Source organism: Raphanus sativus, chromosome 9, assembly GCF_000801105.2.
Source record: "Raphanus sativus cultivar WK10039 chromosome 9, ASM80110v3, whole genome shotgun sequence".
NCBI classification, from domain to species: Eukaryota; Viridiplantae; Streptophyta; class Magnoliopsida; order Brassicales; family Brassicaceae; genus Raphanus; species Raphanus sativus.
In genome coordinates, this window is record NC_079519.1 from 13,289,153 (window position 1) to 13,360,924 (window position 71,772).

At 38.2% G+C, this 71,772-nt stretch overlaps 7 protein-coding genes and 1 long non-coding RNA gene across 8 annotated transcripts; 4 read left to right on the forward strand and 4 right to left on the reverse strand.

Annotated features, from left to right (window-relative positions):
* The first annotated feature begins 5,433 nt into the window (after positions 1–5,433).
* Positions 5,434–9,090, forward strand: LOC108831095 (uncharacterized). The gene is made up of 4 exons (XM_018604663.2): positions 5,434–5,879; positions 5,966–6,492; positions 6,827–8,945; positions 9,036–9,090. The coding sequence occupies exons 1-4, from the start codon at positions 5,434–5,436 to the stop codon at positions 9,088–9,090; spliced, it is 3,147 nt and encodes a 1,048-aa protein (XP_018460165.2).
* A 490-nt stretch (positions 9,091–9,580) lies between these two features.
* Positions 9,581–10,555, reverse strand: LOC108831098 (uncharacterized protein At2g29880). Its single transcript, XM_018604665.1, has 2 exons — positions 10,211–10,555; positions 9,581–10,129 (listed from the first exon to the last, which is right to left on the reverse strand). The coding sequence occupies exons 1-2, from the start codon at positions 10,553–10,555 to the stop codon at positions 9,581–9,583; spliced, it is 894 nt and encodes a 297-aa protein (XP_018460167.1).
* Positions 10,556–11,438: 883 nt separating this feature from the next.
* On the reverse strand, positions 11,439–12,226 carry LOC130500068 (uncharacterized). The gene is made up of 2 exons (XM_056994768.1): positions 12,006–12,226; positions 11,439–11,887 (listed from the first exon to the last, which is right to left on the reverse strand). Exons 1-2 carry the CDS (start codon positions 12,193–12,195, stop codon positions 11,439–11,441), a joined length of 639 nt encoding a protein of 212 aa, XP_056850748.1. The 5' UTR covers positions 12,196–12,226.
* A 13,849-nt stretch (positions 12,227–26,075) lies between these two features.
* LOC130500070 (uncharacterized) lies at positions 26,076–27,026 on the forward strand. Its single transcript, XM_056994769.1, has one exon. It carries the CDS (start codon positions 26,076–26,078, stop codon positions 27,024–27,026), a length of 951 nt encoding a protein of 316 aa, XP_056850749.1.
* A 10,853-nt stretch (positions 27,027–37,879) lies between these two features.
* LOC130499523 (uncharacterized) lies at positions 37,880–39,987 on the forward strand (the record flags this gene model as incomplete). Its single annotated transcript, XM_056993664.1, has 2 exons — positions 37,880–38,581; positions 39,026–39,987. Coding segments are annotated over 2 exons (1,590 nt in total), but the record flags the coding sequence as incomplete, so codon positions are not given.
* Positions 39,988–42,064: 2,077 nt separating this feature from the next.
* LOC130499522 (uncharacterized) lies at positions 42,065–46,283 on the reverse strand. Its single transcript, XM_056993663.1, has 2 exons — positions 45,807–46,283; positions 42,065–44,862 (listed from the first exon to the last, which is right to left on the reverse strand). Exon 2 carries the CDS (start codon positions 44,860–44,862, stop codon positions 42,439–42,441), a length of 2,424 nt encoding a protein of 807 aa, XP_056849643.1. The 5' UTR covers positions 45,807–46,283; the 3' UTR covers positions 42,065–42,438.
* Positions 46,284–46,621: 338 nt separating this feature from the next.
* On the forward strand, positions 46,622–51,205 carry LOC108828602 (C2 and GRAM domain-containing protein At5g50170). Its single transcript, XM_018602344.2, has 9 exons — positions 46,622–47,341; positions 47,570–48,811; positions 48,908–49,090; positions 49,224–49,507; positions 49,621–49,737; positions 49,840–50,102; positions 50,214–50,388; positions 50,498–50,770; positions 50,860–51,205. The coding sequence occupies exons 1-9, from the start codon at positions 46,987–46,989 to the stop codon at positions 51,067–51,069; spliced, it is 3,102 nt and encodes a 1,033-aa protein (XP_018457846.2). The 5' UTR covers positions 46,622–46,986; the 3' UTR covers positions 51,070–51,205.
* An 8,170-nt stretch (positions 51,206–59,375) lies between these two features.
* On the reverse strand, positions 59,376–60,542 carry LOC130499456 (uncharacterized). Its single transcript, XR_008938324.1, has 2 exons — positions 60,144–60,542; positions 59,376–59,949 (listed from the first exon to the last, which is right to left on the reverse strand). It is a non-coding gene; the product is annotated as an uncharacterized LOC130499456 (long non-coding RNA).
* Between the last annotated feature and the right edge of the window lie 11,230 nt (positions 60,543–71,772).

Sequence of the window (71,772 nt, forward strand, 5' to 3'; positions counted from 1 at the left end):
GTGAACCCAAGTGTTGTCCTATTATTATTTCCCATAATCAAGAAAAAATATACAACAACTAAGGAATGTCTTATAATTGATTGATAGCAAAAGGCATCTCGAGTATATCCTTTGGACAGGAGACATAAGAAGAAAACCAAAGAAAACATCCATTACACTCGCATAAGCTTTGTTTGCTCTCATTACATCGGAAAAACGCCAGCCATCCTTCGTGTGTGGCCAGGATGGAAACCACCTCTCCGGATAAACGCTCTGAGAACGCAGGTCCGTCCGTGTGATACTTCTTCTCTTAATGGATTATGTATGAGACGTATGTAGCATGATTTGTTTTGAATTCGATTGATGCATCTGTTCACTTTGTTATATACCAATTATATACCGATTCCTTGGGATGGAAGACAATTATAAATATGCTTTGTCTCCATAGAAACACCTTCTGTATTGACGAGTACATATATGATAAAAGGTAAATTGGGACTTCCTTGGAAGAGTTTTACGCCCTTCCCCTCCCCCCCCCCAACTTGTGCCCTGAACTGAGCAAGATAACTACCATTGAGTGGAAATTATTCCATGATCTTAGCATACTTCACAAAAACTAATATTACATTTTTAATATCCGACGAAATTTATTCTAAAAAAATATATTTAAAAATATTTCCAAATCTCAAATTTAATTAATATATATTATTACATAAAATAAACTTGAAAGCATTTACATATACAAAACTATATACAGTGATTTAAATTTATTTTAGTAATATTTAGATGTAAAATATGTTTGGATAACAAAATATTAATAGTACAAATCAAATATAATATAAACACATATGTACTAATTTAATTTTACTAAAGGGAATGTAACTATGTGTTTTCCTGCACCATATGCAGTAAAAAATTTTAAAATATTTTTTAACAGATAAATATAAATTATATTAAATTTTTATTAATATTATAAATTTATTTTTCTTATCAATATTTTAATATAAATTTGATTTAACTGAACATTAAAATTAAGATAAAAATAATTTTGTTTATTTTGAATTATATTTAAGAATGTGCATGTATATATTTAAAATTATAATCTTAGGTAGATTTTTCTATCTATTTATTTTAATTAAATATATTAAATAAATATGTAAAATTGCATAATTGTCAAAAATTAAAATTAAACAATATTTATAAAATATGTAGATATATATAAGAAACTAATGATTTTATGATTTAATTTGATTTTATGATTTAATTTTTATAACTTTCTAAAAATATGTATATAATCTTAGGTAGATTTTTCTATCTATTTATTTTAATTAAATATATTAAATAAATATGTAAAATTTCATAATTGTCAAAAATTAAAATTAAACAATATTTATAAAACCTGTAGATATATATAAGAAACTAATAATTTTACGATTTAATTTGATTATATGATTTAATTTTTATAATTTTCTAATAATATGTATATATTTTGAAATATTTTTATTTAAATGATATTTTGAAATTTGAAATGCCATAATTGAATATATTTATTTTAATGATGATTTATGAGTTATTACCATATTTTAAAAAAGTCCAAAAATATAAATCGACAATAAATGTAATATATGAGTAATTACCGTATTTTAAAAAGTTTACTAAAAATATAAATTAACATTAAATATAATTGTCCATGTCATATTAATCTATAAGACATGTCATCAATTTTAGTATCCATGTCATCTTATTTTTGTGAAAATGATTGTAGAGAAGACATGTGGCAAAATTACTTCTCAAATATAGTCTAGGAGATGTAAAATTTCATAATTGTCAAAAATTAAAATTAAAAAATATTTATAAAATTTGTAGATATATATATAAGAAATTAATGATTTTACAATTTAATTTGATTTTATGATTTAATTTTTATAATTTTTCTAAAAAAAATGTATATATTTTTGAAATATTTTTAATTTAAATGATATTTCAAAATTTGAAATGCCATAATTGAATATATTTATTTTAATGATGATTTATGAGTTATTATCATATTTTGAAAAAGTCCAAAATATAAATTGAAACTAAATGTAATATATGAGTTATTACCATATTTTAAAAAGTTTACCAAAAATATAAATTAACATTAAATATAAATGTCCATGTCATATTAATTTATAAGACATGCCATCAATTTTAGTAGTCATGTCATATTATTTTTGTGAGAATGATTGTAAAGAAGACATGGGGCAAAATCACTTCTCAAATATAGTATAGGGGATACTATCATTACAATTTTATTGTTCTCATGCTAATATAAATTATTATCTAAATCACTAAAATAATTTATTAATATTATTAATTGGTATAACGTATGACTACCCCTATAATTATCAAAAAACTTACAAATCAGCAAATTAACTTGATCAATAATACTCTCTCCGTTTCATATTGTAAGTAGTTTAATAAAAAGTTTTCTTTCAAAATATAGGTAGTTTTAACATTGTCCAATGCAGCTTTTACATTTTTGTATATTGTGTAACCTATTAAAATGTATTAGCTGCCTAATAATTGGTTTAAATCATATGTTAAATGCTACTTTTTAAAAAAGAATGAATTTTTAATATTAGTGTTTAATCTGGAATTACTTACAAATTGGAATATAGAGAATATCATAGAATTGCAAGGCCAAAGCTGGATGCCCTTCTGACATCTACCCAAATTAAACCACGAATTAAAATTCCAGGCCATGATTACTGATTGACGTACATTTTAACACTGGAACCTAAAATCTATCATCATTCTTTTCTTCATCAAATAACATATTTTAAAAATTAAAGTATATATCATATTTTTCATCATCATTCTTTTCCTTTCTTAAAACTAAACTACTTAACAGAGACTATTTAGTTATGTAGAGAATTGTGATGAAAACGAAATAACTAAACAGATCCCAAAAAAATCACATTTTCTATGGTTCTACTTCTGCAAGAAAATATATACTCATTATAATTCAGAACACGTAGGATTGCTCAGTTCCATAAACAAAACTCTCCAATAAACTCTATTTCTCTTTCGCAAACAAACGCCCTAATTTACAATATATCATAATCGCATTTTATCGATTATTTTCCACTTGAATAAGAATAGAAGCACTTTCAAAGTTCAACACATTATTATTACGTCCAAGTGATCCCCATGATCATTGGACCATTTTCTGCGTTTATTATAAAGTACGATATTTAATCTTTATTGACGTAAGGTTTTAATAGATATAACATTTTATTAGATTACACGTAATTTAGAATGTATAGCGCTTCTTACATATAGTCACAATAAATTCTAAATGTCTGGGTCTTATATATGTTGTCGGATGAAATTATTACCTAGCTAAGTTTTCATATACAGAATCATCGTCAGGTGTGACATCTAAAAGAAAACGAGGTCGTCCGATCGGTTCACGTAATAAATCTAAAGGTGTGACTCTATTTCTAATATATGACTTATTTACATATTACAAGTCTTATTAGACACTACTCTAATTATGTCTATTCATCAGTTCGCCAGATAATCAACCCACCAGCATTCAAACCATCATTTTATGACTGTAAGTTACTATTATTTCGGATAGCCTATATCTACCCATATCTATTATCGAAACTAAATGAGTTTCAAATGTAAACATGCAGATGGCTGCGAGAAGTGTGACTCCTATAGTACGGAATCTAATAAAGTGTATATATATATTCATCCAATCTATCCTTTCATACTTATTATTTTTACATTTATTAGTCAGACAGAAAAATGCCCGAAACATGAGGAGGGCCGTGTTGCTATCAAAACGAATATCAGCACATTCACAAGGTAAGCATCATAGATACCCTAATCTATTAAGGATGAATACATTATAATTGTGATTCAAATGCTTTGCCCATAAATTCAGGTACTCCATCCCGACCACATGGCTTCAGACGCACTGGGAAAGCGAAAAAAGGTACGCACTATCTAAATTCATCCGCTATACGAAAAAAGTAGCCTATAGAATTACTTTAACATCTGTAGTATCTAATAATGTTGAGCCTACAAATTTTAGTGATTTATAATATTTTAATATAACAACCGTTTACTGTCTATATTTTGTTATGCAAATATATATGATTGAACGAACGACACAATTTTTGGAATTTTAGTGTACATAAATAAACTGTTATTAATTTAATAGATATTAAATAGTCCACTTATTATAATATCTTACGACAAAATTATAGTTCATAGAAATCCACCATGTAAGAAACTCTATAATCTTATTACAAAATATAGAAAAATTTCAGAGGGACACTGCTTTCCTTTAAAAATATTTTTTATTCAAAATTGGTATTCTACCGAATAGTTACAAACTTTTATCCAACTATATTTGAGCACTCAGAATTTTTTTTTTAAAACTAAATATATAATTTAACGAGTGTCAATAGATACAGGTTCCGCTGTATTTTTTAATATAGATTAGTCTCCATTAAACACTATATTACATACACACTATTCAATAACATTATAAAACACAATGTGATTCAGATAAAAGATCAACATCTAAAGCCGAAGAAAACCCAATGCTACCATGCACGAAATGTGGAGCGCTAATGTGGCTCTCAGAGAGCACTGGTACGGACTCCAGAACTGGCGAACCAACATTCACGATTTGCAGTAACCATGGCCAAATAAGGCTTCCCCCGATCAAACAACCTCCTGCCCTGTTAGAAGAACTTCTTTAGTCTAAGCCGTTTCGGGATAGTATCCGAGTCTATTATTGGCTTTCACATCAATTGGTATGAAAATGGATTATAGTGTCGTGCATACGCCTGGTCCATACACTATACGGATCCAGGGTCAAACCCACCATAGAATCGGCTCGCTAATACCACACAGAGGCCGTCTCCCGGAATTTTTCCAGCTTTACATATTTGATACGAACAACGAAGTCAGAAACCGGCTGAATGCGATGGGTCAACCCTCTGGTGAAGGAACTCTTGATCAGACAACCTTACAGCTCCTCATCGAGATGGTTGACGAGCACAACTGTTTGGCTAAAATATTCCGCTGGGCGCGTGACCGCTATGAAAGGGGAGAAGAGTTCACAGTCAGGTTGGTAGAAGATAAAGGGAAAGGTAAAGAGATGATCTTCCAGGCACCAGCGAGGTTGCAGGCCTTATTGTTGGGGATATGTCATCGACAATCGGATTACGAGATATAGTGGTCCAGTTCCAATCCGACACTTTACAGCAGCTACGTGATGATCACCCCCTATATATGAGTCTACAATACCCTATACTATTTCCATATGGTGAGTATGGCTTTCACCCTGAGATACCATTAAATCTTGAGACGGGCACCTCGAGAACAAGACAGTTCCTCACAATACGCCAATACTATTCCTCACTGATCCAGACACGTCTAGACCAAGGGATGACGTTGATTAAAGGAGGACGTCTTTTCCATCAATTGATTGTGGACGTTTATACAGCCATAGAGGAAGATCGTCTAAGGTGGGCAAGGAATAATCAGGATGTCTTGAGGGCCGAGCTATACAGTAATGTTTTAGATGCTGTGAGCAGAGGTGACACTGATGCTAAGGTAGTTGGACAGAGGTTTATACTGCCTCCGAGTTTCACTGGTGGGCCCCGGTACTTAATTGAGAAATACTATGACGCAATGGCTATTTTCAGAGACTTCGGTAATCCAGATCTGTTCATCACGATGACAGCGAATCCAAATTGGCCCGAGATTAAAGATCATCTTGCGAGGTACGGTGGAGACTCTCCCAATGATAGACCGGACATTGAATGTCGAGTCTTCAAAATGAAACTAGATCAGCTACTAAAAGACTTCAAGAAAGGGACTTTCTTCAAACCGTACACATCAGCACTCCACAGAATAGAGTTCCAGAAGAGGGGTCTTCCTCATGCGCATATCCTACTGTGGTTTGGAACTGTTCCAGGACACCAAGTTCGGAAGAAATTGATGACATTATCTCGGCCGAGCTCCCCGACAAAGATGAAGATCCTGAGGGTTATAATCTGGTTACGAAACACATGATCCATGAGCCGTGTGGTAAACTTAATCCGAGATCTCCGTGTATGGAAAAAAATGAATGCACAAAAAAGTTTCCTCGGCCGTATCACAACACCACTTCGATTGACAAGTCGGGATATGTGCTATACCGCCGGCGGAGGAATGAAAAGGCAAGTGTCGTAAAGAATGGATCGATCCTAGACAACACCTTCGTTGTGCCCCATAACATCAAACTTCTGAAGAAGTGCAACGCTCATATAAATGTCGAGTGGTGTAACCGAACAAGTGCGGTGATGTATTTATTCAAGTACATAACCAAGGGTGTTGACAGAGCAACCGTTGTTATTGAGAAAGGCGTAACGGCAGATTCTTCAGAAAAACACTGCCCTCGGAGGGAACAAGTCAGAGGGTCATCAAGGCCCGCAATGAAATCCAAGACTACATCGATGCTCGGTATTTGTCGGCGTGTGAGTCTATGTGGCGGACGTACTCATTTTACATACACAAAAGAAAACCATCGGTTGAGAAGCTTATCATTCACCTAGAAGGCGAACATAACATCTCAGACAAAGAGACTGATAACCTTGGATGTGTGATCCGTAAGCCGGGTATTGAGAAAACGATGTTCACTGAGTGGATGGTTCTATGCCAGAGGTCAGCGTTTGCAAGGACATTAACGTACGTCCAGATCCCAGAATATTTTGTGTGGAATAATAGTAACAAAGTCTGGACTGAACGTAAAAAGGCAAAACTATCGGCATAATTGTAAATGTTCATCCTTCATCAGATGATCGGTACTTTTTGAGGATCCTCATAAATAAGATCAAGGGGCCCCGCAGCTATGACGAACTCAAAACGTACAACAATGTCAAATATCCTGATTTCAAATCAGCATGCCACGCACGCGGCTATTTGGACAACGATGTTGAATGGCATGAGACCATGACAGAAGGCGTTAGATGGGCTACCCCAAATCAGCTCCACGAAATGTTTGTCACGTTTTTGACCAACTGCTTTGTTACAAGTCCTAAACATTTATGGGAGCACTCTTGGAAATCAATGAGCGAGGATATACTACACAAAAGGCAGAGAATTATGGGCCATCCGAATCTCGAGCTAGATGATGACACTCTTGAGCAGTACACGTTAATCGAAGTTGAAAAATTAATGCGTATGCATGATCGATCCTTAGGCGACATCACAGATATGCCTAAGATCAAACCTGTTCTGCTCAAGGAACTTGGCAACAGTATGTGGAGCCAAGAACTGGATTATGACATCGCCGAGGAAACGTTAAGACATGAGAAGCAGTTTACCCAGCTAAATGCTGATCAACGGGCGATTTACGATTCAGTCTTAGAATCTGTTGACAAGAAGGAAGGCAAGCTATTCTTTGTTTATGGTGCAGGAGGCACAGGGAAAACATTCCTTTACCAAACCATAATATCACGACTTTGCTCTAGAAAACAAATTGTTCTACCGGTAGCCTCTTCTGGAATAGCTGCATTGCTCCTCCCAAATGGTAGAACTGCCCATTCTCGCTTCAATATCCCTCTTAAGCTCTCAGAAGATAAGCTGTGCAACATCAAACCCGGAACAATGCTGGCTGAACTAATCCTGAAAACGGATCTTATAATTTGGGATAAAGCGACACATAAGCATGCGTTCGAGGCACTCGACAAATCGTTGAGGGACATAGTGTCTAGAAAGGATGCAACCGCGAAAGAGTTGACCTTCGGCGGCAAGACTGTACTATTAGGCGGTGATTTCCGACAGATACTTCCGGTAATCCCATGCGGCAATAGAGCTGATACGGTCTTAGCTTCAATAAGTCACTCATATATCTGGCATAGTTGTCACAAGTTCTCTTTGAAAACAAATATGAGACTAAATCAAGAAGAGAAGGAATTCTCGGATTGGCTTTTGCAAGTCGGTGAAGGACGTGTAGAATCAGAGTCGGGTGATCAGTCTGAGATTCATCATGAACAAATGATAGCTTTCGATGGCTCACTTATTCGACAAAGCGGGGTAGATTCATTGAAAGAGGTTGTCGATGCAGCATACAAAGGAGTTAACACGATAAATTCCTCCCAGAGCTACTACACTGATAGAGCAATCCTCACACCACGAAATGAGACTGTTGATGAGATCAATGCTTACAGAATCTCTCATACAGATGGGGAATCAAGAGACTACTACAGTTTTGATAGCTTTGAGATATCGGAAACGAGATCAGATCAAAATGAGACACTATACCCAGTTGAGTATCTCAATTCATTGGAGTTTTCGGGACTGCCTTCACATAAACTCACCCTAAAAGTCGGCGCCCCGGTTATGCTATTACGGAACATAAACCAAAGAAAAGGATTTTGCAACGGTACCCGCATGATCTTAACCCACATAGGCAAGCGTTTGCTGAAGGCAGAAATTGTCACCGGATCTCATATTGGAAAAGAGATCTTGATTCCAAGGATTGTTCTTCTGCATGAGGAAACAAATCTACCGTTCACCTTACGGCGACGACAGTTCCCTATCAGGTTGTGCTACGCAATGACAATCTACAAAAGCCAAGGTCAGAGCTTGAAAGAAGTCGTTTTATATCTCCCCAAACCCGTGTTCTCTCATGGTCAACTTTATGTGGCCTTATCACGCGTCACAAGCAAAGCGGGATTAACGATCATAAAAGGCGAAGATTCCCACCAGCTAAGGGTGAAGAACGTAGTTTACAAAGATATCTTCAAAGGTCTTCTTCCCCACAAAGATACGTCCAATTTACTGAAAACTCTCCCACCACCACCTTTGTTAAAAAATAACCTTAAAACAAAACCTCTTAACAGATTTAGGAAGCTCGACAACGCGATTGTGAGAAGTGCATTCTCATGGGAAAAAGGGTCTTACAAACCTATGTACAATTAAAAGGTAACTTCTTATATATGACATCTTTGTATTCTAAGCAAATTTATTCATGTTTCTAACTTACTTTTTATCTATTGCAGGCTATTTCTTACATGTGATTTAACTGCAGCAACTCTTCGTTACCCTCTTTCTTAAAAATAAAACATTATCCAACTTTGGTTTACCATATTTGTGATATGTCAACTTCGTCATGCTTGGATTTTTTTTTAAATTTTTTTGATACATTCACACCAAACAATTACTATAAAAACGACACTTAAACACACACTTATCCGCGCGTAGCGCGGAGATTGGTTCTAGTATTTTGAGTGATTCATTAATGATTTGTAATTTTTTTTTATAATCAATACCAATGGATTTTAAAACAAATAAGATTTTTAAAAAGTTGTTTTTGATTTATCAATTTAAATATATCAGATTTTAGAAAGATTCACTATTGATTTTAGGATGATTTACCATTAAAATTATTGACTCTAGTCTCGTGGAAAAACACTATTATTATAACAATGGAAACAAAAGTCCAAATGTATCAAAAAAAAAACAAAAAAAAACCCAAAACAACGTAAGAAAAAACATAAAAGTTTAATAAAAACACTTCCTTATTCCATAATACTTTGAATCCACCCTAACCTTTCTTCCACTGACATTTTAACAAAAACTCTTGAATTCCGAGATGATGAATCTGTGTAAGTGCTTTGAAACGAATGCGGTCCTCCAAATCTGAAATTTCCTTTAAAGCATCCCATACATTAACCTTTCTTTCTGATGCTTCTTTCTGTTGTCTTTCTTCTCTCTGTTGTATTATATTCAAGATCTGAGTACTAACAGTCATTATTGGATTTTCATCCTTCTGTGGAACACTTCTTTCAGATCTTGCTTTTTTCTTTGGTTGAAACTTCTCCGTACGAGACTCTGGAACTGTCTGAGAATCAAATGTTGTATACTGTTCTGAGAGCTCATGATCACGAGTTGATGCATCAAACTCATATATGTTGGCTACATCATTCCAATTTTCTTCATTTGAATTCTCTCCAGCTTTGTATGTACATGCATCAGTACCATCACCTAGCCCAACTGCGTTTTTACCAGTAGCAACACCTTGTCCGAATATGATTTGCAAGTCCTCAAAAAATTCAAACGTATCACTACGTAAATTTTTATGTTTTGGATGTGTCTATGAAGAAAAAATAAATCAATAACACATAATTATGCTGCATTATTACTCTATCCAAATTTTCAAAAATGAAATACTTACTTTTAAATAATCATTCCAGACTTCATTTGAAGCTGTAATTTTTTTGGTTAAAGGATCCCAACCGAAACCAGAAGAATAACGTAGAAGGTCAGCACAATTTTGATGTTGTAGTTTTAAATACTTGTGCCTGCTTTGATAGTTCTTGAAATCTTTTGCACGGAAGACATCTTTATTGAGTTCTGGCAAAATCTTTGATTCAACGGTGAGTTTACTAAAAGAGGCAGAAGAGTCACGCCAATTATTGTTAACTGCTTCCACAAGAAGTTGCACTAATATCCTAGTCTCGTCATGATTCCATGAATTATAGTCACCTTTTTCTTTTTCTTTTCTGTGTGAATCTTCCATCTAATAAAATATTATAAAATTCAGAATATCTTATCAATGAGTAAGGACAAATAAGATACATAAACACCAAAAATCAATAATACATGTATTGTAAATGTCTTCGAAAGTTATAATTCTATATTTTATTAAAAGTCAACTAGATCCATTTTCTAAAATCAATAGGTTTTAAGGTAGTGACATTCAATGCTTATAGTAAAAGAACGTTGCACAAACATAAAAAAAGAACATGTTTAAGGATCATCCATCTACTTCAAATATATACAGTATAAGACAAAACTATTAAAAACAAAGAACGTAAGAAAGAATAATAAGAAGTTTCTAACCTTTTTATCTTGAGTTTAATGATGTTTATGCTTCCAAGAGAGATGTCCATGATCTGGTATATATATGCAGTTAGTGGGTACGTTTTTTTAAGAGATAAACATGAAACTAATAAGATAATCATCAGCGAGTTATTCTTGCTTGTGATAATAGTGTAGTGTATATCCTAATAATTGATACAACGTCTTCTCAAAATGCTATAACAAACTATAAAATCTGAGATCCTAACCATGAAAAATATACTTAAGTCCATGTTGGGAAAATGAGTTTTTTTTTATAAAAATGATAAGCTTTAAATGTTAATGGACCAACTTAGGATATTGTTAAATGCTTAGTTTTGATTGTACGTAACTTTTTTATGTTATAATGTAAATTGGAGTTTCTTTACTGTTTTAAAAAAAATTATAGAAACTTACGTGTCCATAAATGGTTCCAAAGCAGGAAAAACAATTCCATCAAAAATAAATAAACACAAATAAAACCATTAACATTACGTAAAAGAATGTGAGAATTAACTATCTTTGGCTACCAGTGTTAATGGCATCTCTCCACATATTAGCAGCTATGGTTGCTCTCCATTTCCTTGCATCTTCTCTTTCTTGTTCTTGAGTCTGAAAATTTTCTTCAATACCATTTTTTCCAAAGTTTGATTCTCATTTTCTTCCAAAGTTGGATTCTCAATTTCTTCATCTTCATCACTACAAAATTCATCTGAACGACACTTTTTGCGAAGAAAATTGTGTAAGGCAGTGCATGCAAAAACTATCTCTGCTTGAGTCTTGAAAGAAAATGGTGGTGCAGATTTAAAAATCGAAAAACGAGATTTAAATATACCAAATATTCTTTCAACGACGTTTCTCAAAGACGCATGGCGAAGATTAAATAGTTCATTTTGATTTTCTGGATCACGACCTTTCCCACGAAAGTCTTGTAGATGATACCGAGTACTTCGTAGTGGAGCCAAGAAGTTACGTCGATTTGCAAACCCACAATCAACTAAATAATATTTTCCTGCAACACCAAAAGACATGATTTATCACACTTAACTTATAAAACATTGGATCAATTATTATCACATAATACATACATATATATATATACATATATATATATAATTTATTATAATCACCTTCTGGTACTTGGAGTCTGTTAGTTCTTCTTGTTAATGCATCTTGCAAAACTTTTGAGTCATGAGCTGAACCTTCCCATCCACTTAAGACATATATGAACTCAAGATCAAAGTTACAAGCGGCTAGTATATTTTGTGAAATGACTCCCTTTCGATTACGATAACTTGCCTTTTCAGGACCTCGTACCATTGCATTAATGTGCGTACCATCAAGAGCTCCAATACAATCCTAAATAAAATGAAAAAAAACATTTTAATCTTATACATTTAGAAGAAAAAATATGAAAAAAATTACGTACCTTGAAATAAGGATAAAAGCGAGTGCTTGTACTTATTTTCTGGTGCACTGTATTTGTAGGCTTGGCCATCAGACTAGGTGCAAGCGTGTTTAAAGCTCTGAGAATCTTGTGAAAGTTTGTACTTGCTGTGAATTTTGACCTCTTAAAAGTATCTATGGTATGACAGTATTTAGAACTTTGCCCAACTGTCATCAAAAAAGTAGCAAGCATCTCTTCGACACACAGTGTTTCTTAAATCAGTTTTCATTCTGATAAGATAACACAAATCCGAAAATACATCTGGATACATACGGTATAATTGCCGAAAATGATGAGGATTTTCTTTCAAAGCTTTTTGAATATAAGCGTGTCCTTCTCTAGTGATTTGTCTCCGAATCGGACGTTCAATTTGATTCTCATATGCAGTGACGAGTGTTAATCAAAGAACATCTATATCGGAATCGTCTTCCTCATAAAGACTTTGTTCCATTGTTTCCAAACCTACCACATATATGATAGTAAAACAGATCATAACAGTTATAAATAATAAGAACGTATAAACGTCAAGCAATCAAATAGCATCACAGATCCGTAACGTTTGTGAAATTATAGGGTAACATTTATTATTGCCAGTCAGTCAAAAGAGCATTGAAGATTATTTATTGGAGTCAAATACATTTTGAAATTGAGATACATACCTTCGTGAAGCAAGAAATCTGTATAGGAATCTTGGGATGAAAATACAAGCGAGGCAAGTATCTATGCATTTCGAATCAGATTGCCTTCAATTGCTTAAGCTGATCGAAGAAGAAGAGATTTGGCCATCACTGGCTTTGGAATGGGAAGAATTTATTCAACTCGGTTCTTTGTTTAACTTTACTTTGGTTTTTATTTCTCGTACTTTGAATGAACGAGCTGATTTCCTTGCGAAACAAGTTCGAACAAAAGCTCTTGTGTTTTCCCATGTAAACTCTTTGGTTCCATCTGGATTAGCTTTTCAGCCTAATCTTCCTGAACCCGTTTAATAAAATATGGGGTTAGATGTCAAAAAAAAAAATATTGCAGAATGAGTCAATAATAAAATTGGAAAATTTGATACACCATCTCGTTTGTTTTTTGAAGAACAAGAAATGCGAAAGATAGGAAGAAGAAAATAATGACAAGACACGTGAGAAAATGGGTTGATAACTCTGAATTTCCAACTGAAAATCTTTGGGTAGAGCTTGGATTTTGATTGCTAAAATTTACTCATAAAAGTAATACTAAAATCATTCAACTTTTTTATAACTCTTTTTACTGTGAAAATCAATCCATACATTGGAAAGTAAGAAATTTAAAAGGTGGTTAGATTTAGAACAAAGATTTTTGGTTTTTTTTCCAGATTATTAGGAAACATATAAATCGACATCTTTATTTAATTGGTGTTTTATTTTTGATCAATTAAAACATGATTATGCAGTTAACAGGTTGGTGGGGCCCGATTGATAGACAATATATATAAGTGGTGGTTACAGAAATATTGGAGCAGATATTAGTAGTAGAGGTTTTCCGGCGCTGTATGCTTTTAAGTTGTTTTACTTTATTTTTTATTTCATGTGGATTTTGATTGACTTTTGTATTTAGTTAGTAGAATTCTTATTTTACATAGTTTTAATCTGATATTTTCATATTTTTGTATGTTGTTGTTTTGTTGAAAAAATTATATTTTTTTTCCTTTTTAGTTTAGTATTGGGATTTTGTTATTTTCAAATAGGGTTATATTTTATGAAACAAAATGGATAATAAGACTAAGACAATATAGATTATCAAGGTTGGTATTTCTTTTGTCATATTTGTCATTGAATTCTACTAATTAATGGTGGCATCACACCTTTTTATATTGATTTTTCTTTTAGTATCTCTTTATAGATTCTTAAAATATCTATAAATTTAGTTGAAATAGTTATATGAGATAATAATTTTTTACTTTTTTTTATAGATTCAGAAATAAACTCATTCTTTTTATTTAAAAATGGACTATTAAAAACTACAAATTATTCATGTACAATTTCTAGTACGTAATTTATCATAAATTTATTTACAATATTTAAAAAATTCAAATTTATATTCGACAGGTATATATATAAAATATTAGTTTTAATTTTTGAATGTTGACTATTTAATTGTTGTTTAGTTTGTTGGATTTTGTATTCTACATTGATATTCATATATTTTAATAATACATTGTTGCGGAAATTATAAGTTTTCTGTGCACTTATCTAATTATAACATTTGGTAATGAAAATTCCACAAAGACAATTCAAATTGAATCGTCAAACTTGAAAAGACACAAACACATATACAGTATTTCTATTTTCTTAACTCCTTTGTCTTAGTGCAGATTAAATATGAAGCTCGGGATTACCCTTTGGCTATTTTAAAGAATCGTGCTCTTGGAGAACGACACTCCATGTGATAAATCAGCTTTAATTCAGAAACCATAATTTGTTATCTATACTATTAAAATAGAAGTAGTTTTGAAAAGTCGACTTATAAAAATTGATTTGGACTCTTTTATTAACTAATAATGTTTTGATCTTATCTTAAATTTCTACTAACAATATATTACCTTATATTTCTCTAACAATGATTTTGTCAATACTTAACAAATTAATTAGTATAACTATATTTGTTCCGTCTAATCAAATATAATTAAAGATCCTTTTAGATTTTCCCTTATTATACTTTGGAATATCATTTTTTGTCATTACGATTTGTCTAACAATAAAAAATTCATTAACGATAAAATGGATAATGCAGATTAGACCACCTACACTTATCTATATATATATTTGATCGTCATTTGTTGATTTATTCTTAAATATATGCATCATTATATATTTTTTGGATACTGAACAAATAACAACAATTACAACTGGTACTGAAATTTTAAATTTGAAAAGTTTATGGAATTTTAGATATTTGATTGGCGGAGATTTAGTTGGATTTTTACATCAAATTTATTTTTAATGTATAAAGAAGAATTTGTTAGTCAACAAAGATCTCAGATAATATTTTTGGCAGAAAATATACTTAAGGCAAATTTTTCTATTATATACTAGGTTACAATGAATCATTTGATGTCCTATATTAAATGAAATATATCTTTAGAAATTCGAAAGCCTTTAAGTATTTTAACTCATATTAAATGAAATAGTTATATACTAATATATTTAATTTGGATGATATATCTTTAAATCATTTTCTGACAAATATTCATTAATATGAAAAACAATAAATGGGTTTGGTTCGAGATTTTTTGGGCCCCTATTCATAATTTTTGTATTTATAAAATTTGATTAGGATTTTCGGAGTATTGCGGGTTTGTTCAGGTTTAAGTATCTGTATAATTATATAAAGTTTTCAAAAATCCAAAAATATATTTTAAAATACTTAAGATCCAAAAGAAAAAATAATATGCAACATCTATATTCTATTAAAATAGAAACATGACCTACTGATATAAGTGTAGTCAAACAATTTTAATATAATAGATTAAAAACTCTTATTAATCACTTAAGAAAAGCATTATATAAATAAAAATACAAATATAATTAAAATCACAATATAAATTATTTTTTTTAACAAAATACAAAACAAAAAATATACCCGCCCTTTTAAGTGCGGATTAGAATCTAGTTAGTATCTTGTAATATAAGTGAATAAAATTTCAATGTTCTTGTAAACAAAATGTTCAAGGGAACTGACAAAACTCATTCCTGTAGATGCTGAGAGAAGTTCGGTGGAATCTGCAATTGGCAAAAGCACTAATGTCTATAATCCATTACATCTACGTCTGTATTAAGCGGTTGAGGCTGACATGGAGCTGAGGGCCACTTTCAAAAATTTGTATTTTGAAAACATTTGAACGTCGTGTAAACTTATAATTAAAAGAGAGAGAGCCAATGTACTTTTAAGCGACTAAAATTGACAGCAAGACAAAGCCCCTTACTATGTTACGTAGAAGTTAATAAAGTGATCAAAAGTTTGATTAAAGCAACGATAGTAAGGTAACCTCCAATTCTTCTGGGATTCGCTAAAATGCTTGACAGATTTTTATACCTCAAGAAATCATGAGTGTCCTCGTTATTAGATACATAGTTGTCCCACATCGGTAGTTGGAAGGGATTCTTAGTAATGTATAAAGTGGATGGGCCACTCCTCTTATCACCAATTGGTTTTAAGTGTGAAGTCCATCTACCTTAACATAGTATCAGAGCCCGATCCAAATAATCCAACCCGATCCACATCGATCTGGCCCAAAGTTGGCCCATCGATCCTTACCCGAGCATTCCGAGATTGATGCTCAAAGAGCGATCATCTCGAGAGAACGTATTAGACACATAGTTGTCTCACATCGGTAGTTGGAAGAGATTCTTAGTAATATATAAGGTGGATGGGCCACTCCTCTTATCACCAATTAGTTTCAAGTGTGAAGTCCATCTAACTTAACACTCGTGACGCCCCACCTTAAAATGCTTGACAGATTTTGGAGGCAGCTTCAAATCTGGTTTGGCGCATTGGTTCCTTCGTCTATACAAAGAGATTTTCCTCCCACATCCACATATAAGTCTCCAGCATAAACCAAAAGCTATGTCAGAGATGCAGAGCAACAAATGAACAAAATGGCAAATCAAAAAGCTTGTAAGCAGTAGAACTATGCGAAACTTAAGAGAAACTTATGGGAATCTTCATTGGTGGCAGATATCTGATGTACCTATTACGGGAAACCAAAGCCAGAACACGAAGAGCGAGACCTCAGAGGATAGACTAAAATGCGAGATAGAGTAGACATCCAAACTTTTAAATCTCTACACACTTACTTGAGAGCCAGCTATCTGTGCTGACACCTATAAATGAAGAATGTTCACATGAACTTTCTGATAAGCTTTGATCTTAAGGACTCTCACTTCTTTCAAGGCTTTTATTTGCTTCTGTCAAGACTAGGGATGTTTAAACGGGCCACATGTCCGCGGGCCTAACGGATAAAGTTTAAACGGGCGTAGCCTGTACCCGTTTATTTATATGTAAAATCGTAACGGGTTCATATAGGGTCGGCCCGTAAAACCCGTCAACTAAACGGGCGTACCCATGAAACAAAAGGGTGCCCGTTTGATTTTTCTTTCCTTCAAAATATACAGAAACTACGTCGTTTTATTATATTCTTTGGTTTTTTTTTTAATTTCAAACTGTCGTCGTTTCTTCTCCTCTAAGCTCTGTTTTCCATGAAACTAAGAAACATGATATGAATCGAACTTGGAGACAATATTGTGGGTGTTTATTCTTTTTCTTCATTTAGAGAAAGTAAGTATATGATTTTGACATTATTTTGTCTTTTCAGCTTATTGAACAACAATTTCAAAACAGATCTTCTTTTCTGATTTTTTCTGATTTTGATTCTGGGTTGCAGCTGCTAATAATTCAAGTGAGCTTCTCTGTTTTGTGTGATCGATTTTGATTTCTATATGAGATAGTGTTCTTTTTTATTCATAAGATTTCTTCAGATTTAGAAAAAAAAAATCTTCAGATTAAAGATGGTAGATGAGGAAGACAGACTTCACCTTTATATTCTACTATATATTTTATATTTATTAGAGCAAGAATTAATAAATTTGTATTTTAAAATAATTAAAGAGAAATCTATTCAGAAAAGAAAAACTAAACGGGTCTAACGGATATTTTGGAATTAAACGGGTCTGAAGCTAAACGGGCTTGAAAAGAGATGTGTATAAACAGGTTTGAGTTTACAGGGTCTAAACGGCAAGGCTTTAAACGGGCAGTGCCTAAACGGGTCAGGGCAGCCCGTATTAACATCCCTAGTCAAGACCAGACCACAGTCACATCATTTACATAAAGTGATTATTATATAATTATTCAATATGATATTTACTCATACAACTGCACCTGGATATCAGCGATAGCATAATTAGCATGAAGCTGGAAGAAAGAATTGCTGAGAAGATTCTTAGTATCACCATCTTCACCCTGCAACTGATTTAGAAGCATGTTATAGCTCAAATGGAATGCCCTTAAGAAAAGATGAAACAAAACAGTCAAAAAATTTGATAGAATAAACAAAACATGTTTGGGAAAGTAAGCGAAAACCTGTGGCTTTAGAGCCTTGTCTTAATCCTCTTCCACTTTTGAAGCACTCCGCAAGCACACTTTTAATTTGAACTGAGAATAAGCTATTGAGCCAACCAATCCAATAAAAATCAGACATAAAGAGTTACACTAAGAGGAAAAAGTGTTTGTAAATGTAACTGATTACATTTTCTTCGATGCTGACACTTTTTAAAATTCTTTCTCGAGAAGGGGACAGCTCCATGCTTCTTTAGCACAAAGCTCCTTGAAAGTGTTTCATGATCGTATGGTTAGATATGACGCTAAGCCAAGGGAACATAGCAGCGCAAGCGGGAACACATCAAGTACAATACGTTTTAAGTGTTACGCAAAACATGTTCTAAAAGCCATTCACAGCCGTTTCAGCTGAGGAACCACGTACGCGTGAGAATGGAGCAGCAAATGCATAATAATAAAAGCCAGGTTTAATCTTTAGTTCTTTACTGAGAGAATGTTAGAAGAGGTAATTAAGCGTGAGTAGTGAAGCATTTTTTTTACTAATAAGAGTAACGGAAAGGGATAAAATCTCGCACAACATCATGAGGGACAAAAAAAAACATACGCCACAGATTGAGACTGGATGCCACTTGCCATGTCTTTTGGTTTGCTTTTGATATTGCAAGCGAACCTGTTAGTTTTAAAAACCTTAACAGAAACAACTTTTGTCTGTATTCTGTTAATTAATGATCCAAACTACACAACGATCACATAAGTTTTATAAGGAGAGAGAGAGATTTACCATAATAATTGCATGATCATAGACGATCCTCTGGTGGCTGTCAAAACACCGCAGCTATTCTCAAATCCTGGAGCTACATCGTTGCCGTATCTTTTCTTGTGCCCATCAGATGTTGATGGAAGAAGAAACTGCAGCTTGGTTATTGTTGAAGATTGACACAGCTTGTCATCATTTCTTTCTTTGTTGGGCTATTTTGTCATCCTCATCTTTCCCTACCTGAAGAAAATCAATGAAATTTTGGTTTTTTTTTCTTACCATCAATTTTTGAAGACGAAGAGAGCAACATGAAATTGAAGAAGTATTTAAGGATTTACGAAATGGAATAGGGGATGAAGAAAGTGGGTTTAGCTGAGATTAAGATAGGAGTAAAGAAAGTATTGAATGTTTGAGAGTGAATCATTTTATAACTCCAAATGGAGATTTGCAGAAATCAATCGGTATAGATGGAGAAGTGGAAGAGGCTGGCGAAAGAGAGTTGGGCTGATGGGCTGCCCGAAAATATTAACATGTTACATTCATAGGCCCGTGTAAATTTGTGTTGACTAAAGGAGCGTACAACAACGTGGCAGAAATACAATTTTTGATTGGCCTGAATTTTCAATCTGACGTGGACAGGCTGAGAGGGCTTCCTCAGTCCCTTTTAGTATAGTAAGATTAGTATATTTTGAAGAAGTTATTAATATAAAAGGTATGTAATGTTGTATACGTGGGAGGAAATGGAAAATAATAAATGGACATAATTAATATCAATTGATTATGCTGCAGAATTAATAGAATAGATGTAGATAATTCATTATAGCTGTTGCGTTAGTAAAATCTTTTACTATCACAGATTGTTGTATCGGTTACATAAAATATATGTAATCACTCATTTGCCGTGAAATAATAAGTCATACATAAAGGATATAAAGGATGTCTGGCGACTATATATAACTAAAACATCACGGATGTAGATAATAATAACATACATGAAGTGTCGATTACTTGAGTTTTTGCTGAACTAATCTCTGAAAACGCTCTCTGACGCTCTTATCGAGTTTGGTCTTTATCCTCTAGCCACTCAGCACATGGTTTTACCAATACTGCTTGTTTATTTCCTCATCTGGTAAAAACCACCTGTTCTTTCCCTCCTCTTTTCAAATCCTTTACCCCTTTCGGAAGTAACTGCTGGGCAAAAGAACTCAGGTTGCTCGTAAACCTTTGCGCTCCCTTTGGGATCGACGGTGAGTCGACGGTACTCCTCACAGTCGGTTCCCCTCTAAGATACCGTTCTGGATCACTGTTAAAGGGTTGCCTCTCCATTTCTGGCATGAGAAGATGGCCTACAGAATTGGTGATGCTCTGGGTTTGCTGGAAGACTATGAGATTACCAAGACATCTGCTAGGATCAGAATACTCCTTGAGGCCCTAGAGCCCCTTACTATGGAGTCATTTGTTGATTTCTCATCCGGAGAAGAAGTCTCAATCACCTTGAAGTACGAGAGAATTGCTAATTACTGCTCCGTATGTAATATGCTCACTCACACCTCTCGTCATTGCAGTAGGAAAACACATTCTACTTCACTGGGAAGAAACTATCATGTGGGTCGACGTTACTCCTCACAGGAAGGCCTTCCCCCCGCGACATGATGCAGGACATCGACTCACTGCAGCTCCTCCCCCGCTAGCATCAAACAACAGAAGGAGTGAATCTTTCCAACAACGTGTAGATAGGCATGGGAGACCCTTTGGAGAGAGAATCACATCTGAAGTGTCAACGGTTATGCCTCTTAAAAACAAAATCTCCCCTGGGGTTACTCCTATGAGTCGCGATAAACAACCTATACAAAGCACTGCCTATGCGTCGCCTACCAGCAAGAGGAGATCCTCTCATCAGCCCCAACTTCAATGGAGGGCTCGCGATCACTCTCCTTCTCTCCCTGCTTTACCTCCACCACCACCACGAGGCTCTCCTGCTACGCCAGTACCCCCTCTCGAAAGAAATCTGCATGAAAGTGAATTCTCTAAGCAGCAAATTATTCCATCTACTAAGGAAGTGCTTAGCGAGTTAAGGGATGTCACCTTGCATTATATCCACTGTGCAGATCCTACTGAAAGCGCAGCTAGAAGACTTCGAGTTATCCAAGGAGAATCGTATAACTTGATGGGAACTACAGCCTCCGATATCATTGCAGCTGCAACCTTGGCGTCTGCTCAGAGAACTGCAGCCCCTCAACCACCGGTAGTCATCGTACTCCCACAGGTTTCCTTCTCAGAACAGGGGGAAGGCCCGTCAGCTTCGAATAGCTGTCTACCGCCACTTCAAACCGGAGGCAAACGCCGTGGAAGGCCACCGGGACAAAAGAAAGTAAATGTTGCTTCAAAATGCATAGGAGGCAGTGCTAAAAAACGAATTTTTTCTAAGGTTCATGCCTCACCAGCAAGGAAGAATGGCACTACCTCCAGAGCTGCAAGAGGCAGAGAACCGCTGTCTCATAACGAAAATGTGCAAGGGGTGGATCCTGTTGGCACGACTCAGTTGCCCTCTTCGCTCACTCCGGGTTTTCACATCCTCGGAAGTCCTCTTCCTTAGCTGTACCGAGCTGGAACTGTTGTGGGATTGGGAACCCCATAACAGTCCAGCGGCTGAAGGAGCTCTCTCAAAGCTGTGCTCCTGATGTATGCTTCCTTATGGAGACTAAAAATTAGGATGATTTTGTCTTGAAAGAGCTCAAAGATCTGATGTACGATTCCCATTATCTGGTTTCACCTCATGGCTGTGGAGGGGGAGGTCTTGCCCTGTTATGGAAAAAAAATATTGAGGTTACTATCCTGTCTTTAAGCCACAACTTCATCTATACAAAAATAAAATTAAAAAAGAGGAGTTCTTTGGTACCTTCGTATATGGAGCCCCAGAGATTTCACACCGTCAAGCTGTTTGGGATTCTCTTTCACATCTAGCTGCTTCTCGAACGGGTGCTTGGTACCTGACAGGAGATTTCAATGAGATCATAAATAATGATGAAAAGTCAGGGGGTAAACAAAGAGCTGAAAGTACCTTTGGTCCTTTTAGGAGCTTCCACTCAGTGTGATATGTTTGACCTCCAGCACACGGGGAATTTCCTATCATGGAGAGGCATTAGAGGATCTCAGGAGACAGGTACTTATGTAGTTCATTGCTGTTTGGACAGAGTCGTGGGGAACAGTGACTGGGCCTCTATGTTCCCAACGGCAAAATGCCATTACCTCCTGTATGAAGGCTCTGATCATCGACTATTGCTCTTGTGTTTGATCCTACGAAGCTGAAGTCGCATAGATTGTTTCAATACGATAGACGCTTAGGTCACAGCCTGGAATTTAAGGCACTGGCTGATAAAATCTGGAAGGAAAATGACGATTTAGAGGTTATGATCAGAATCTCTAAATGCAGGAAAGCTATAGCAAGATGGAGTAGAGATAAATACCTTAATAGTAAGAATGAGATCGACAGGCTCAAACTCTCTCTAGACTCTGAGCTCTCAGAATAGACAGCGGATGATCTATCTATCTCCTCTCTGAATTTGGCCCTTCTTAAAGCTTATAGTGATGAAGAGGAGTATTGGTGAAGCAAAGGAGCAGGCAGCTATGGTTGTCCTTAGGCGACAGGAACACTGGTTATTTCCATGCTTCTGCTAAGGGAAGGAGAGCTCGAAATCGCTTCTATGTCATCGAATCTGCTGATGGTGAATTGGTTTATGAGGAAGACGAAATCGCTTCAGTGGTGTCAGCATACTTCCTGATATATTCAAAACATCTGCAAACGACTGTACTGAAACTGTTCAGAGCGCTCTGGAGGGAAAGATTACGGAAACTCAGAATGAGATGCTTACCGAGATTCCGTCCTCAGAAGAGATTAGGAAGGCTATGTTCTCCATTCATCCAGACAAGGCTCCAGGCCCGGATGGCTTTTCAGCATGTTTCTTCCAATCCAACTGGGACATCACGGGGCCTGCAATGACACTTGAAATACAAGCTTTCTTTAGACGTGGCTCCCTACCGCAATCCATCAACTCTACACACATAAGACTGATCCCAAAGATTCCAAGTCCTGTCTCGGTTGCGGACTACTGGTCTATCGCTTTATACAATGTGTATTATAAGGTTATTTCCAAGCTCCTGTTTCTAAGGCTAAAACCTATTCTACACTACGCTATCTCTGAGAATCAACTTTTATACATGGTCGAGCCATCTCGGATAATATGCTGATCACACACGAGTTGCTTCACTACCTGAAAACAACAAAATAAAAATAGAGAGGCTTAATGGCAGTAAAATCTGATATGAGCAAGGCATACGATAGGTTAGAATGGAGCTTCATCAAACGGGTTCTTACCACTCTAGGTTTTAACGACAAGTTTATTACCTTGATCATGAAGTGTGTGACTTCTGCGTCCTATGCCTTCCTAATAAATGACGCGGTGCTGGGAGAGGTGATACCTCAGAGGTGAATCAGGCAGGGTGATCCATTGTCTCCGTATTTGTTTATTCTGTGCAGCGAAGTCTTATCAGGTTTATGCTCTAAAAGCTCAAAAAGATGGAAGATTACCAGGAGTCAAAATCGCAAAAACAGTCCTAGTCTAAACCACTTACTGTTTGCAGATGACACCATGTTCTTTATTCCAACTGATAGTCGCAGTGTTACAACCCTGAAGGGATCTTAACACTCTACGAAGCAGCTTCTGGTCAAAGGATAAACACCGATAAATCTTCAATTTCCTTTGCTGCAAAAACTACATCAGCAACACGCAACGAAGTTAAAAGCATCATGGCTATTACAAAAGAGGGGGGGGGGTTGGTAAATACCTAGGACTCTCGGAGTTATTTGGACGCAAGAAAAAAGACTTGTTCTCCTCCATTGTGGATAAGATCAAGCTCAAGGCAGTCAGTTGGTCTACCAGATTTCTCTCATCAGCTGGGAAATTAACTATGCTCAAAGCGGTTCTATCTGCCATCCCTTCCTTCAATATGACGTGTTTCCTCCTTCCTATAGGATGGTTCAACATGATTCAGTCAGTCGTATTAAGATTCTGGTGGGACTCTAATACGTGTAAAAAGAAGATGAGCTGGATTGCATGGGAAAAGCTTACCTTACCCAAAGGCTTGGGAGGTCTGGGCTTCAAATATATTCAAACCTTCAACGTCTCGCTTCTAGCCAAACTCCCATGGCGCATGCTTACCAATCCTGATTGTCTCCTGGCTCGAATACTCCTGGGAAAGTATTGCCATAAAGCTTCCTTACTTAAAGTGAAATTGACAAAGGAGCTTCATATGGCTGGACTGGTATATTGGCAGGGCGTGATCTTCTGGTGACAGAGCTTGGTGTTGGGGAAAAATATCCTCGATTTCCGGACCCTTGCTCAAGAAGAAACCAGGGACCGACCCCTGCCTTAGGTCCGACCCCCTAGATCGGACCGACCCTTTGGAGCAAAATAGAAGTTTTCCACCTAAGGGAAAACTTTCATTTTTTCGATTATGGAAGAGTTCTATTACTTGAAGCCGACACCTACAACTATAAAAGGAGAGCTCAAACCCTAGAATAAGGGATCGACTTTCGGAGACTAGAAGACTAGAGTTTAGGCGACAAAGACTAGGGTTTATACACCCAAACATTGTAGCCCCGATTAAAAACACTCAATAACATCTTCTAGTTTACAATTCCTCTTGCTTTCATACAAATCCTCTAGTGTTCCGTAACACTAAAAAGATCCTAAACAAAAATACCCTAACAGTTTGGCGCTAGAAGGAGGGGAGTGATCCAACTACGTGACGATGACACTAGAGGACGATACTAACCAAACGGAGATGACTCCGAGAGAGATCGAGCTCCTCAACAAGCTCGAGTTTCTTCAGAGTCAGGTTACCGATCTTCACAAAGCTCGGGAGACAACGCCCGGAGGTCCTGAACTTCTACTCGAAGTTCAAACCCTAATAGACCAACTTGGAGAACACTCCGAGCAATTTATACAAAGCGCCGAGAAGCTAGACGCCATAGAAGCGGAGAATCTTGTCCTCCGACAAGAGAACCATACCCTCAGTGAAGCTAGCAACAAGCGGAAGCGGTTTCGGACTAAGGTTCGACCCATGGCTTCGCTTTACACTCCACGCGGTGGTGAAGAAGCACCTCGTCGACCCGTCTCCACCGACAACGAACCCGAAAGCCGAGAAGCCGCGAACGACAAGACCCGAGTGCAAGTGGATAGCGATTCCGATACGGAAGACGAACAGTACTCTCCCGATGATCCCGGGATATCAGATCCGGCCCTAGCAGAATACTTAGAAAGGGTGGTCTCCGAAAGGTTCGGCACCATTCAATCTATGGTAGAAAGGCTCCCAGGGGTAGCTCCTCCTATTCGAAGGAGTAATCAAGGGTCCTATTCCGATACACCTTTCGTGGAAGAGATTGCTTCGGTGGAAATGCCACGAAAATTCTCTTTCCCGAACATAAAGATGTATGAAGGTACCGGGGATCCCGACAATCATATCGCCCAGTACAAGCAATGCATGCTAGCAGTAGCAATCCCTCGGGATGCACGGGAAGCTACCATGTGTAAAGGATTCGGTTCAACCTTGACCGGCCCTGCTCTCCAGTGGTATATCAACCTGCCTACCAAGTACATTAAATCCTTTTGCAGCCCTTAACGACAAGTTCGTAGAGCAGTTCGCCAGCAGCCGCGACCTAGAGAAAAATTCGGACGATCTCTATGAAATCCTCCAGCATAGGAACGAGCCCCTTCGTTCCTACATTGCGCGCTTCAACGAAGCGAAGGTGGTTATCCCTGAGTGCAACGCTGATACGGCTATCTCAGCCTTTAAGCGGGTCTACTTCCGGAGGGAGATCTCTACAAGGAGCTGATCAAATATAAGTGCAGGATTATGGAAGACGTATTGTCTCGTGCTTGGGCTCAAGTAAGGTGGGAAGAAGATGTTGCTAGTAGGGCTAAAGCCGGTCCGAAGTACGATCATAAGTCATCAAAGCCTACTAGGAATGACCGCGATGAGCCCTCTCACCCCAAGAGATGGTGCGAATTCCATAGTGACCATGGTCATACTACGGAGGATTGCATAGCCCTGAAGATGGAAGTCACCGAGCTCCTCAAGAATGGCTACCTAAGGGAGTTCCTCTCGGATAAGGCCAAGAACCTCCTAAATAAGGAAGGTCCCGGTCTCCCTACCGAAGCTACTCCCGCAATGCCACCACAGCAAGATCTGGTGATCCATGTCATCTCAGGCGGATCAGAGGTAAGCGGAATTAGCAGTGCCGCTGCCAAGAGAAGTACTCGCAACGCCAGGAATGGCCAAGGGACCGAGGGTCCTAAGCGCCTACTCCTCGGACCAGATGAGATCAGCTTCACTTCAAGGGAGCAGGAGAGGGTCCTGGCTCCTCACCACGATGCTCTTGTCATTTCACTTTCCATAGCAAACTTCTTGGTCAAGCGAATACTAGTAGACAATGGGAGCTCCAGCAACATAATCTTCCATTCGGCCTTCGCCGACCTAGGGTTGGAACCTATAGCTCTAACCAGAAAGGCGGCTCCCCTTGCAGGCTTCAGTGGAGAAGTCAAGCAAACCTTGGGAGAGGTCCTTCTCCCCGTGTACGCCGAGGGGATAGACCAAGCCACGAAGTTCCTGGTCGTCGACTGCCTTTCATCATACAACGTGATATTGGGAAGACCTTGGATCCACGACATGAGAGCCGTACCTTCAACTTTGCATCAGCTGGTCAAGTTCCCAACCCCCTGGGGCATTAAGGCGGTCAAGGGAGATCAAGAAAATGCTAGTTCCTGCTATCAGACTACCCTTAAGGGAAAGACTCATGTCTTATAGCAATTACAGAAGAAGCTTCCGGCCCCACACACCGAAGAGCCGGAAGTGGAAGAAATGGATGAGGTCCCACTCACGGAAGGGAACTCGAGCCGAAACTTAAAGATAGGCTCTAAGCTTTCGGAAGGCCTGAGAAGGAGATTGGTCGACTTCCTAAGATCCAACATCGATTGCTTTGCCTGGTCTCATGAGGACATGCCTGGGATTGCCCCAATGTCATCATGCATCAACTCAAAGTGGATCCAATGCATCCTCCTGTCAGACAGAAGAGGAGGAAGTTTGCTCCTGAAAGGGACGAGATAATCAACGAGGAGGTCAAGAACCTACTAGATGCCGGATTCATACGAGAGGTGCAATACCCATAATGGCTAGCTAATGTAGTGGTTGTTAGGAAGAAGAACGAGAAGTGGAGAGTCTGTATCGACTTCACGGATCTTAATAAGTCCTGTCCTAAAGACCCCTTCCCTTTGCCTCACATCAAAAAGCTAGTTGACGCAACTGCTGGTCATCAGCTGATGAGTTTCATGGATGTGTTCTCCGGATATAACCAGATCCTAATGCATCCTGGCGACCAAGATAAATCCTCATTCATGACCTCAAAGGGTATCTACTGCTATAAGGTCATGCTTTTCGGATTGAAGAACGCCGGCTCGACCTATCAAAGGCTTGTCAACATGATGTTCGCCGACCAGATAGGGCAAACCATGGAGGTCTACATTGATGATATGCTGGTAAAATCCCTAGACGCTGAGGACCATATCTCGCACCTTTAATAAGCCTTCACCACTCTTAGGAGGTACAACATGAAGCTGAACCCTTCAAAGTGTTCATTTGGGGTAAGCTCTGGGAAGTTCCTAGGGTATATATTTATCCACCGGGGCATTGAGGCAAACCCAGAGCAGGTGAGAGCGATCCAGTTGATACCTTCCCCTTGCAACGTCAAGGAGGTGCAAAGACTGACATGAAGGATGGCCGCCCTAAGCAGGTTTATCTCCAGGTTATCTGACAAGTCGCATGCCTTCTTCGAAACCTTGAAGGATCCCAAAGACTTCCAATGGACTGATAAATGTTAGTAAGCCCTATTCGATCTCAAGGCCTATCTCAGTACTACACCTCTCCTTTCAAAACCCTTGGAAGGTGAGGTCCTATTATTCTATCTGGCAGTATCAGAGCATGCAGTCAGTGCGGTCCTAGTAAGGGAAGAAGGAAGGAAATAGCATCCTATCTACTACATGAGAAAACCTCTACTAGGCGCGGAGACCCGTTATAGTCACCTCGAGAAGCTGGCCCTTGCCTTAGTTAACGCTGCTTGAAAGCTACGCCCCTTCTTCCAGGCTCATCAAATTGTGGTGGTCACCTCCTTCCCCATCAAGGCAGTCCTTCATAAGCCGGAAGTGTCTGGACGACTAGCAAAATGGGCTATAGAGCTGGGGGAATACGATGTGATCTTCCGCCCTACAACAGCCATCAAATCGCAAGGCCTAGCAGATTTAATAGCCAAATTCTCTCCTGCTATGCTTCCAGCCCTGGAGCAAGAGGTAAAGCTTCGTGATAGTGAAGGGGAGAAAGGCGAGTTGACACTATATGTTGATGGGTCTACTAACGTAAGGGGCGCATGCGTGGGACTAGTCCTAACTTCCCCCACGGAGGAATCAGCCTCAAGGACCGTACGTTGCAATTTCAAAGCAACGAACAACGAAGCTGAATACGAAGCTCTAATAGCGGGGTTAACACTCGCCAAACAGATGGGGGAAGAAGACATCCAGGTCTTCAGCGACTCATAACTGATCATAAGCCAAGTCAAAGGAGACTATCAGGCAAAAGATCCAAGTATGATTAGGTATCTATCCGTGGCTAAGCGACTACTGGACATGTTCCAACACTGCAAGCTCACCTAGATCCCTAGGGAGCACAACTCCCAGGCCGACGCTCTAGCTAATATGGGGTCTGCCCTAGAAACTACGAGTCATATGAGCATCCCACTACTGGTACTCCAATGGCCCGCAACCGAAAAGGAGACGGAGCCTGAAGAAGTGTCTGTGGTAGACGAAGGAGAGACCTAGATGACTCCCATCATTAACTATCTAAGGTACGACACCTTACCTGAAGATCGCGACGAAAGTCGAAAGATAAGGCGTCAAGCTGCAAGGTACTGTTTTTCCGAAGGGAAACTCTACCGAAGATCCTTTTCAGGACCCTATCTACGATGTCTTACCCCTAGAGAAGCCGCCGGAATACTAGAAGAGATTCACGAGGGAGAGTGTGGTTCCCATTCTAGTGGTCGGACCCTGGTACTCAGAGCCAGAAGGGCTGGATACTATTGGCCAACCATGGTGGGGGACTCCCTCAAACAAGCCAAGCTCTGTAGCCAATGCAAGAAGCACGCGCCAATCTCCAACCTCCCACCAGAGAACCTCAAATCCCTAAGTTCTCCTTGGCCCTTTCGAAAATGGAGCATGGACATTGTGGGGAAATTTCCTATGGCACCGGGGCAAAAGGTCTTTCTCCTAGTCGTGACAGATTATTTCACAAAGTGGGTAGAAGCTGAAGCACTAGCCAAGATAACGGATCTCCAGATCATGAAATTCCTATAGACTAACGTGATCACACGCTTCGGAACTCCCGTTGAGATCATCACATACAACGGACCCCAGTTCACAAGCTACAACTTCCGAAAGTTCTGCAAGGACTGGAACATCAAGCTTTCTTACTCAGCACCACGACACCCCCAATCTAATGGTCAAGCCAAATCCACTAATAAGACAGTGGTAAACATGTTCAAGAAGCGCCTAGAAGACGCCCATGGGCGATGGGAAGAAGAGCTACATGGAATACTCTGGGCCTATCGGACAACCCCGAAGACAGCTACCCATGAGACTCCCTTCTCCCTTATCTATGGTGCTGAAGCGGTGATACCCACAAAAGTGCACGTAAGGACCATGGTCTCTGAATTCCTCTCCCAGGAGGAGAATAACGAGCTAATGTCCCTGAGTCTAGACCTACTCGATGAAAAGAGGGAGGTGGCCCGCCTTAGAAATTCGTCCTACCAGTTGAAAGTAGCCAAGAGCTACAACAAAAAGGTCAGATCCAGAACCTTCCAGAAAGGGGATTGGGTCCTAAGGCGAGTCTGTGACCACACAAGGGACAAATCAGCCGGAAAACTCGCTCATGGATGGGAAGGTCCTTATAAGTTAATAGAGGTGCAAAGGGCAGGAGCCTATAAGCTGGAAGACAGCGACGGTAAGGTCCAACCCAAATGCTGGAATGCCTTGCACCTCAAATTCTATCACTTCTAAAGTAAGGTCCCCAGATCAAGCTTTATATACTACTACTATTATTATGATATATTTAAGTACACTGGTTTCCTACTCCTATGTGTGCGATAACGTCTCTGGACTAAGCTTATAAAATACATTATTAGTTACGGCTAAAGGGGTTATAGGAACTCCAATGTACTTAAAGGGGCCTACTAGCTAGGTCAGGTCCTAAGGGATCTTAGATCTCAGCAAACCCTATATATATTAGTGAGACTACTCACATGGGTGTACGACATATAAGGAACGGGTCTGATCAACCCTATTACATTGTCTGCACCTCGGGCCCTGCGTAAAGGCTATAAGTCCAAAAGTTACGTGGGGACCACCGTACTAGTGCTACCCAAACCCTGTGTTGAAGACGCTAAGAGTTTAATACACGCAGGGGACATGACGTACACTGCAAAGTACTATAATCAGATGCTGACGGCTGATATGCAGGGAGCAAATGTGCGAAAATACCGGTTAGCACCAAAATTTAATACTTATCCAGACGTGAAAAGTAGTGCGTCTGGTGTGAAGTCGCTCCGCGGGGCAGGCCCACGCCAGACCACAGTAAATCTGAGCATGACCTTTTCTGCAGAAAGGTAGAGTGCAGCATTGAGATTCACGAGAGTGGCCTATACCTCCGGGTGGCAGAGTGCGGTTTCTCAATAACATATCGGTAGTTGTTCCCCCATGGGGAGCAGATTACGATCACAAACCTCCCATAACGCATACGGCCTCAGTGTCTATGACGAACCTCAGAGTTTAGTACGGCGTCAAGATCTATATAGTAACCTCCGGTTTCAGTACGGCCTCTGGGTCTATAAAAGAGCCTCAGGTTTCAATACAGCCTCCGGGCCTGTAAGGAATCTCTGGATTCTAGATCACCTAAGGGTCGATCAAGGGCCTTCGGGTCTAGTAAGAACCTCAGGGTTCAAGGATCTTTGAATCTAAATACCAACCTTCGGGTTTGCCAAGAACCTCAGGGTTCAAAAGCATCAACCTCCGGGTTCGAGGTATCCATAGGGTTTAATCACGGTCCCCGGATCTAAGGATTAAACCCCAGCACTCAGAAATCTCAGGGTTCAATAAGCAAACCTTCGGGTTCAATAAAACAGCCTTCGGGCCTAAGTAAGGGACCTCAGGGTTCAAGGCCTAAAGAACTTCCGGGTTCTAGGGCTCAAGAACCTCAGGGTTCAAACCAAGCTAGAACTCTAGGGTTCTAAGCAAGGATCTTCCATTCCAAAACTGAAACTCAGGTTTTTAATAATGGATTACAAGGTCTAACGCTTTTCTAATCATTTCAGGGTTCAGTCAATTTACTAACAGGATCCATTTCCTAGACACTGATACCCATTCAAGGGGTCACCCTTACAAGGGTCCGACCGTCACGCGGCTTTAGTCCTTCCAAGGGTCCATCCCCTCTCGCGAATCTATAAGTCTACCTAGACACCCTGGTATTCTGGAGATACGACGTTTGCTCGACAAGGACCAGACCCCTGAGCCGTTGATGCCGCAACAGGATCCCAATCTTAGACCCTAAAACTCCGCCTGAAAGATTGTGCTCGAAGCCCCTACGAACCGTTCTAGTCGGAAGACAGGGCTGGAAAATCATGAATCCAAGAAGAGAATACAACAGAAAAAGGCGAAAACGATAAGTATTGTTATTATGCTATCAGAAGTCCTTATTTGGTTACAAGATCATCAAAAGCCCGGGGAAAGAAATCATAATATAGAATCAAGCATAAACGAAAAAGAAAAACACTTTAAGGCTTCGGGAGATGCGGTGCCGGAGGAAAAGCATCAAGTCCACCTCTCTCATTCATCGAACCTTGGACAGGCCCTCCAATAGATCCCCAGCGATTGATATTCCTCTCCGACCACTCCTTCACAAGTTCCCAACGAGCTTGCTCGCGGGCCCTCTGCACGGTCAAAGCTTGATGAGTCATCACCTCTCGAAGCTGGGTACGAAGGAGGAGGATCTCCTCGTGCGGAGAAACACGTCGGCATTCCTTAGGGTCGAGGAAGTCGTAACTGAGGAGCCAAACGAAGGCGATGCATAAGACCGTCTCCTCTGAGGATTGGCACTACAATATTCATTATAGACCGATGATATTGAAGCTCCAGGAACCCCACCTAAAAATCAGCAGAGCAAAGGGTCAGAACCGATCCAGTGACTGTTTAAGAGAAAGAAGAACTGTCTTACCCAAAATACGACTATGGCGTAAAGACATCCGGCTCATCAGAAATAAAATCCAATGGTATCGCCTGGGAATGTCCTTTTCCAGCTTCACCATGATCTCGCCAGCAGGGAATACCGGCCGGAAGATCTCTGCAAAAACATTACGTAAGGTGGAATAGCGGCGCGAAAGTTATCTTAAAAATAAAAAGGGGGCATACCGACGGATCGCCAAAAGAGAGGATAGCGCGGAACACCATTAACCTTCATGAACACATATCTCCTGTTCCAGAAGTCGTTTGAAGGGAAACTTCCCCGGACTCCCCTAGGTGGTTCATCTACCAAAGGTTCACCGTCACGAGACCAGATCTGATAACAATTCTTCTTGTTCGATAAGTGAAGGAAAGAGTAGGAGTACAAAATTTCAGGCAGTCCGAAGGGAATACTGTGAAATTCACCCAACACTTGGATCGCCATCAGGGTATGCCACGTAGCTGGCGTGAACTGCTAAGGAGAGACCCCAAAGTAAGATGCTACTTCCGCGACCAGGGAAGAAATGTCCCCCCTGAAGCCTGCTTCTAGATATGCCTCGAAGATGGCTATCTCATCGATACCTCCATCACGAGCACGTTGGAATTCACCCGTACATCGTAATTCCACCGAGTCAGGAAGATAATACTTACTGCGGATCCTTGTCAGATCTTCTTGCCTGATGTCCAATATCGGACCATCCTCGCTCTCATCACCAAAAGAACAAAAGTGACGCTGCCGCAAGGGAGCGTCTTCACTACCCACTCTCGAAGTCGCTCCTGGAGTCAGAATATGCGAGGCGAAGGGATCACCGAACAAGTACCGAGGCCTAGCATGACCACCGACATTGGAAGCTGGAATCGCTCTGAAGTGGGTCTGGTCGTGTGACATTCTTCTCAAGCAAGGGTGATGGTTCTGACTCAAGTTTATGTCATTGAAAGGTGCCAGAACATTCATATATATACCTGGAAGAATTTTTCATTTAACCACCAAAGGGGAAAAGGAAAATCAGCAAAAAATGTTCATCAAAGAGAAAAAGGAAGGGAAGAGGAAAAATCGGAAAATCTCCTATATTCTTTTTTCCCGGAAAATTTCCAAAAACGTGCCAAGGAGATCTCGCCGTCAAATGCTATCGGCATAGCGGTTAGGGTTTTCTCCTTGTCTTCTTTTTTACGATAGGGTATTCATTCTACAGCACGGGTCCAGCCCCGCTAAATTATCTCAATCCTCATCAAGGATCCCAGCTTGACCCACTGCAAGAAGATAAGGTACTCAAGGGATACTCTGTCCTAGGAGAAATTTACCAAGGCTCAAGAAGCACATGTTATCCCTTGATTTCCACGAGAAAATCAAGGAATAAGGGGCAAACTGTTGGGGAAAATATCCAGACATAAGTTTTCTTGAGCTTCCGGATAAATCCTCGACTTCCGGACCCTTGCTCAAGAAGAAACTAGGGACCGACCTCTGCATTAGGTCCGGCCCCCTAGATCGGACCGACCCTTTGGAGCAAAATAGAAGTTTTCCACCTAAGGGAAAACTTCCATTTTTCCGATTATGGAAGAGTTCTATTACTTGAAGCCGACATCTACAACTATAAAAGGGGAGCCCAAACCTTAGAATAAGGGATCGACTTTCGGAGACTAGAAGATTAGAGTTTAGGCGACAAAGACTAGGGTTTATACACCCAAACATTGTAGCCCCGATTAAAAACACTCAATAACATCTTCTAGTTTACGATTTCTCTTGCTTTAATACAAATCCTCTAGTGTTCCGTAGCACTAAAACGATCCTACACAAAAATACCCTAACACTTGGAAGAGTAGTAGGAGATGGGACAGAGATTAAAGTGTGGTCAGATTCTTGGATTTCAACCTCCTCTGTTTGTATCCCCTACGGACCTATAAAGGAAGGAGATAGTGATCTCTATGTCTCTGACCTTCTTACTAGAGGTACCTGCGAGTGGAATAGAGAAAAGGTTCTTAGCATTTTGCCAGATTTTGCTGTGGACATCTTTGCCTTAAAGCCTAGTAAAACGGGAGCACGAGACTCTTACATATGGTACGCTGCTTCAACTGGCCACTACTCTACAAAGACAGGCTACGCTTCAGCCATCGCAAAACAGAGTTCGAGACAACTTGCTGCAGCTCCTCCTCCCTTCAATTGGTATCGATCAGTCTGGAATGTTCCTACAGCCCCCAAGCTTCATCTTTTCCTTTGGAAGGCGATACAAGGTGCCCTGCCTACGGGAGAGAATTTGATAAAAAGAGGAATGCTCCAAAACTCCAGCTGTGTTAATTGTGGAATGATTGAGACAACAGAGCATATCTTCCTCCACTGTTCTTTCGCCAAGCAAGTTTGGAGCTTGATTCCCATCTCCGCGGAGTTCAAACCGGAACTGCTCTCCTCCTTCACTGAGGCTCGGCTAGAGGCAGTCAAGTGACATGTCTCCCTCCTTATGGGATTACAGGAGACCTTTTCTCTTGGGTCTGTTGGAATATTTGGACTACCAGAAATCGGCTCGTATTCGAAAATCGACCCGCTTCGGCCTCGATCACCACTACAAAGGCTCTCATCGAAGCTAGGGAATGGACGATTGCGCAACTCACTGTGAAGAAACCGACACCGATGACTCAGATCCAACGAAGACAGCCGTTAATTCCTTCTGGTACGGTAACATGCAACACAAATGCAGCCTGGAAGAAGGAGACGTCGGCTGCGGGGCTTGCTTGGATCTTCGACTCGCCTATCTCACTGCCTGCGACGGAAGGATACCAATATCAACAATGCGTCTCATTGGTGATTATGGCCGAAGGTTTGGCGGTACGGGAAGCTCTTTCTGATGCCCTTCACCTCGGTATCTCAAAAATCTGGCTACGCTCAGACTCTCTATCACTCATTAGAGCTATAGATTCAGTTATCAAACCACAAAATCTCTATGGAGTTCTTGCGGATATTGAATCACTCTTCTCTTCCTTTGATTTTTGCTGTTTTTCGTTTGTCTCAAGAGAAAACAGTGAGCATGTTGATAGTTTAGCCAAGACCTGTCTCTACAATGTAATTTTGTCATGGGTCTGAGGTCTTATTCTATAAAATTCTTAAGTTGTTAAAAAAAAAAGAAGTGTCGATTACTTCCATAGTATAAAGCAATATAAATATTTTATTACATGGACTGCCTGACCATCAATAGGATTAAATATATTTTGTATATAGTAACAAACCACTGCGTAGTTAGAAGTCTTATTTAGTTTGAGTCCAGTTCAAGGTCAGCCCAGAACCGCTAATGATAAAGACAAATAAACCGCTGCGTAGTCGAACGTACCTGTTAATGATAAAGCAAAATGATCATGGTTAATAGTTTTAAAAAATTAGATTCAGTTATAAATAGTGATATATTAATTCCTTAACTTTTAAGTTAGACACAATTTTTATCAATAGGGCACAATGCTGTTTTAATAGAATAGATTATACATATTCAAGAATATATTAGTAAATATACATATAATTTAAATTTGGTATGATATTCTCCTAGAATTGATATTAAAAATATGTATATTCATGAAAGTACTCCTAAATATACAATTAAGAATGTATCGTTAAATAAACATTTAATGAAAGTTTTTCTAAATTTTGAAGAGATTATACATATGGGAGAATTACCAATTGTGACTCAAAACTTGGAGTCAAACCCAAAAGAGTACCCCAACTTGGGTCAAAGGCAAAAGTAACTTAAAAGGCTATTGAAATTACAACTATCTCCTTGTGAACAAACAAAAAAACGGATTTTTTTTTACGTTTCTACCCCTCGCAAGTCGTCTGTAAACAGACGACTTGAAAATAAGTCGTCCAGACGACTTTAAGTTAAGTCGTCTGGACAGTTATTCTTAAACATAATTTAAAAATTTTGTAAAAAATATTTTGATAAGTGAAAAATTGGAATTATGTAATTAACATATGTCTTAAGAGATATAAATTAATATATAACAAATTTCAATTGTTTTCAGCCCAGATGAGTGAAAGTAGTGAGTCATGATATTCTTTAGTTTATGTTTCATCAACATATGTTGTAGTATTGTATGTGTTCTTAGGGTTAGATTTTGGAAAGCATTAAAACCGTTTTTGAAAATTTTTAAAATTACCTAGGCGTGTTCATTTCTGTGTATAGTAAACACTATTGAAGTATAATTTGATTTATAACGTGGTTAGTAAGTTAATTTAGTCATTTTAGTTTAGGGGTTCATTTTAGGGTATTGGACGACTTAATATTTAGTCTTCTGTTCCCAGACGACTAAATATTAGGTCGTCTGATGTACATTATCAGCCAGAATAAGTCGTCTAAACCGGACCAAACCTTAAAGTTTACCAATGTACTTTTAAAGCTAACCGGATTATTTACCCAATATATAAGGTGATTTTTTTTTTTTTTTTTTCATTTTCCGCGAACAGAAACCCTAACAGTTCTCTCTCACCGGCGATATCAAAGGCGATTCGAATTCCCACTATTTCCGAACAACCATCGTTCTCAACGTCGGCTATCTATCTCACTTCATTCTCACCGTTGTCGCCGCAGCTTCTTCTAACCCTAGCGCCGCCGATTCCTCTAAACCCTAGCGCCCCCGCTTCCACTATTTCCGAACAAACCGTCGCCCTCGCCACCGTGCTCACCAACGTTCTCACCGCCGCTTACTCTAAACACTAGCTAGCACCGCCGTTTCTTCTAAACCCTAGCGCCGCCGCTTCTTCTAAACCCTAGCGCCGCCGCTTCTTCTCTGTAAACCGTAGCGCCGTTTCTCTGTAAACCCTAACGCCGGTAAGTCATCAAACTCGTGGAAAAGATGAACATAAAACGTTGTCTCTTTCAATTTACTCATTCTCACCGTTTCACGTTTATTTTTTCAGATCTATAACCACAATGACGAGTACTCGAACTCCTTCTGCGACTAATCAGGTCCGCTTGAAATTTTTCTACTGGAAGACTTGTAAGTAAGTCGTCTGGAAAGTCTTCAACCTGGACGACTTAGTACGTCCATTTGGAAGACTTTCCAGACGACTTAAATATAAGTCGTCAACTAAGTCGTCCAGTTGGACGACTTTCTAGACGACTTATATTTAAGTCGTCTACTAAGTCGTCTGGAGTAACAATTAAGGCGTGATTGATTTAGCTTGTGTTCTGACTTCTATTGTTGTCTTTGATTATTTTGCAGACAAAAAGGATGGATATTCCAGAACTCCCCCGTAGGTTATACACATTAGGGGAAGAGCCAGAACCCCACAATAGCATTTCGTATCATACGGATAACACGAAGTTGCATACTGCTCTTAGGGAAGCTCTCACTGATGCTGAATTTGAAGAGCTCAAGGAGTCGAGATTGGGAGTTTTCATCAAGTTCAAGGAGCAGGGATTTGGTTGGGCTTCAAGGCTGGTTCACCACTTGCTCGGTTTAAAGCTGGACATTAAGAAGAAGTACGAGATGTGGTGTCTCGTTGGTCCAGAACCTGCGAGGTTTTCACTGTTAGAGTTTGAAAACATCACTGGTCTAAACTGCGACTACATCGAGGACCTTGAGACACCAGAATGTGAAGTTACCCCACAGATGGTTTCTTTCTGGGAGATGATGGGAGTTCATCGGGAAGCTGGGCCAAGTACTGATCAGATAATAGCAGCACTGAAGAGATGCGGGGATTGGTCCAGGGAAGATCGCAAGCGACTCGCGTACCTTTCCATCTTCACTGGATTCATTGAAGGGAAAAAGTTCTCAAGCGCTACACGAGCTACTCTCGCAAGGCTAGTGATGGATTTAGAAAGGTTTGAGAATTATCCATGGGGGAGAGTCGCGTTTAAGGTGCTGATGGACTCTTTGTGGAACAAAGATATTACTGGCTGTTACACCGTGGATGGCTTTATACAAGTTCTTCAGGTCTGGGCGTACGAAGCTATTCCGGGATTGGGTGCTAGTATTGGTCTACCCAGAGCAAACAGTCCGTCTCCACCGATTCTGGCTTACGACGGCAGCAGAGGCCGCAGATTCATGAAAGCTGCTATCTTGAGTCAGGTACCTTTCCATCTTCACTTAATTAAGTCGTCCGGAAGGTCTTCCAGCTGGACGACTTAGTAGACGACTTATTATAAGTCGTCTGGAAGGTCTTCCAGCTGGACGACTTAGTAGACGACTTATTATAAGTCGTCTGGAAGGTCTTCCAGCTGGACGACTTAGTAGACGACTTATTATAAGTCGTCTGGAAGGTCTTCCAACTGGACGACTTAGTAGACGACTTATTATAAGTCGTCTGGAAGGTCTTCCAGCTGGACGACTTAGTAGACGACTTATTATAAGTCGTCTGGAAGGTCGTCCAGCTGGACGACTTAGTAGACGACTTATAATAAGTCGTCTGGAAGGTCGTCCAGCTGGACGACTTAGTTGACGACTTATAATTAAGTCGTCTATTTAGTATTTTGTTTCAAATATCTAACTCGATTCTTCTTCTATTTACTGCAGACCCGCGTGATCAACTTTGTTGAGAAGGACATTAGTGAAATGTGGCCAAAATGGGACTCTGAGGTTGATGACGTGCCCGCGGAGAACATCATTAAAGTGATGTATGATCGGAGACCGTGGAAGTGGACCATGGATTGCTGGGAAGTCACTGGTACAAAACCCAAGTTTGTGACTCCATCGAAAAGAGCCAAAGAGATGGTTGTGGAGGAGGTGGAGGAAGACAATCAGAGACCTCGGAAGAAAGCTCGTAAAGAGGCTCCTAAAGAGGCTCCTAAAGAGGCTAGAGAAGAGGCTCCTACAGAGGCTACAGAAGAGGCTACAGAAGAGGCTAGAGAAGAGGCTAGTTGGGTGACCAGAGAGGAGTTAGAAAACATGTTCAAGGACTTAGGTGACATGATGAAAGAGGGGTTTAAGAAGTGCATCAGGGAGATTAGGAAGATCTCCGATAGATTGGAAGCTGTGGAGAAGAAGGTTGGTGTCACCAATCAGGCTACCCCTCAAGCCCCAGAAACCGGGGTTAGTAAAAAACACCCTACCCCACAAGCCCCAGAAACCGGGGCTAGTAACAAACAGACTACTCCTCAAAAGGATCAGCCTCCACTTCAAACCAATCATCCTACTCCTCCCACCAGACAGCCTGCTCCTCAAAAGGCAAAGCCTACTCCTCAAAAGGCGAAACAGCCTGCTCCTCAAACTAAACAGCCTGCTCCTCAAACTAAACAGCCTGCTCCTCAAACGAAACAGCCTGCTCCTCAAACTAAACAGCCTGCTCCTCAGACGAAACAGCCTGCTCCTCAAACGAAAAAGCCTTCTCCACAAAAGAAACAGCCTTCTCCTCTGCCCAAAGAGGTTAATATCAAATCTTTAAGTCGTCTGGTCTTTGTATAGATTTGTAAATATATAAGTCGTCTGGAAGGTTTTCCAGCTGGACGACTTACAAATAAGTCGTCTGGAAGGTTTTCCAGCTGGAAAACCTTCCAGACGACTTATTTGTAAGTCGTCCAGCTGGAAAACCTTCCAGAAGACTTACAAATAAGTCGTCTGAACTCCAGCAGGAACCAAATCCTCTCCCAACTTTTATTTAAGTCGTCCAGGGTTAACTTGTTCTCTTTTATTGCAGAGATTGTTGCCGGAGGATACAGCAGATGAGGCGATCTCGGTATATAAGATCTTGCCGGAGGATAAAGCAGATGGTGTCACCTCCAAAGAGATTGTTCCTCTCACTTCCACTGACCAACCGAGCTTCGCTTCCAACGATCAACAACCGAGCTTCGCTTCCACCGATCCAGCTTCAGCTTCAGAACCGAGCCTGGTTGTATTGGACCAAACAGCTCCCACTGCTTCTGTGCGTGCAAGGAGTGAACGAACGAAGAAACCTGCTCCCACGCAGATATCTCCTTATACGGCAGAGAGAAGGAAACTCCTTAGAGTGGGAAAGTATAATCCATTTCCCACACTAAACAGACCTAAGATGAAGGAGCTCGCTGATTGGTTGAAAACTGATCCGTAAGTGATTGCTTTACCCATAATAGCTTGATTTAGTCTACCAAAACTGATTGCTTTTTTGTTTGCAGTGATTATTTCACTAAGGAAGAGGACAAACCACGTACATCACCAACTTGGTGGTATCAAAAACTCCGGACATCCAAAGCATGGCTGGAAGACGTAGTAAGTCTTCTGCTTATCTTTAAGTCGTCTGGTAACTTGTCTTTGTATAGATTTGTAAATATATAAGTCGTCTGGAAGGTTTTCCAGCTGGACGACTTATTTGTAAGTCGTCCAGCTGGAAAACCTTCCAGAAGACTTACAAATAAGTCGTCTGGTAACTTGTCTTTGTATAGATTTGTAAATATATAAGTCGTCTGGAAGGTTTTCCAGCTGGACGACTTACAAATAAGTCGTCTGGAAGGTTTTCGAGCTGGAAAACCTTCCAGACGACTTATTTGTAAGTCGTCCAGCTGGAAAACCTTCCAGACGACTTATTTGTAAGTCGTCTGGAAGGTTCTAACTTGTATTATTTTATATGCAGCATATAGATGCTTGGATGAATGTGCTGAGGCAGAGGTATAAGGAGAACCCACAATGTTTCCGGAGCGAGCGAATGTGCTTCCTGGATCACAACTTTACCCAGTCTTGGAGAGAACAGTATCTGGTCTTCAAAACATCGTCGTCTGATCACAATGGTTTAGGAAAAATGCTACCTAGTGGGGCGGCGAGTTTGTATGACGGATCAATGCCTTCATTTTGCCAATCAAACAAGAAGTGGGGGGAGGACATTGATGATATCTATGCGCCACTGAACTTGGACAACAAACATTGGGTGGCTATTTGGATATCGATCCCTAAGAGGCACATAGTCGTCTGGGACAGCATACCTTCAACTACCATACCAGAAAGATGGGATGAGATAATGGAGCCTTTTCTCGAGATGGTCCCTTATCTGATTGTGGAGTGCGGAGACCAGATGCATGGGTTGGAGCGATACACTTATGAGAGACTCCTCAAAGATGTACCCACGGCCAACAATGGTGATTGTGGCGTGTACGCTGCAAAGTACATTGAATGTCATGCTCTTGGGGTCCCCTTTAGCCCTAAAGACTTTGCTAGGTCCAATGCGAAGACTATGAGGGATACTATGGCTTTGGCTATATGGACGGAGCTTGTTGATCAGCATCTGAAAGATAATGAGGATGGTGGTATGTTTGTAGGCATGTATGATTAGATACACAAATCAATTTGTATAGATTTTTTAACTTGTATAGATTTTTTAACTTGTATAGATTTTTTAACTTGTATAGATACACAAATCAATTTGTATATTTGAACTATTTGTATACACAAATCTATTTGTATATTTGAACTATTTGTTTACACAAATCTATTTGTATGTTTGTGGGCATGTATGATTTATTTGATTTTCTAACTTGTATAGATTTTCTAACTTACAAATAAGTCGTCTGGAAGGTTTTCCAGCTGGACGACTTACAAATAAGTCGTCTGGAAGGTTTTCCAGCTGGACGACTTACAAATAAGGTCGTCTAAAAAAAATAAGGTAGTCTAAAAATAAAATACACTGGACGACTTACAAATAAGGTCGTCTAAAAAAAATAAGGTAGTCTAAAAATAAAATACACTGGACGACTTCGTAAAAGGTCGTCTAAAAAAAAATACACTTGAAGGGATAGTAGAAGGTAGTCTAAACACTGGACGACTTAAATACACTGGACGACTTAAATACACTGGACGACTTCGTAAAAGGTCGTCTAAAAAAATACACTTGAAGGGATAGTAGAAGGTAGTCTAATACACTGGACGACTTCGTAGAAGGTAGACGAAACACTGGACGACTTAGAAATTAGTCGTCTGGACGGGTAATCAAGACTGGACGACTTATATTTAGGTCGTCTGGACAACTAGTCAACTGGTTGTGTACATTGTGGTTTCGTATGGCCAGTTTCCTTGCAGTTTGAGCATCTCCGTGCCCTGTGTTTCTTCCTGGGTTTGTGTCCCCTCATCCTAGATAGCTCCAACCAAGATTGCCATCTTGATTTCTTCTGTCTCCCCGGACCACGCTTTACGTTTGGAGGAAAGCATTCTCGTTCCTCAATATGTTGTGACACGATAGGATATATATTCTCTGAGTATCCTGCATACAGATGATTCTTTGAGTAAAGTGGACATACAAGTGTGTCGATATGCACACCAGCATGTGTTCCAGCTGCTATAGCATGAGAGCAAGGTATTTTCTCCACTCCATAGACACCACAACCACACTTTACATGTTCCAAATCAACCGCACAGTCCATTTTGCCACCTTTGACAAAGAAACGCCATCCATCAATTGGTTCGACCGTCATCGTATCCGCTATCTCTGATCGAACAGCAAGCAAGTATTCAACACCCCGGCTATGTACAGTTGGGAGACTCAAAGCATCTTGTCTCCTTTTCCAATACCATTTTCCTAACTTCTGCCTTATGAACTCCAGCAGGAACGGAATCGGAAATCCTCTTGCTCGCTTCAGTGCGGAATTAATAGATTCAGCGATGTTGCTTGTTTTTATGTTGAACCTGTTCCCCTTACAATAAACCCTTGACCATAGCTTGGCGTCGGCCTTCTCCAAATACGTTGCAAGTTCCGGGTTTGCACTCCGTATCTCAGCCATGTACCGGTTAAAATCGTGAACCGTGTGCGCATAAGCAGCCCCTTTCACCAAGTACATGAGATGTTTCCCTTTAAACTTTTTGACAATGTTATCTTGAAGGTGATAATAACATATTCCTCGGGTTGCCCAAGGAAACACCTTCTCACACGCACTTTTAATGGCCGCGTGCCGGTCAGAGACTATCACCAGAGGCTTGTCATGAGATATACAACTAGCCAATTTTGTGAAAAACCATTCCCAAGAAGGTTCATCTTCAGCATCCACGATCCCAAAAGCCAATGGGAATATCTGAAAATTGCCATCTTGTGCGGCTGCAACTAACATAACACCTCCATACTTTCCACTTAGGTGAGTTCCATCCACCACAATGACCCTTCTCTGATACTTAAAACCTTTGATAGAAGCTCCAAAAGAGAGAAATAGATACTTAAATCTTTTCTCAGAATCAAGTTCTATAGCCGTGATAGAATCAGGATTTGCAATGGAGATTTGCTCGAGATATGAAGGCAGACGCGAATACCCTTCTTCTGCTGATCCTCTCACCAATTTCTGTGCATATAACAGTGCTCTGTATGAAGTGGTGTAATCAAGCGTCATGCCAAACATGTTCTTCATTGCATCAGTGATATGCTGTGGAGTTATCCCATCAATGATCCCAACACGATCAATGAAAAGACTACCAACATACTTTGGAGTACAGTGTCTCCGCTGAGCGATTCGGTCTCCAATTGAGCATAAATGTTTTTCCACATACTTTGTTACCCAAAACGTGTTTGACCCATGTTTCACACTCGCTCTGATCTTCCATCCACAACCGCTAACCCGACATATTGCCACAAGGAGAGTTTTTGTTGATTTGTATATTCTGAAAGAAAACCTACCCCTCACTGCTGTCAACCGCAGCTCTGAAAGCAGTGCATCCTTGCTAACAAAACTCTGGTTGACATAGATGCTGGTACAATCCGATTTTCCTCCTTCAATAGCATTTGTCTTAGCATATGTCTTTTCAATTTCTTCAAAACAAATATTATCATCATCTTCCTCGTCCTCATCTAGAACCTTTCCATAAAGACTGTAATCCCCACCATTCTGATCCGTTTCACCAACAATAGTGTTATCAGCATCCTCCTCCCCATTTTCCTCCTCCCCATTTTCCTCCTCCCCATCTTGATTTTCATCTTCAACAGACTCATTATCACCAACATCTTCAAAACATTCATCAGCCTCATCATTATCACCAACATCTTCTTCCCATTCACCAGCTTCATCATTATCACCAACATCTTCTTCCCATTCACCAGCTTCATCATTATCACCAGCTTCTTCTCTTTTCTCTGAAACCGTTTCCACCTTGCTGCGGCTTGATACACAAAGACATACTCTATGCGTTTTGAGTATCTCGAGCAAGTTTCGAACTTGTCTATCACTTGTAACATGAATGGGAGGACTGCTTGGAGTCATCATCATTTCTGCTGGTAATGAGTAGCTAATCTCCACAGTCACTGATCTCATGTCCAGGTTATAATCTTCTTGAGCCATTGCAACAAGTTCAGCATGTGTTGAATCTTCATTCAATAAAAACAATCTTGCTCCTTTGAGATCATCAACCACAAAATCCCAACGGAAATCTCTCAACAACCATTCTCCATACACTGCATGTAACTTAAAAATCATCTGCAAATATTCAAAATAAAACACATTAGTAAACATAGAGAAAATGAAGAAGTTCAACAAACATTATCGCAGACGACTTAGATTTAAGTCGTCCAGAAGACTTAAAGGTAAGTCGTCTAAAGAGGTCACTTTTGCAATTGAAAATTAAAAGGGACGACTTAATTCTAAGTCGTCCGGCTTTGTTTGTTAAAAAAAAAATTTCAGACGACTTATATATAAGTCGTCTACGAAAAACGGGCTAGTTTTGCATTTGACCGAATCGTGTCAGATCTTTGACTATTTCTGGACGACTTATAAATCAGTCGTCTCTGGAAAGTAAAAATTTCAATATTTTATTCAAACTAGACGACTTACACGTAAGTCGTCCCAGGTTAGTTTTGTAATTGAAAAAAAAAACTTGAAATTTAACTTTCTCCAGACGACTTAACTAAAAGTCGTCCAGCTAGACGACTTAATTTAAGGTCGTCCGGGATAAGCAAGGTTTGGACGACTTAATTGGGAAAAATTCTGGACGACTTTGCTTTCCCCGGACGACTTTAAATTAAGTCTTCTGACGGGACGACTTTATATTATGTCGTCTGGTAAAAATTAAATTATGAAGTTTTATTTTTCAACTACAAAACTAACCTAAGACGACTTACACGTAAGTCGTCTAGTTTAATAAAATATTGAAATTTTAACTTTCCGAGAGACGACTGAATTATAAGTCGTCCAGAAATAGTCAAAGATCTGACACGATTCGGTCAAATGCAAAACTAGCCTGTTTCTCGTAGACGACTTATATATAAGTCGTCTGGACTGTTTTTTTTCACCAAACAAAGCTGGACGACTTAGTTTAAGTTGTCCGTTTGACCAGAAGACTCATCAGTAAGTCTTCTACATACAGATGACTTACTTGTAAGTCTTCTACGCGAACAGATTTTGAAAAAAATTCAAATTCGTACCTTCAACTAGGTGAGATGACTTTGTTTGCACACAGGGTCTTCTCCAACCACCCAGAACCTCAAACGAAAGCAACCGTAAGTCAAAACGAAAGAAATATGGCTCCAAACAATTTTGAATCAAAAGCTTCAGTTTTTTGGATGAATATGGAGAGAAAGTGAAAGAAATGTTGTTTTTAGTTCATAACAATTGAAACAGAGAGAGTGTAAAGAGATTTACGTGCATTAAAGGGCATTAAAAGCTCCAAACAGTTCGTACAAGGTTGTTCCCACTATTCATGGCAGTGGCAATATTGTAAATACTTGAAGAAAATGAGGTTGAGACAGTAAAGAAGCCATTTTCGAAAAAAAAAAAAAAAAGGGTTAATGGCATTTTCGTAGATAAAATGCAGATGTGGGGTTAAAAACTCAAAAAAAAAATGAGTCAAAAGAAAAGGTTAGTTTTCTGTTTGAATTCAAGTTTTGAGTCACTTTTGCAATAAGCCCTATACATATTTATCAATATCTTTCTAAATTTGAAGAAAATATTATACTACTTATCTAGTAATGTTTTCTTAAATATATATATAACTCAAATTCAGAAATATATCTTACATATTTAGGAAAACATTCTTAAAATATTTTAAGAAGAATCGTTTCTCAAAAACAAATTTAAATGAAAAGCCAAAACTCTAACCACACATCTAAAATGATAGCATATAAACAAAGGTTTTTTTTATCGAGCCAAATACTTTGGTTAAGGAAACAAATCTGAAAAACAAAGTTGACACGTTTCAATATGATTAAAAGGCGCAATCTTGAGGAAATGAGAAAAAAAAAGTGCAATGTTTGAGAGACAGGCTCAAATTCTAACGCCTCTTTTGTAACCCAGAGAGATTCTCTCTTGCTTTGTGAAAAAACTGGTTGAGAAACGTGTTCCTCAAATTCCATTAAAGCTGAAACGGTTTTGGCTCAGCAAGCAAAGAAATCATAATAATAATAAAAAAAGGCAAACTTGGTGACTGAGACCAACAAAAATCGCCGAATCTCTGAAACTGACCCATAATCCCAAAATCCCAATCATCACTTTCCGTGTCACTCTCTTCCTCCCCCCACGTTTCATCTCCTCCCTCCCCTCTTTATGGGGTTTTAACTTCCCCTCTCTTCTTCTTCATTCCTTCCTTCCTCTGATCTCACAACCACGATGAGGCTCTACGTCTACGTCCTACAAGCGAAGGATGTTCCGGTCCAAGAGACGTTCGTCGTGCTAAACGTCGGGAAACACAAGTCGAAGACGAGAGTTTCCAGAGGTACTCCCAATCCGATCTGGAATGAGGAATTCGTTTTCAGAGTCGGTGATGACGTTGAGGAAGGTGACGCCGACGATGTTGTTGTATCTCTTCTTCATCATGACCAAGATAATGTCTCCACTGGATTGATTGGTAAAGTCCGGATTCCGCTTTCCTTCATCGCCGCTGAAGAGAACCAGACGTTGCTGCCCACGTGGTTCCTCATTGAAAAGCCCACTGATGATGGCAAGTTCGTTAACATCGAATGTGGTTAGTCACGTGGTTCCTCATTTATTAATCATGAATGATATATGCTTATAGATTAGGTTAGAATGTGTTGTAATTTATGAATTGCTTTGTTAAGGAGAATGTCTCTATTATTAAGAGATAACCTGAATCATCAAAACCTTTTGAGTTTGCTTAGCTTTCCTTATTGACATTGGGCTCTGTATGAATCTTCTGATATAAGCTTTTTTTTTTATTGCCTTTGTCTTCCAGGGAAAATCCTTCTCAGTTTGTCATTGCAAGGGAAGTCTGAAAGTACCTCTGGTGAAAAAGTCCTCCCTGATAAGCAGGAGGTGAGCTCGGAGGGTGTTAAAGAAGTCCAAGGATCTGCTAAAGATCCTGGTTCGTCCTCCAAAGATGGGAGACGGCGTAAACACGTTGATGGGAAGCACATGATGAAGAATTTGGTCAACCAGATTGACAAGCTTTTTCATAAGAAAGAGGAAATCTCCAAGAGACTCAACGATGAGCCAGCAGGAGAGAGTAGTGTAAACTCAAACTCAAATTATGAGGATGCCACAGACAAATCTTTCTCCTCTGCTTCTACTACTTGTACTAGCTTTGAGGAAGGCCTTGATCTGATGATGCAGTCTAGCGACGGAGAAATAGAAGAAATGCCTGAGAATCTTCTTGGGGGAGTTCTCCTCGATCAGAAATATTTAGTCTCACCTTCTGAGCTTAACAAGTTTCTCTTCTCGTCAAATTCCCAGTTTAGGAAAGAGTTGGCTGAACTTCAAAGTTTATCAGATGTACAGGAAGGGCCTTGGACAATGGTGCAGGAAGATACTACTCCTCGTCTAACACGGTCTGTCACATACATGAGACCTCCAACAAAGTTGGTCAAAGCAGGAAAAGCCACAGAGAGTCAAGTTTACCGGAAAGCGAGTGGGAATCAGTTTGCTGTTTTTGTAAGTGTAAGTACACCAGATGTTCCTTATGGAAACACCTTTAAAGTAGAGTTGCTTTACAAGATTCTACCTGTAACGGAGCCAAACACTGATGGTGAATCTTCTCGGCTGATTATATCGTGGGGTATTCAGTTCAGCCAAAGTACTATAATGAAAGGTATGATTGAAGGAGGTGCTAGGCAAGGGCTGAAAGAGAGCTTTGAGCAATTTTCTGATCTCTTGGCTAAGAATTACAAAACTCTTGATCCGGCTGCTGTATTGGACAAGGAGCAGGTTATAGCAACAGTGCAGTCAGAGCCAAAGACTGATTTGAAATCAGCTTTTCTATACTTCTGGAGCTCCTCTGTCGTCTGTGCAGTTCTCTTGTCTGTGTATGTTGTGGTACATATACTTCACTGCGAGCCCAGCAAAATCCAAGGAGTTGAATTCTATGGACTTGATTTACCTGATAGTTTTGGGGAGCTGTTTTCTGGTGGGATGCTAGTTCTTCTTTTGGAGCGTGTTTATATGATGACAGTACACTTTATACAAGCTAGACTGCATCGAGGTGAATTATAGTTTCTCTCTTTAAATAATATCAAGCCTTGTACTTACTTTAACAGTTCAACTGCCTACGAGTTTTTTTTTACTTTCCAAAATTTAGGAAAAGACCAAGGAGGCAAAGCTAATGGTAAGGGATGGATTCTGACAATAGCTCTGATTAAGGGCACAAATTTGGCTTCGGTGGAAGCAACAGAGCTCTTTGATCCTTATGTTATTTTTACTTGCAATGGGAAAACAAGAACAAGCTCTGTCAAACTCCAAGCACGGGATCCTCAGTGGAATGGTAATCAAACGTTTTCTCTTGTCTATCCCTTCAATTTTAGTGAAATCCCGGTGCCTAGTTTCCTCTTTAATTCCTACTCTGTTTCCTTAGTTTTTTATTGCCACTAAAAGAATTGATGGTTTGGTTCTTGCAGAGGTGATCGAATTTGATGCGATGGAGGAACCACCGTCAGTATTAGATGTGGAGGTATTTGATTTTGATGGTCCATTTGACCAGGGTGTCTCCCTTGGGCATGCGGAGATCAACTTCCTGAAACTTACAGCGGATGAACTTGCGGACTTGTGTGTTCCTCTAGTTGGTCATCATGCTCAAGCGTCTCAGTCAAAGTTACAGTTGAGAATTTTCCTGGAAAACAAGAACGGTGTTGAAACAATGAAGGATTACTTGAGTAAGGTGGAAAAGGAAGTCGGAAAGAAGGTGAACACGTTAAATCTACTGTAGCGAAGCATCATTAAATGGCCAGTCTTTGCAATTCGATGTGGTTGCTCGAAAAAAACTTATGTCTGATCCCTTGTTTTATGTGTTGACAGTTGAATATACGGTCGCCACAAAAGAACTCTGCTTTCCAGAAATTGTTTGGTTTGCCCCATGAAGAGTTCCTTCTTAAAGAATACACATGTTACTTGAAGAGAAAACTCCCCGTGCAGGTTTGGATTTATTGTGTTTTCGTCTTGGCTGATTCTTGAACAAACTTATAAGAAAAGCTGGCTAATGGAATCTAAAGGCCTTCTTGCTACTAATGCTTTCAGGGCAAGCTCTTTCTGTCGGCTAGAATTGTGGCGTTCCATTCTAATATATTTGGACACAAGACAAAGTTTTACTTTCTCTGGGAAGATATTGATGACATCCAAGTGCTCCCCCCAACGTTTGCTTCCTTAGGTAGCCCTTTACTGGTCATTATTCTGAAAAAGAACCGAGGTCTTGATGCAAAGCATGGGGCTAAATCTCAGGATGAGGAAGGAAGGCTTTGGTTCTATTTCCAATCATTTGTGTCATTTGATGCGACTAGCAGGTACTCAAAAGCAATTTGGTTTTGCGTGATTTATCAACCTGACGAAACCGACACTGGTAAAAGTTCATAGGTGGTTTGCTATTGAATTTTAATTTTAAATGAAAATGACAGGACAATCATGGCTTTGTGGAAAACGAGGACGTTAAGTGTAGATCAAAGAGCACATATAGCAGAAGAAGAATCAGATGTGTCAGATCCTTTCCTCTTGCCAGGAGATGTTGCAGTTGTTTCCGATGCTGAACCGTTAAAGATGTCAAAGGTGTACGCATGTGATCTACCTGGCGATGTATAGCTTTCACTTCTCATCTTTTATTTCATGTTTTGTACATTTTGTAGAGAGTCTATGCAACAATGCAGTGTTGACCCATTCATAGTATATGCTCATTATGTTACAGGTAGAATTGGTTATGAAGATCTTTGGTGGAGGAGAAATGGAGCGTAAGATCATGGAGAAATCTGGATGTCTCAATTACGCGAGCACAACATGGGAGTCTAAAAAACCTGGGATCTATGAAAGACGGGTTTCTTACAAATACAATCACACTGTCTCTGTGTTTGGAGGCGGAGTTACCTGCTCGCAACAGAAATCTCCAGCTCCAAATGATGAAGGCTGGATCTTAAATGACATCGTAGCTCTTCATGATGTTCCATTTGGAGACCATTTTCGCGTAAGTCTTCTTCTTCTTCTTCATCTGGTTTTATATAAACAAGTCTCACTTCATAGCCTATTAGTAAATGACTCTGATAATGAATGCAGGTTCATCTAAGGTATGAAGTGAAAAAAACAGGAGTTGATTGTACAACAAGTAAGTGTGAGGTCTACTTGAGGATCAGGTGGCTGAAACCGATAAAGTTTGAACAGAGGATAAGCAAAAGTATAATGGAGAAGTTCAGGAATCGATTGAAGGTTATATTTGATTTGTTCCAGAAAGAATCTGTTGCAAATTCATCTTTGACACTTCTTTGACTAGTAATAAAACTATACTTTGTTTCTTAGTTTGTCACCTTCACTTGCTCTGTTCATGTGACTCCACCTCCTGTGACACCAAAGTTTCTAATGTATAAACGGTTAATAAGAATGAAACTAGCTGCTAGAACTCGAATTTCACATCGGAACGTTTTTTTTTTTTTTTTTTACTTTCTAAGACACCAATCAAACACTTCCCGCTGGTGAGGCACTTTAGACATGTTTATTGTCTTTCATACCTTTAATTTTGACCAAATCAAACTAATCTAACCAGATATAATTAACCATGGTTTCCTTTTTTTTATTATTCATTTATCTGTAGGGATATACAAAATAAAGAGGAGAAACGCTTTAATTCAAAACAAGATCCACTTTACTAATTTAACTCTAATTTTAAAATCTTTCTCAAACCAAAAGAAGAAACGCTTTCGTTCCCGACAGAGTTTTTATCCTAATTTGATGTGTGTATATTCTTCGATCCCGTCAGAGATCCACGGCGAAATCCCATCGGAGATCCTATCTCTGTCGAACAATGACGAAGATCCTATCTCTGTCGAACAATGACGAAATCCAATGCAAAGAAGAAATCTACGGCGTCTCGGAAACCAGACCCACCACAAAACTCATCAGGTTAGAGCCTCCGCCGTTTACTCTTTTACCCTACAAAAGGTTGTTTTTTGATGTTAGTTTTGAATCTCGGCGGTTTATTGTTTTGCATGCTCCAAATTTCAGAATCCTTGCAAAGGCGAAGAAAAAATCCACGGCAAAGAAGAAATCCACCGCGTCGCGTGAACCAGACCCACCGCCGAGATGGGTGAGTTTGGGATCGGCTGTGGACGAGTTCGGAATCCGCCGTGGATGAATTTAGAATCTGCCGTGGCTGGAGTTTTAGAGAGTTGATGAGCTCCAAATCTGTTTGACCCATCGTAATCTTGTCCATGGATGACTTCAAGAGATATGGATGCTATCTTGTCCATGGATGATTTTAAAAGAGAGCTGTCCATATATTGTTGTCCATCCAAATAATGTTTATCCATTTTTCTCCATCCACAAATGTGAGCAACCATAACATTTTTACATGGACACAAAAGCATTCACATGAATCTATATTTACGTTTTTACATGTCTATGTTTAGGTTTTTCTTCTCTTATCCACATGAGTCTTATCCACATGATTTACATATCCACAACTCCATGTATTCTTTTGTTAACAAGAGTTCATGTCTAAAATCTTTTTTTTCTTCCTTTTTGGTGAGATTAACAAAATAATATGTTGTCCACAAATAAGGCATCCACAACCACATATAAAATATTACAACAACAAACCGATAAAAAAATATTATTTTTTGTAGCAAGATCAATAACAACCATTGGATGAAGTTTATTAGATTCATATCGAGAGGGCTCATAATAGTTGGATGTTTCCAAAATTTGTTTTTGAGAATTGTATCCACAATTCTTTCATCCACATTTTTTATTTGTATCTTTTGAAATATAACAAAAAAATATATCAAAGTGGATATCAAATTATAGAGAATAAAAAAATAAAATTTACTGCATCAATATATTTCTCAAATATATTTTAAAATTAGAGAAAAAACAAAACAAAATATAAATGAGTAAAACAGACATTAATAAAACACTAACAAGTCTTCTTTTCATCCAGCGTCTTTTTAGTCTCTCTTCACACAGCGAAAGGTAGGTTAGTCATAAAACAAGTTGTGGATATGGAGAAAGTGTGCCTCCAGCACAATGTGCCTTATCATGTTAAAAAGGAGAAAAATGTGTCTTATACGTTAACACACTCCTTTTTTTTCTAAAATTGGGTCACTGTGAGATGTAACTTTTTTTGTCAACTGGTATTTGATACAGAGAGCAGAGTACTGTAATGGAATATAAAAACTGTATAGAAAAAGCCTCAAACAAGCGAGGAAAGTAAGGATAACATAAATCCAATAAATACCTATCCAAGAGAGAGAGAAAGAGAGATCTCCATTGGTAATCCATTACATGGAAAAACTAAGATAAGACATCTTTATCCAAAATTTCTTCAACCCAAAGGGGGGGGGTGGAGGTGGGCCTTGTGCTACATACAGCGGCGGAGCCGGACTTAAGTTTTAAAGGGAGCAATCTAAGATTTGAATTTAATTTACAGAGGGCAATCATAGAAATTTTACCATGTAAACCATAAAAATTATGAATAATCAATGAAAATGCACAAAAAAAAATATTTCATGGTGGGCAGCTGCCACCCTTCCTCTCCACTTCCCTCCGCCACTGGCTACATAAGAATGTATACTAGTTCAAAAAGAAGCACTCAAGCTACATTTATCTGAAGCAACATGAGAATGTATACGAGATCAGAAAGAACCACTCCTCGCTAAGAGCCTTGTCCCTTGATTGAATTTGCAGTCTCTGTTTCTAGCTTCCATTCATTAAGCTTATCAGCAAAGTCGTATCTCAGATTCTTAAAAAGCAAAGGAAGGCCATGCTTTTGGACGGTTATGTAACAATCCGGCCTGTGGGAACAACCTGTACATGGATTCCAGGCTGTCCCTGTAGAGCAATGATCCTAATTTCTTTATGAGTTCTCACTAGCCATAATTAGGTTGTTGGGAGGAGGGGGGTGTTTGGCGTTTCTCAAACCCAAGAACTCACCATTTAACAATCTTTCTCCATGATAAGTTATCACTAATTAACCCGACTTTTATTGTAATAATCTGTATCGTGGTCCAGGCTGGCCCTTCAGGACAGCAACCCCAGACCATCACTTGTGAACCCTCACTTACTCCATAATTAGGTTGTTTGTGCACTTGGCCTTCCTCGAACCCAAAACCTCACCTTTTAATAACCCTTCCACATGATAAGTTGTCACCAATTGACATACAAATCAATTGGTGACAAATTGTCCAGTGGGAAGATTGTTAAAAGGTAAGGTTTTTGTTCGAGAAACGCCAAGCGCACCAACATCATAATTGTGGAGTCAGAGAAATTTCATAAGTGAAGGGTTGGGTTCGATCTCCTGCGATACCAGCCTGGGATCCACAGGTCGGGTTGTTACCACGGGATAGATTGTTACATGTTAATTACACCAAAAAGATCAGTGGCTTCAAGGGCAAAGATTACTCGTGGTACATGTAAGCTTACCATACTATTAGTGGACCTCAAGAAACACTTGAATTTAGCATCAGCCAAGCTTTTGAGAATGAGTAAAATGAACGCTGAAATTAATGCCCTATTATGGAAGATAACTTCGCCAGTGTGATTTCTAAGTACCGAACACATTCCAACTAGTCGGTTTCTCAAATTTAAAAACATAGAATAACAAAAAAAATATAGAATAGATATATTTTTTTAAAAGAAGAATCAATTTTGATAGTCTCTCTCTCTCTACTTTTAGAGAGAGATTTTCTCTCGACACCCTCTGTTCACAGACATCTATCTTTCATAGAGGATCGAGATTATCTCTTTTGGTGTAATATACTTCGATCTTTGATCGAGTTCCTTTCTGGTTTATCGGATTTCTTTTTCGCGTTGGCGATTTTGTTGTGTGTTTCAACCCAAATCTGATCTGTTCTTCATTTTCTTTTTCGTTTATCAGTTTTGTGGTTGAATTAATAAATTTGCTCTGGCGATAGTGTTTCTTTTCCAATCTCCTCTTTTGCAAAAAAAGGTCAAATCCCGTTTGTTTGTACTGGAATCTTGTTTCTCTAAGGATATGCACTCAATCATCTTTAGCGAGAGTCAATCTTTACTTTCTATGTGAGGCCAATTGGCTTTTAGTAAAGTATCTATGCGGAGAGGAAGCGGTGGAGTTGGGTGGATATGGGTTGATTTAACAGAGGTTTAGTAGAGCTGGCATCTCCTTATGGATGATGGTCCGGTAAAAGATCTCCCGTTTGTCAACTGAACTATCTCTTAAGTTATCATCTACAGAGGGATGGAGTTTCCATTATACAGGCAAAGGTTGAAGCGAAAGCTGGAGGTAAAAGGTATTGGCGTTTGCAGAAAGAGATCCATGAATACTATGGTGGTGGAGAAACAAGAGATGGAGGATTGATCTTCAGAACTCTTGGCGGAGAAGAACTACAGCGGTTGTTTGCCGTTTCGCATGACAGACACGTTTCAATACGTGTCTTGCGCCTCTTCTTCGTTTACCACGTGATGGACAACAATCACTAACCGATCTTCATCTTGGGCCTTATATTGAGTTTCTCTTTGTATTTATGTTATTGGATCTCAATTTTGTAACATACAAACCTTGTCATATGCCCATTGGGCTTAATCAATACAATACCGTTGACAAAAAAAAATATTTTTTCTAAAAAGATAGAACAAATTATTATATCTTTTTTTTAAAGATAGAATAGTTTGGCGTTTCTCAAACCCAAGAACTCACCATTTAACAATCTTTTTCCATGACAAGTTGTCACCAATTAACCCAACTTTTACTGTAATAATCCGTATCGTGGTCCATGTTGGCCCTGCAGGACACCAACCCCAAACCATCACTTGTGAACCCTCACTTACTCTATAATTAGGTTGTTGGTGCACTTTGCGTTCCTCGAACCCAAGACCTCACCTTTTAATAACTTTTTCACATGATAAGTTGTCACCAATTGACATGCAGATCAATTGGTGACAAATTGTCCAGTGGGAGGAGTGTTAAAAGGTGAGGTTTTGTGTTCGAGAAACGCCAAGTACACTAACAACCTAATTATAGAGTCAGTGAAAGTTCATAAGTGAGGGGTTGGGTTCGATTCCCTGCAATACCAGCCTGGGATCCACAGGTCGGGTTGTTACCACGGGACATAATGTAACAGATTAATTACACTAAAAAGATCAGTAGCTTCAGAGGCAAAGATTACTCGTGGTATATGTATGCTTACCATACTATTAGTGGACCTCAAGAAACACTGGAATTTAGCGTCAGCCAAGCTTTTGACAATTAGTAAAAATGAACGCTGAAATTAATGCCCTATTATGTAAGATAACTTCGCCAGTGTGATTTCTAAGTACCGAACCCATTCCAACCAGTTTGTTTCTCAAATTTAAAAACATAGAATAACCAAAAATATAGAATATATACTTTTTCTTAAAAAGATAGAACATAGACATACATAAGGATATATTATAAATTTAACCCTTTTAAGAAAATATCGCACAAAATAATTGTTTTATCTACGATATATGTAGAGTAAAAGATTGCACAAAAAATATTTTGTAGTTTTTTAACAAAAAAATAAAAAGACTATAGTATATATTGTATTTTATAAATAACAAAACAATTCCGTTCGGAATAAGTTTTACAGAATTATGGATCTTGGAATTATCAGGAAGTCTATTCGTGCCAAGGATGGTATAGTACACTTGAGGGTTTTGATGGTTTAATGGGAGAGGAATACATGAATGAGTCAGTTACCACTTCTGTAACACCCTCCTCTCCCGCTCATTACCGGGGGATTTCCGAGCGCGGAGTTAAGGAAACACATGTCTAATAACCTGACATCTCGTGTGTCCCGGTATAGGTACCAAGAACTTCGGGTGCATTTTCTTCCTTACAAAATCATCCATCACGACCAATTCCGGCACATGACTTCTAGTTCTGCTAAAAGGGAGGAAAAGGGAGGGTGAGTACGACCACTCAGTGAGATGGTTTTAGAACAGCTTCCCCGCATGAGCCCTTATACAGTTCAATGCGAACCTAGGGCTGAATAGCCACTGGCAATCATTTATTTCATTTCATTTAATTCATTTCATTCAATCAAGAATTGCGATGATCTCAGTCATCATTTAACACACACTTAATTTTGACTCATGTTTATCCTAGAACTCTAGGTTCTTATGACTCATGATTCTTATAACCTCTAGGTTCTTATAAACTCTAGAATCTGATGCACACCCAAGGAATCACTTTCTGGTCCTACATGACGCGCATCCTTGTAATCAGCCGCCCGGTATTCTCAAACATCCTGGTCCAGATGAGGTTCCACCCTGATCGGCTGACTACTTTCCGCCCAGACTCGGCGTTAGACTCGATCTTAACCGGCGCCATTAGAACCCGCCATCGCCGTCCTTTCATGGCCCTCAGCCCCGCTTTCTTTTACCCGCTGCGGTCAGCGTCCCTAGACATCACCTTTACCGGTGTCTAGTTGCTATACTTTCTTTCATTAACCTTTTCATTTCCTTTAACCGGAATTCATTTCTATTTCCTTTAACCGGAATTCATTTCCATTTCCTTTAACCGGAATTCATTTCCTTTTTCCTTTAACCAGAATTCATTTTCAATTCCTTTATCTTTACTCATACAATTTCCTTCCATACTAGACGCCACCCGTTCTCGGTGTCGCATTCAATTCAATCAACATCCAATCACATGGATCTTAGCATTCATCTAACCAGTCCGGTTAACCATATACTATGAACCTAGGTTTAATTATTTCTAAATATCCTAGCTTTCACAACACAATAGTCACATTTTCAGATCAGAGAATCACATCAACATCATCAGTCAACACAATCAGTCGATTCAGGTCCTTTAACAGTATGGCGTTCTTATGCAACATGATCTACCAACCTAGCTTTCAATCAGGGACTAATCAATCCTAGATCCTCATTCAACAGTATAAAAGATCATGAGAGAAGATCTGGGTTCAAAACACCTCACGTGAGATTAGATCTGAGTTGATCTGGAACGAGAGAGAAGGAGAGATCGAGTTCGGCAGCCCAACACCACACGGCCACCACCACTACTCGCGGTTGGTCACAGCGAGAGGAGAGAGATCCGGCCGAGAGAAAGAGAGAGCGGCGAAGAGAGAGAAAGAGGAGAGAGAGTTGGCGGCTGGAGAAAGAGAGCGACGGCTAGGGCTTCTTGTCTCCAAGATTTCTCTGCAAGGCTCCGCTTCAAAGTTTCTAATGAGAGACTTAGGGGGTGGAGGCTTAAATTTATAAGAAAAGGGGTGAGAAACCCTAGGTTTTTCTTATTGGGCTGTAGGGAGACCCATTCCCTTAAATTTTTAAAAAGGACCGGTTTTGGGATGTTACAACTTCATTCGGAGATAGAGGCTCTCATTTGGACAATGAAATGTATGAAGAATCTAAGACAATTTTATGTTACATTTGCAACAGATTGTTCTCAGTTGGTGAAGATGGTTTCAGAACTAAAAGAATAGCTACCCTTTACAAGTTATTTGGAAGACATAAAATTTTTGAAGAGAATTTTCATCAGTTCTGAGCACATTCATATACCACAGACGTAGAATTCAAGGACGGACAGCCCTCGCAAACAGTGCAAGAAAGCAACTGTAGTTCGTCATCCATTTGAACGTGAAGCTACCGGTTTGGTTTGCAGAGTCTATATGATTATGTTTTCAGTTGTTCGCAAAAATAAATAAATAACAAAAATTATTTTACATTATAAATTAAAACCTTTTATAAAACATAAAAAATAAGTCAGAACATTTATTTTATTTTGTAAGAAAATTATAATATAAATTTTAACAAACCTAGATTAGTATATCAAAATTGTTTCTGGAATTTAATTTTTGTATATCAAAACTTTTAAAATATTCTTATCATTTAATTTTTTCTACATTTTCTGATTTATATATATTTTTAATAATTTTTATTATTATGAAAATAATTATTCTAAAACTAAACAATTAATACAAAGATATAAAAGAACAAATACATTTTTATTATTGTCTATGTTTGCCAATTTCTCCTAATAATTATAGAAGACCAAGGCTTTCAAACGTGGAGAAAAAGATGAGACTAGAGTGCTCAAACTACTTGATTACAGTTGGAGCAATACCTGTCATTTACGAAATCGACAGCCACTTTCGAAATCTTTTTTCTCCAATTCGGAAACTTTGACCGGCGCTTGAGAGATATATTTAGTTTTCTTTTGTCAATAACATAATAATTACCAAACAGTTTAGATTTTTATTTTTGTACAAATTTCGACAAAGTTGGGGTACCATTAAGAGTGATGATAAACCCCATACAGGCGTCCAAAATAAAAGAAAACAAATCACTAGAAATATTAGAAAGAAGAGTCAATTTGCTGAAAACCATAGGGTTATTAGAAATTAACTAAGTGAATATGATGTGACAACTTTGCTGTCTAAGAATGGATGTACTAATACGGGGAATTTAGGGCATTTAGTTAATTATGGGAAAAGCTGTGAGTAGAAGATGCAAATTCCCTAGAAAAAATTGACAATTAGACCATTATTGAAAAATTATTTATCTAAATATACCATTTACAAATAGTAATAATTTTTTTTGATTTTTTTTTTGTCGGCAAGCAGTTTTATTATAAAGTCCAAATAGGCAGATTAACATGGTACAGACTTACTTAATCTTTAAGGTTCAAACAACAGAAATACAAAAGAAATAAAATATGAAAGCGGTTACATGAACACGCGTCAGCTGGAGAAACCTTCGTATCTCTACACATATTAACACGTGGTCTTCTTTAAGGAAGTGTCTACACATATTAACATGTGTTCTTCCTTAAGGAAGCGGCACGCTCGGCCGTGAAAGAGAGGTTTTCGCCGGAAGACAAATTCCACCTCCACTTCTTTTCTATCTCCGTCATAATTCACAGCACCTTTGACACCGTAAAGTGCTTTAGCCGCCGGTACCAATCAAAGTAGCTTCTCTCTGGTCGCCATCCTCCCTCGTCTTCAGTCTTCTACAGCCACCCAAAAGGAGCACACCCATGTCTCCAAGCTATCTTCGCGCAAGAACTCCGCCGTCCACTAAGGATTACGGCATAAACATATGTGAAATTACCCAATCAAGAGTAGATGCATCCGGTTGAATAGAGGTTGGTCGGGATTAAACTCCGAGAGACGCTCCAGAATCCGATCGAAACTAGATCGGAAGACAAAAAAAGACTTTATTAATCAACCCAAATTGAAAGAAGTAAATCCATGAAAAAAATCTCAGTGTTTGGGTTGAAACAAAACAAAATTCGCATAAACGAAAAGAAAAAAAATCGATCTAAATGACCAAAGGAAAGAACACACAACAAAAGATCTGATCGAAATCGGAAAATATTAACAAACATAAGATCCGGCGTCGCCCGAGATAAGATCCGGAAATCGCCTTCTCTCTCTAAAAGATAGAGATGTGATAAGAGAGAGAGAAGGTTTTTTGATTTAATTTATATATAAACCTCAATCTGTATAAAAGAATAACATAAAATTAAATTAAAAAAATGATCTGGTCTATTCTGAAATCCTCTAAAAACATCATATGCAGTTTTTCTAAAATAGTATTCAGTTCCAAAGTAAATAATATGTTTCATTTTTTTTTCTTATCAACAAAGAACCTCCATTATTTATTTACATTTGATCTCCAAGCATAATTTGCTATATAGATATGCACAATGAATTTAATGAAAAAGAGATAAAGAAAGAATAAGAAGGGGGGAAAAGAAGAAACTCGTTGAATCAAAAATGTTGAATTTCAACGTCAAGAACAGAGTCATATGAATTTCTAGAAACAAGTTTGAATATAATTTGCTAAGATTGTTTCATGGGTTTTTTTCTCCTTTTTAAAAATAAAATGATTGATAATATGGAATACACATTCTAAACTTGTTCGAATAATTACATACGTTGAATTATAAATGATAACATGTTTAGAATATATCATACTAGAAAAAGTAAACTACGTTATCTATGGATGACAAAAAAAAAAAAAAAAAAAAAAAACGTTATCTATGAAACATTGTAAAAAAAAAGAGAATACTTCTTTTTAGATTGCTAAACTGTACTGAAAAATGCAAAGAAGAAAATTAATCAAAATTTTAATATATTTAAAAAAATATTAAAATTGAATTCGGAGAAATAAATACAATCTAATATACCTAAGTAGTAACCAGATCAACTAAATATAACATATTCAAATCATATGTTTAATTAAAATAATATTATTATTATAAATTATTAATTGATATACAATTTAAAGTAAATAATATATATACTTTATAAATCTTCATTCCCGTGCATGAGCATGGGAGATTCATCTAGTCTTTAAATGTTTGCCTTACATTCCTGTAAATGTTCTTACCAAAGAGTAGAGATGATTTGTCGAAGTTGATGCATTGACCTGAAATTTTGTCATACTTATTGTTGGGGTCAAAATCGATATTTTAGATATCAAAGTTGGAGATTGTTATAAGTTATTTTTGTATATATATATTCGCACAAAACAACTTGAGGAGAAATAAATTTCGGAAAGTTTATGCAGAAAATACTTAAGAGAAAAGTTTAGAAGCTACGAAGGTATGCTGAATCATCAACCGAGAAGGATAAGGGAGAGAAGAGAGGAAGGATGACCTCGCTACACTCCTTGTCCCTCACCTCGTTACACTCACCTCGCCACACTTGGTCTTCACGTCGCCACACTCACCACACTCGACATTGCCACACAATCTCAGCTTGCCACACATGAACTCACATCGCCACACTCAATCCCTCTCCTCACCTCGCCACACTAACTCTTCACCTCGCCACACTCGGTCTTCACGTCGCCACACTCAAACTCACCTTGCATACGAGCTCACTTTGCCACACAATCAGTCTCTCTCTTCACTTCGCCACACTCAACTTCTCAACACTCGGTATCTCTACACCTCCCTCACACTCGGTCTCACCACACTCGCTTCGCCTCACAACTCTCTCTCTCCCTTCACGTCGCTGCATAACTCCCTTTTTGCATCTATGTTACCACAAAGCTCCTTCATTTCTCAATAATTCTCTTATCATATTCTCCATTGAATTTCGATCTAAATGTCTTTTGTTTCGTCTTAATCGGAGTTTCCTTTGAGATTTTAAGATAAAAACAAGGAAGACTTGTTTTCTCGTAAAAATCCTAGTCAATTGTCAAGATGATACTGTTAACCTAACGACATCATATTCTCGATTAAATTAATTGGTTTCCATCAGTTTGTATGACCAACGACATTGAGAACGTACGTCAGGAAAATTGATGGTTTTTCTGAGCATAATCGTAAATCGCGCCAGTCGTAAAACGGTCCGAAACGACCTAAAACACGACAAAGACCCACTAATTGTTTGGATGAGAGTTGGCCCAGGTTTAAGTGACGGTCTACTCAACTTCATAGAGGAAAATGGGAAAAAATAAATAAATGTAAACTTTCTAAGGATAAACATGGAAATTAAGAGGATAAGCAAAGATACAAGATAAAGATATACTCGAATCTCGAGAGGATAAGGGAGAATGACCGACTTACTTTGAGAGACAATATAAACACGACTCCAAGCTCTGAAGTGGGGGGATCTGAAAATTAGGTATTAAGAAATCTCTATTAGCTTTAAGAGAACATAGTACTTATGCGTGGTTAGACTAGCAAGTTCGACACTTATAACATTTTTACTACTTTGCTCTTGTGTTCTCCATTGCTGACTAATTTCCGTGCACCTTTTGGTGAAAATCTGTAAACGTTTCTTCATCTTAATCAACAAAACACCTAGGTGCAATTTCATATGATAGTTTGTTATCCTGCTCTTTTTGTATTTGTGTGATTACATAGGAAATTCCAATCCTCAAAGAAGTCAGGAATCTTGACTTCCTCTGTTTACTAAATCAACTGTGCAAATTTCGGTTCCTACAATTTGAAGCTAGAAGGAGGAGGGGGATTGGATTCTCTAACTTGAATTCACTGAATGATCAAGAGACGATATGTTTACCAAACGGACAGCGATATAATCTCTTTCAAGGACAGGGCAACGATTTATCAGAACATTCCCTATAATGATATCCATGTCGATGTATAAGTTGACTCAAGAAGTTTGGCTTATATCATCTTCAAAAACACCCTCAAAAGAATGAAATTTTGAGCCCGTTAGTGGGTTTTTTAGGGAAGCTACTATAACTCATGGTTCAGTTAGCCTCAGGGTTAAAGATATGAGCATAACAAAAATAATAGAATTTTGGTTGTTGACATCTCTGTGACTAAACTCCATGCAAGCAGTTCTGTCAACTTACCACTTGTGCCTTAAGTTCCCAACTCCCATGGATTCAAAACGATCTTGGGAAATTGGAAGGAATCACATATTTCTTTTGCTGAGGAATTAAAACAAAAAAAAATTCCACGGCAGAAACTTAAACCTTGCCAAAAAAGAAAAAAATGGTTTTTGCACAAAACGCCCCATAACAAGATGAAACAAAAATATTCTAGTAATTCGGAAAGGCGAGGCCTTAGAATAAAAATGCGAGCTAACTTGCGAACCTGTGATTTCGGTGTGACTCGACTGAAAGTTCTTTGAGCACTACATTGAAATCAACCCTAGTTTCTGCAAACCGTTAAAAATGGAAATCATAACTTGTTTAAAAGATAAAATTCACACGTTCGCTTGGGCTGCAGAAGACATGCGAGGTATCAACATCAACATCACATCTCACGAACTCAACTTTTTGATTTTCATACCAGTCAAACAAAAATGACGAAAGTTACGACCAGAATGCGCCAGCACCACCGCGATCAATGAAAGTCAAAAGACTTCTGAAAGTTGGATCGATAACGGAGGTCAGATATCAAAAGCAACCCGGAACAGATCAACACACTGATCGAGATGGCCTCCCCGAAATCCAAACCACAGGTGCAGAGACAAACCGGAAGAGTGGCGGCACTCAATCGCTTCATATCCTTCTACGATACTTTGAGAAGGAATAAGAAGTTTGAATGGTATGAAGAATGCGAGACAACTTTCAAACAGCTAAAGCATTATTTGACTACTCTTCCAGTTCTCTTTAAAACCATTGAGGGAGAATCCTTATATCTCTATATCGCGGTAACTGCAACAGCTATAAGTTGCTTTTTTATCAACGAAGGAACCTGTAGACCAAAACCCAATCTTTTATGCAAATTTTGAAAGACGCCGAAAGCGATAACCGCATATGGAAAAACTAGTGCTCGTAGTCGTAATGTCGGCATTGAAATTGAGACCATATTTCTAATTGCCTGCAATCTTAATTCTCACCACATTCCCACTTCGGACAATTTTGCATAGTCCTAGTCAATCAGGGAGATTAGCAAAACGGGTAATCGAGTTGAGCTACATCAAATGTCAAACAAGAACATGTTCTAAGTCCCAGGTACTCTCTGACTTTTTAGTAGAATACCTGACAGAGGGCACGCCGAATCAAGAACCAAACTCAACATGGATCCTTCACATTGACAGATCTTCATCCAAACATGGTTCATGGATCAGAATTCGTCTCACGCCACCAACAGGAGAAGTGCTGCAGCAGTCGTTCTGACTAACTTTCCATGTCTCCAATAATGAGGCCAAGTACGACGCACTAATCTCAGGACTACGATTAGCCCACGAGCTCATGATACACAACGTTCACGCTTACTGCGATTCTCAACTTGTCGCAAACTAGTACAACGGAGAATATGAAGCAAGAGACAAAAGGATGGATTCATACTTAAAACTCGTCTAGGATCTCGCAGAATACTTCGATCAATTCACTCTCAGATGAATCCACCACGCGTAAAACATTCAGGCTGACGCCTTGGCAGCCCTAGCAACTAGCATAGATTCGAGTCTCAAACGAGTAATTCCCGTGGATTTCATAGAACACCCAAGCATTGAGCCAGCAATCTTCGCAAATCTGATCCACTCGCAAGGAAGCAGCCAGGCTGAGGCTATAAACAAAACAATCCTAGAAGGACTTAAAAAATGTATGGACGCTAAGAAGGGCCTATAGGCCAAATAACTTAAAGGAGTAAAGTGGTCTCATCGAACGACTCTGAGGCAAGTAACATGAGAAACCCCTTCGCCCTGGCCTATGATAAAAATGTGTAATTCCAGGAGAAGTCGAATTCCCTGGATTACGACGAAGCCTACTCCTGGAGTGAGGAACATGATGCATCTAGACGATTTTGCAAAAACAATGAGAGCCAAAATCAAGCGTTCATACGAAGTCAGAACTATTAACAACCTGGAAAAAATACTACAATAACGTAAAAAGTTGCAGATTCAGAGAAGGCGACCTGGTCTTGCCTAAGGTTCTTCAAAGTAGCTCTAACAAAAATCGGGCAAAATCGGAGCAAACTGAGAAATACCATACAAAATATAAAAGTGGCCTGACCAGGGGCATACAAGCTCAAATCACCACACTCCGTACCTCTCCCTCACCTCACTACACTCAGTTTTCACCTAGCCACACTCGGTCCTCATGTCGCCACACTCGACATCGCCGCACTCGACTTTGCCACACTCCAGCTCACATCACCCCACCCAAGCTCACATCGCCAAACACGAGCTCATCTCGCCACACTTAGTCTCTCTCTCTTTACCTCGCCCCTCTTAGACTTGCCACACACGGTCTCTATCCACCTTGCCACACTCGCTTCGCCTCACAGCTCTCTCTCCCTTCACTTTTTCGCATAACTCCCTCCTTGGATATACGTCGCCACAGTGCTCCTTCATTGCTAAATAAGGCTCTCATTTTATTCGTGAATGCCTTTCGTTTCGTCTCAATTAGAGTATATGTTAAGATTTTACGATAAAAACAAGGAAGACGTGTTTTCTCGTAAATGTCCTAGTCAATTGTCAAGACAATACTGGTTAACTTAACATCATCGTATCCTCAATTAAATTAATTGGTTTCCATCAATTCTTATGACCAACGACATAGAGAGCATATGTTGGAAATATTGACAGATTTTTCGAGAATAATCGTAAAAAACACGAAAGTCGTAAAATGGTCAAAATGGCCCAAAACACGATGAAAGCCCACTTCTGGTATGGATGAGAGTTGGCCCAGGTTCCAATGACAGTCTAATTGACTTCATAGAGGATAAATATAATATTTTTGAGAATAAACATGGAAGTTGAGAGTATAAGGATATACTCGTTCTTGAGAGGAAAAGGGAAGATGGCCAAATTTGAGAGTCTATATTTACATGATTCCAATCTCTGAATGGGGGATCCAACAATTAAGCATTAAAAAAAATCTCTGTTAGTTTTAGGAGAACTTAGGACTTAGGTGACTAGACTAGCAAGTTGGACACTTAGAACGATTTTACTGCTTTGTTCATGTGTACTTTATTGTTGACAAGTTATGTGCACCTTTTTGGTGAAATTATGTAAACGTTTCTTCATCATAATCAATAAAATGCCTCCGTGCATTTTTTTCTTTTTTGTATTACACAGGGAATTCGGATCTTCAAGGAAAGTCGAGAATCTTGCTTTTGACTTTCCTTCGTTTACTAAATCGACAATGCGAATTTATGTTCCCACATTTACTTTCTACTTTTATAACTTCTTGACATTCATTGGGTTTCTCATTACAAAAGAAAAAGCTATCATCAACAAAGAGTAGGTAAGATACCGAGGTGCTAGCATTGAAACACACATCCCGCTTTTCTTCCCTGATTTTATGCATGATTGCGAAGGCTAAAGAGTGCTTCCATGCATAGGTTAATTAAATATGAACTGTTCCATCTCGTTAGGATCTCTCTGGCGTAAACCTATTTCAAGAGTAATATTCCCTCTTTGTGGACATGATGACCTTATATTTGACCGATGATATACAACACATAATCCAATCAACCCATGTGGTCGAGAATCTCAATTTATACATTATTGCTATAATGAATGCACATCCCGTCATGTCATACGCTTTGCTCATATCTCTTTTTATTGTCATGTTCTTGTTATTTTCTTCTGAGTTTGTTCTAAGTCCACTAAACATCTCCTTTTCAGTCATGATGTTGTACGTAATCTATTTCCATCAACAAATGCTAATTTCTGAAATACAATATGTGAGAACTTTTTTAATTCTCTAGCATAAGACATTAGTGATTGTCTGATGGATGTTACACAAACTGATTGGCCTGAATTATGCCATCTCGTTAGGCATATCCATTTACGAGATTAGACGCATATTGTGTCATTCATCGCTTAGGCCATAATGCCATATAAAATGAGTTAGTTAATTATACGGGTTAAATCCTCATTCATTATATTTCTGAAATTCTGATAAAATAGAATAGTTATCCCAACAAATCGAGGATAATTTTTAGGATGTATCACAAATAACACTAGATTAACCTCTCAATCTGTAATTGGGGCAGTCAAATCATTATTAATCAACTCCATGATTGTTGTCAAAGCAATGGCTAGAGCTTCATCAATTTTCTCTAAACTTAAAGATTCAAAGATTTGTTTAAAATAATTTTTAGTAGTGATTACCAATCTCTTTTCATCGTCAACTATAATCTTCATCAATTTTGGAAGTGTCAATTAGGCGTGTGATTCGCTTAGCACTCTCTTTCATTGTTTCTATGGTTTTCTTAGTTGTGGTTTTGTCATTGCTGAAACACAATAATTAAGAAACTTTATTTCTGAAATACAATAATTAAAGAAACTTTATTTATAGAATATGATATTATTAATATTAAATTAAAATTTAACCGATTATTATCATAATGTAATGTATACTATCAAAAGGGAAGAAGTCTTAAAAATCTATCTATACAAATTGTTTGGACCTTTTTTTTTTTTTACCTTCCCCTGTTATATTATAACATAACATAACAAATCTTTTGCACCCTATATATTTTCCGGTTGTTATAAGCCGTGAAAGTTGCTTAAACCATTTAAATCCCCTATATATTAAAGGAGAAGCATTTTTAAGGCTTTCTTTAAACGGTTTTCACCAGAATGCATGAAAAGGCTCTATTCCACGTGTCACTCTGTGAGCGATTTGAAGAAAAACGCAACATTTAATGCTTAACTTTCTTTCCTTTTTTGCTTAAATGACAAGGAACATAACGAATTTTTTTTTTCGTAGCTTTGACGTCAAACGACAAGAAACAACCACAATAAAAACATATAGTTTCAATCCCCATCTCAGCAAGGGGATATAGATCGTACCAAACTCACCACCACGAACCAGAAATACTTAGAAGCATTTTCGGTGAGATTTCTCTATTTCTATTTCATGTCTCTTTGTCTCTCTGAAACACTACTTGAACGTTTTCTCTGCGTACGTATCTCGCTTTAATTTATTTGTCAAGGTAACTAAGCGAGGAGGAAGAGACGATGCAAAGACAAGGAGGCACGAGGATGTAAAGGAACAACCATTGTTCATAGCGAACATAACCCAAAGCGAGACGTGTTCTTCTGAGTTCCCTTATGCATTGCCATACCATCTTGCATTAGAGAATGGAGAGGAGAGGAAGCTTGATTCAACGTTAGCATACGCTATGCAAGCGTTGAAGGTTGGAGCAGAGTCTGATCTTCAAGTATGGTTGCTTCTGGCTCGGGTTTTATCGTGGATGCAGCGCTTAACGAGACAGAGAAGTGGGAACAAGGGAAGCTGTTACGTCTGAATGCAAAGGTTCGTGTAGCCAAAGGAGAAGTTAAGGATTCTATTGAGACTTACGCACAACTTCTTGCACTCCTTCGGGTTCAAATCATGAAGCTTTAGTTCTGTAAAGAAAAATCCAAAGGGATGTGATGTAGAGGGTTTAGGAGTCTTAAGCTTGGGACGTGGAATGATTTTGCTCATATCTATATAAACCTCTCGCAATGGGATGACGAAGAGACATGAGAAAGATCATGCCAATCGTGTTGATGAGTTATATATATAAACCTCGCGCAATTGCCTCTGTTTCTTCTCCGTATTGTCTCAGTTTCTTCTCAGTATCTTCTCTGTTTTTTCACGTAAATATATAGTTTTGCGGTCAGTTGATGAGTTGCGAGGTTGGTTGGTCGAGGTCTCTCTTATGTTTTGTTAATGATCAACTATATAAAATGAAGAGATAATAACTTCATACAATCTGTTTTTGTTATCAATTCATTCACGTTCCTTTGCCTTTTTAATTCATGCAAGAACGGTTTTGTTAATTGATGAGTTTGGTCTGTTAGAATAACATAATCTTCAAACACATTTTTATTTAATAACATGGACGTTATCGTGACGACCCTCTATGTTTGAATAACATAATTTCAGATGGTATATCAGAACGATATAAAGGAACTCCATGGTATACAGATGAAGAAGAAGAAGATCGAGAACAAGTGTTTACGTTATGAACTTTGTATATATCTAACCCTTTTATTAATCTTCGACCTTGGTATTTTTTGGCGTTTTGTGTGGGATTTATTTTGAAGACCTTTTTATTAATTAAAATTAACAATTTTTTTAAGTAAATATAATAATATTTATTTTCTTGCTTAACAAGTTTCAAATATCTACGAAAAGAAGAAAATTTCATAAAAAATAACTAATATAAGATATTTTTAACATAATGTAATTTAGCATTTACATTCTTATTTCCTTTCCTATTAGCCTTAATATCTCATATATATATTAAATGAGAAGCATTTTGCAATTTTTGCAATAAATGTGTTCACACACACATTGACACAAAATACTTACGTGTCACTCTCACATTATTCTCACATTCATTTAGCAATTAATGTGTTCACACACTATTTTTTTAATTATATCGTAGACAATTTAATGTGTTTACACACTAATTCTTTTTTATCATCTTTTTTTTTGTTTTTCGTATTATTAATTTTTGTATTATTAAATTCAAGTTCACTCGAGACAATTACTGAATAATATAATTGTTGAAAGGAATAAACTACAATAAGATTCACATCGAGTGAGAATGTTTTTAGAAATTGAAAGTTCCGTATTTAGCTGAACTTGGCCATGATTGAAGTTTATGCATACAAAAGCAACAAATAATTATGATTGGTTATGATTTAAAAAATTTAGGTGAAAAACAGCACACAAAGTTAGATATTTAGTTTAGCAAAATATTATTTTTCTTTACAGAATTTTCATATCAAACCAAGAATTAAGAACATAATCAGATCATAGAAAAAAACCAGAAAATAAAAAAATTCATGAAATCGATTGAAAAAACATAATTCATGTACCGAGTAAAGAGATCACATTCTTTCCGAGGCAACTCTAACTCATTTCACTTGATTATATCATGTTTTATTATGTTTACCAATTTTTTTTTAAGTACACGTTATTGGTTATAGACTACATCAATTTTGTAACAAGCATTGATACGATGCCCAACTATTTTTATTGGTATTCTTAAAATGTAGTCCAATGATTATGTATGAAGAATAATCCCAACATATTAGCTTTACATTTATTTTTATTTTTTTATATTAGTAGAAGAAAGTAAGCATGGATAAAATATTTGGATTCGAAGAACCGAACTGAACTTGATTTGAAAGTAATACTAAACTAGGTTGCATGGAAGCTTCATTGGACGTACGCTTCCCGCTTCGGAACCGGGATCGGAATCAGAACTTTGTGGAAACTTGCGGAATCTCGCTTCCAAAACGCTTCCAAAATATTCTCTTTAAATACCTTTTGGAAGCTTACGATTCCGTTTTGAAATCACGTTTCCAATTTTTAAAACACAATGGTATAAATCAATAAAAATATAAAATCATAGTTTTTATTTATATAAAATCTAAAATTTAGTAATGAAATAGAGAGAATAGAAATATATGAATTCTTTGCACAAAAAAAAGGAATATACAAACTCTAAAATTAATAGTATAAATTATATTTTTGTATTAAGGTTTTTATTAAAGATATAGAATATATTCAAATATATATTTTTATGAAGTAATAAAATAATTAATATAATAATTTATTTAAACTTATTTTATGTGTGTGTTTCACAGCTTTAATACGAAATCATTTGAAAATTATTATAAATGAATAAGTGATTTATTTTAAATTTAAATCATATAATCTTTAGTTTTAGATTTTATAAAATTTTCATATATATATATATATATATATATACATGCTTCCAACACGTATCCGCTTCCTAATGTTTTGAAAAATCTCGCTTTTACGTTTCCATACACTTCTGCTTCCACGTTTCCGCTTCTGTTTCCATGTAACATAGATACTAAACACAAATTAAAAGTTAAAACAGAGAAACTACTCAAATGGATCTGAAAGTTTAATATTCAGATAACCATACCCGAATCCAATCCAAACTAGAATATTTTGGATACTGAAAATATCGAAAACACAATTACATACTTTAATATATTAGTTTAAAATTTATATCTATTAGATATTCATTAATATGAAAATGTCTAAAATAATAAAATATGTTTTAAATACTGAAATATATTTTATCCATTTAAATATTTAAACTGGACTATTTTAATATAAATTTAAGTATTTAGTTTTTCATTATTTAATTTTTAATTTTTTTTTAATTTTGAGGATTAAGTATATTTTGATTTTTGTTAAAAATTACATAATTAAAATAGGTATCCAAATTCAAACATGAACTGAACATGCAATGCTTCGAACCAAATTCATACCATATTCAAACAAAAAAACTGCAAATACCTGAATCATATTAAAAAATTTAACTCTAAAATTAAAAATCTGAAATCTGATTAACTCAACTAAATCCGAACAGATATCTAAATTTTCGTTTGTGATTATTTAAATTCAATGTGTTTTATTTACCGTTTTAGATGATCTTAACTCTTAAGATCACATGAAGGACCTATGCAAGATCAGATCGAGAAGACATGGGAAACATATTATGCAGTACTCACATCAACATTAATCGGAATTTATATTATTGAAATCAATAAAAACTAATTTCTATGAGTATAAATATACAATCTTTTT

What these genes read in the sequence shown, in the direction of transcription:
- LOC130500070 (XM_056994769.1), top strand. Translation starts at nt 26,076, where the DNA reads ATGGAAGACGTATTGTCTCGTGCTTGGGCTCAAGTAAGGTGGGAAGAA.
- LOC108831098 (XM_018604665.1), bottom strand. Translation starts at nt 10,555, where the DNA reads ATGGAAGATTCACACAGAAAAGAAAAAGAAAAAGGTGACTATAATTCA. An exon ending in TCTGGAATGATTATTTAAAA is followed by an intron (nt 10,130 to 10,210) that starts GTAAGTATTTCA and finishes TTTTCTTCATAG; the next exon opens with ACACATCCAAAACATAAAAA.
- LOC108831095 (XM_018604663.2), top strand. Translation starts at nt 5,434, where the DNA reads ATGACGTTGATTAAAGGAGGACGTCTTTTCCATCAATTGATTGTGGAC. An exon ending in CAAGACTACATCGATGCTCG is followed by an intron (nt 6,493 to 6,826) that starts GTATTTGTCGGC and finishes ATCCTTCATCAG; the next exon opens with ATGATCGGTACTTTTTGAGG. An exon ending in AAAGGGTCTTACAAACCTAT is followed by an intron (nt 8,946 to 9,035) that starts GTACAATTAAAA and finishes TATCTATTGCAG; the next exon opens with GCTATTTCTTACATGTGATT.
- LOC130500068 (XM_056994768.1), bottom strand. Translation starts at nt 12,195, where the DNA reads ATGGTACGAGGTCCTGAAAAGGCAAGTTATCGTAATCGAAAGGGAGTC. An exon ending in CAGACTCCAAGTACCAGAAG is followed by an intron (nt 11,888 to 12,005) that starts GTGATTATAATA and finishes TTGGTGTTGCAG; the next exon opens with GAAAATATTATTTAGTTGAT.
- LOC108828602 (XM_018602344.2), top strand. Translation starts at nt 46,987, where the DNA reads ATGAGGCTCTACGTCTACGTCCTACAAGCGAAGGATGTTCCGGTCCAA. An exon ending in ACAAGCTAGACTGCATCGAG is followed by an intron (nt 48,812 to 48,907) that starts GTGAATTATAGT and finishes TCCAAAATTTAG; the next exon opens with GAAAAGACCAAGGAGGCAAA. An exon ending in ACGGGATCCTCAGTGGAATG is followed by an intron (nt 49,091 to 49,223) that starts GTAATCAAACGT and finishes TGGTTCTTGCAG; the next exon opens with AGGTGATCGAATTTGATGCG.
- LOC130499522 (XM_056993663.1), bottom strand. Translation starts at nt 44,862, where the DNA reads ATGATTTTTAAGTTACATGCAGTGTATGGAGAATGGTTGTTGAGAGAT.